Raw genomic sequence first — 72,089 nt, forward strand, 5'->3', positions numbered from 1 at the left:
TATTATGAATACATTGTAGCACAGTCTGTTTTATTAGTGGACATACAGTATCTCACAAAAGTGAGTACACTCCTCACATTTTTGTAAATATTTTAGTATATCTTTTCATGTGACAACCCTGAAAAAAATGACACTTTAAAGTACTGAGTGTAGAGCTTGTATAACAGTGTAAATTTGCTGTCCCTTCAAAATAACTCAGCCACTAATGTCTAAACCGCTGGCAACAAAAGGGAGTACACCCCTAAGTGAAAATGACCAAAGTGTCAATATTTTGTGTGGCCACCATTATTTTCCAGCACTGCCGTAACCCTCTTGGGCATGGAGTTAACTAGAGCTTCACAAGTTGCCACTGGAGTCCTTCATGAGGACATCACGGCGCTGGTGGATGTCAGAGACCTTGCGGTCCTCCACCTTCCGTTTGAGGATGCCCCACAGATGCTCAATAGGGTTTAGGTCTGGGGACATGCTTGGACAGTCAATCACCTTTACCCTCAGCTTCTTTAGCAAGGCAGTGGTCGTCTTGGAGGTGTATTTGGGGTCGTTTTCATGTTGGAATACTGCCCTGTGGCCCAGTCTCTGAAGGGAGAGGATCATGCTCTGCTTCAGTATATCACAGTACATGTTGGCATTCATGGTTCCCTCAATGAACTGTAGCTCCACAGTGCTGGCAGCACTCATGCAGCCCCAGACCATGACACTCCCACCACAATGCTTGACTGTAGGCAAGACACACTTGTCTTTGTACTCCTCACCTGGTTGCTGCCAAACACGCCATCTGAACCAAATAAGTTTATCTTGGTCTCATCAGACCACGGGACATGGTTCCAATAATCCACGTTCTTAGTCTGCTTGTCTTTAGCAAACTGTGGGCTTTCTTGTGCATCATCTTTAGAAGAAGATTCCTTCTGGGATGACAGCCATGCAGACCAATTTGATGCAGTGTGTGGCGTATAGTCTGAGCACTGACAGGCTGACCCCCCCCCCCCCCACACCTTCAACCTCTGCAGTAATGCTGGCAGCACTCATACGTCAATTTCCCAAAGACAACCTCTGAATATGACGCTGAGCTTGTGCATTCAACTCCTTTAGTCAACCATGGCGAGGCCTGTTCTGAGTGGAACATGCCCTGTTAAACCGCTGTATGGTCTTGGCCACCACGCTGCAGCTCAGTTTCAGGGTCTTGGCAATCTTCTTGCACCCTGGCACCAGCCCACTCACTATAACTCCTGATGCCCCAGACATGCAGTGCATTAACCACCTCCTTCTCCCTTCTGTGTGAAACTGACAAGTAACAGAGAGGAGAGAGGAGGATCTGTCAGATTTGAGCTTGATGTCAAGACTGGGCGGGACCCAGCAGCTATCAAACACCAGCCAATGGGATCTGGGCAGGCCGCTACATGTACGTGACCACGCCCCTTTTCTTAAGTAGACCAATCATTGGCTGGCGCTTGATAGCTGCTGGGTCCCACCCACCCTGCCTGGGTCCTGCCCACCCCCGACATCAAGCTCAAATCTGACAGATCCTCCTCTCTCAGTTACTTGTCAGTTTCACACCCCGGCCTGGTCCAGTTCACCCCCGACATTAATCTCAGTTCTGACAGCACCTCTCTCCTCTGTTACTTGTCAGTTTCACACAGTAACTGAGTGCTTAGTGTTAAATCTGCCAGTGCCAATCGGTGCCATCTGCCACCGCCAACCAGTGGCACCTGCCAGTGCCGCCTGCCATCGCCAATCGGTGCCACCTGCCATCACCAATCGGTGCCGCCTGCCACCACCAACCAATGCCACTGCCAATCAGTGCCACGTGCCAGTGCCAACGCCAATCAGTGCCAACCAGTGCCACCACCAACTGCCAGTACCAATAGTGCCACCTGCCAGTGCCATCTATCAGTACCACCTGCCAATCAGTGCCACCTGCCAGCGCCACCTGCCAATGCCAACCAATACCACCGCCAATCAGTGCCACCTCTCAGTTCCAAACCAGTGCCACCTGCCAATGCCTGCCAGTGACAACCAGTGTCACCTGCCAGTGCCAATAGTGCCCCTGTCAGTGCCAACCAATGCCACTGCCACCTGCCAATCAGTGCCACCTGCCAGTTCCACATGCCAACCATTGCCCTCTGCCAGTGGCAACAAGTACCATCTGTCAGTCCCAAACCAGTGCCACCTGCCAGTGGCAACTAATACCATCTGTCAGTCCCAAACCAGTGCCATCTGCCAGTTCCAATCCAGTGCCACATGTCAGTGGCAACTGTTGCCAGCCTTACTCTTTCTGGTCAGTCCATAACCCTGATGTAACACCGTTACATTGGAGTTATTGACTGGGTGCTATGTTGTGAGTTAGGGTTAAGGGGTGAAAATTACTGGCCTTACCCTGGGAGCTGACAATCCATATCACTCTAAAAAAAACTGGCTCCTAACTTTTTTAACTGGCTCCTAGATTCAAAGCAAAGTTGTCAAGCCCTGGCCTAGGCCATCTTTATGTAGAGCAACACTTTTTTCAGATCCTCAGGGAGTTCTTTGCCATGTGATGCCATGTTGAACTTCCAGTGATCAGTGTGAGAGCGTGAGAGCGATGACACCAAATTTAACACACCTTCTCCCCATTCACACTGAAACATTCAAGACCTTGTAAAACTAATGAATTACATAACACCGGGGAGGGAAAATGGCTAATTGGGCCTAATTTGTACTCACCTTTATTGCCAGCGGTTCAGACATTATTGGCTGTGTGTTGAGTTATTTTGAGGGGACAGCAAATGTACTGTTATACAAGCTGTACACTCACTACTTTACATTGTAACAAAGTGACATTTCTCCAGTGTTGTCATATTATTATTATATAAAAAAATGTGAGGGGTGTACTCACTTTTGTGAGATACTGTATAGGCGGCGACATCGATAGTAGAATTAGCCATTTAAGCCATTAAAATTTAAAGCGTTACTAAACCCAGGACCCTGCATTCACTATATCTGGTCTCCTACAGTACACAACATGGAAATGCAATTATTTTAATAACTATAAAACTGCTAAATATCTTTGCTCATCAGCAGTTAGAGCAGTCCTGTGACTTCTATCAGTATCTTGCAGAGCACTGGTTAAAAAGTTTTTTAGGAGGAATTTTCATTCTCCCCTGTTGTCCTATGAGGCTGCAGTACCTCTGTCACTCTGTCTGGACAGTGTTGATTTGCCCTGTTCTGATCACATGCACTCTCCCAAGAAAAAAAAAAAACTCTAGCAATACACACCAAACTGAGCATGTGCAGCCTGTCCCCAATGCTCTATTCTATCAGCAGGTAGATTGGGGACTGTGGAAGAAGGGAAGGTTCAGAGAAGACAGGACCAAACAGCCTTTTTTAACCCCTTAGGTTCCACAGTGGGTATAACAAGCATGTTTTACTGCATATACCAACTGATTTTACTGTTGTGGGTTTAGTAACACTTTAATACATAACTGCACCTTAGAGCTAAAAACCTATGATCATGCTGCATATTTATGCAGTAAAACTCACGAACTGCATGTCACCACACAAAAACAGAATTGACACTTTAATAAAGTTAAAAAAGGGAAATAGTGTGTTGCACCAATACTCACTGACCCTTCACAATGCACACCAGCCCAGATGTGTTTTATCTTGCAATCTTGGGAGAATGAGCCCTTATAGGACATATATGTCTGACAGGTATTGGGGCGCACAGGAAACATGTAAAAGCAGCTGCAGAATTAAACAGCTGTGTCAGGAGGACACATAGGAACCAGAGAAATGTCAAACTAAGCCATTGTAAAAGTCTAAATCAGGCGTGCCCAACCTTTTGAAGAGCGAGGACCACTTAAGTGACTTGGTGACCGGTCGTGGGCCACATTGAGTGGAGCAGGCGGATGACAGGTCCATGTCCACTCTGCATATGTAGAGCAGACACAGCCCATATATATCACACACGTGAATAAATACGACAGGGGGACATGGTTACTACCTTGGGGGGTCTGATTGAGAAAGGAGGAAGTCAAAAACCTTCATCCTCCCCCCGGGATTCTCTCGTCACTCCCCGATTCTCCACCTCTGAGCTGGTGAATCTGGGTGGGTGAAGTCTAAGGCCTGATTCACACCTACGCATTTTTTGCGCTTTTTGCATTTTGCTCTACAGAATGTGTTCCATAGGAAACAATGTTAAATGAACTGCAGTGCAAATCTGCAAAAAGCACTAAAACTGCATAGGTGTGAATCCAGCCTAACACAGATCACCAGTGAAGTGCTGAGATCACAACTTCATAAACTGGCCGTTTGTGTCAGACAATGACAGCTTCTCAGTGTGCGGAGATAATCGGGGGAGAACTCATCTCTGTTTCATAAACCGTTTATGAGCTTAGATCAGCAGCGATCCCCAGGATCACTGCTGTTCACAGTTTCATAAACGGACACCAAAGTCATTGAGCGGTGTAAAAGAAAGGAGAGAAGACAGGACTGGGTGGTGGATATACAAAGAAGTTCATTATAAATAAATGTCAGGGATATAAGGAGGAGTCCATAGAGTACACTACGACTGACCATTAGGGATGAGCTCAGGCGTGTTCGCATGCTCTACGTGCAGAGCCCGCCAGGAAGTTGGCGCAGTGCTACGCTAATCACAGGCAGTGAGACATTTCCCCATCTCTGCAGCCGCACATCGGGGCAATGTCTCAATGCCAGTAATTAGCACAGCACTGCGCCGACTTCCTGGCGGGCTTTGCACATGCTGTATGCAAACACCCCGGAGCTCATCCCTACTGACCATACACTATGCAATCTGAAAGGTATAATCGCCTTTATGGCGGCATAAACACTTGACTTTATTACTTAATGTGTGATTCCATAAAAACCAATCTGCAAATGATCGGACAGCCAAAACTAACATTCTAATCAATTTAGACTTGTTTTAGATTTGATCTGATCAAACTTAGTCAACTGACCAGAGTAGAAACTGGTCAATCGCTTTTCACCGATTGGCAGCAATGAGATGCTTTGGCCATGGCTCCGATCACGTTACATTATGACACTGCATGGCAGAAACAGAGATGCGATCCATAACTTTCAATCGTATCTTCCAACTTTTGGGTGAAATCCATTTCACTGTGCATGTCATATGGACTGAATGGGTTGTCTGCTATAGATCAATTGGGAGAGACTGATTGGAAAATAAATGGATCATTAATCGAAGCGTGTATGGCCACCATTACATTTACTATTAATTATGTAAAATGTGAAGAAACTTAAGCCATCCATTGAATTAGTATCAGATCAGGCAGGTGCTTTCCTTTCCAGGATGTGAAGACTGTACAATCCGATGTAAATAAGTGACAATGAGGACATGCCCAGTGATGTGTCTGCAGAAGGCTGTGTGTATATATCAGCAGTGCCAAGCTGCATTGGTACTAGCTCGGGTCCCTGGCACAGAGCTGTCACCGCACTACGTCCCGCTATCCCTTCCTGTCAGCACAGCCCCTCCCTCTCTTATGTCCCCTACCTGCTGGATGACGGCATTGTCCGGCTGTAATAGATTGATAAGTAGACTCTCCAAGACGTTGGACATGATGACAGACAGTCACCCCTGTAATCACACTATCCGTCTTCCACAGCTCAATACCCGGCTACTTCCACTAGCAGTCTCTTCCACGTGGGTTCCCGGCTGTTGCTTGTCAGTCACAGCGCCATCTACTGCCCGGGAGGAGTACAGCCGCCAAGACATCTCCCTAGCCTGCAGTCAGTCCTCTGAATTCAGACACTGTTTTTTTACCATACTATCTTCTTTGCAAATGTTGCAATTTTTTATTTTTTTTTGTTTTGCACGGAGAACCATAGAATACCACTATTTTTTTGTGCAGGTAACAACTGCAAAATACAAGGGGCTTTTATAGCTTGTCCAATTTGTTGTCCAGGCAGGGCTGTGCTTACCATAATGGGAATTTATGGGCCTGAGGCTAGAATAGTAAGGTTAGAGGGCAGAACTAGGCCAGGAAAGTTACAAACTCTAATAGCCAATTCACACAGGACCCACAGTCAAAGAATCTACAATTCCTGCCAACGTTCTGCCAAAAACTCCAACTCGCCAAAATTTCCAACCACATCACTCCAGGTAACTCTGCAGCACCAATATTTGGAGATTTGGATGAGTTGGCTGTTTTGAGAAAACAGCGGCAGCGTAGACACTCATCAAATCATTCTCTGCAGCCACTACCTTTTGTACCGCTACTCCCTCCCTTATGTAAGCTCTACGAGCAGGGCCCTCCTGTAGCTTTTGTATCGAACTGTAATTGTGTTGTCCCCCCTTATACATTGTAAAGCGCTGCGTAAACTGTTGGCGCTATATAAATCATGTATAATAATAATTATAGACACTACGGCGGAGGGGGGGGGGGGGGGGGGGGGGCGTGCGCTCATCCCCTCCCTTTCATGACCTGCCAGGCTGGCTGCATGCTCGGATAAGGGTTTGGTATAGATTTTGCGGGGGGACCCCACGCCATTTAAAAAAAAAAAAAATTGGCATGGTGGTGTTATGGTTGCCACCTCATCCCTTTAAACCCAAACACATATTAATTACACAGGTTCTGTGGCTGATTAAGGTGGTAATTAAACTCGCTTGGTGCCTTATTTGTATTTAATTAGCCTCAGAACCCATGTAATTCAAAGGTGTTCAGGTTTAAGGGGATGAGATGGCAACTCTTGGGGGGGTCCCCCCTCCAAATCCATACTAGACCCGAAGGGCCTGGTATGGACCTGGGGGGGGGGGAGCCCACACCACACCACACCACCTTGTTTTGTTTTTTGCTGGCAATTTTTTTTGTACATTCAGCTATCAACGGGGAACCCCTGCTTAGCAACCAGCTATATACAGTGTTAAATTTAAAAACACAACACTTGCATTTCTGGTGCAGTTCTAAGTCTATTACCTGCAAATCGTGGGGGGGGGGGGGAGTCCCCAACCCTTTCCAAAAATGCACCGGCCACAAAACGCATAGACGTGAACTTGTACCATAGGCCATCATGTTAAATAGACTAGTGCATTTCTGCAAACTACAAAATGCACTAAAAAACGCATAGGTGTGAACCTAGGGTTATGGGCCCCAGATACTCCACCTACAGAATTGTGCGCACCTCACTAATCAGAGCCAAAACCGACACTTTCAATTTAGGAGTAATGGGGTGGTCTGAGTCTCCTCAGGGAAAAAAAAGCTCATTATATAGGGATTTGAGTGATTAAGACAGAGTTTAAGATGCCACTACAGCTTCAGGTACGCCAGATAGAGAACTGACAGAGGACACAGTGGCCCTTTGTTATCAGTCAGAAAATAACTGGGTAACATGGATCATAAAGTCCTGAATAACCGCAATAACAACACCCCAAGAGGGCAGAAGACAAAGCCACACCTGATGTGCTCAAAAAAGTCTCTGATGAAAGGATACAAAAAAATTCAGGATGACCCCTTTAGTACCTGAGGAATGTTGAAGTTATTGGGATATGAGCACAGGTACAGTATATGTTACATCTATAGCATTGCAGGGCAGTGGCCAGACCTAAACCTTGTAGCTTTCCTACATCTTGTAGGAACTGTCCCATATATGGCACTATATCAATTGGAGCATTTTCATTTTTCAGAGCAGAGTAAAGAATGGCCATAGGGAGATTACGTTGATACATTTGTCCATCTTAACCACTTCAGCCCCGGAAGGATTTACCCCCTTCCTGACCAGAGCACTTTTTGCAATTCAGCACTGAGTCGATTTAACTGACGTGAGGATGGTCGTGGCGATGTGGCTCCCAAACAAAATTGCCGTTCTTTTTTTTCCCACAAATAGAGCTTTATTTTGGTGGTATTTGATAACCTTTGCGGTTTTTATTTTTTGCGCTATAAACAAAAAAAGCGTAAATTTTGAAAAAAAAATGCATTATTTTTTACTTTTTGCTATAATAAATATCCCCCAAAAATATATAAAAAAAACATTTTTTTCCTTAGTTTAGGCCGATACGTATTCATCTACATATTTTTGGTAAAAAAAATCGTAATAAGCGTTTATTGATTGGTTTGCGCAAAAGTTATAGTGTCTACAAAATAGGGGATAGTTTTATGGCATTTTTATTAATATATATATATTTTTTACTGGTAATGGCAATCAGCGATTTTTATCGTGACTGCAACATTATGGCAGACAGATCGGACAATTTTGACACATTTTCGGGACCATTGGCATTAATACAGCAATCAATGCTATAAAATTGCATTAATTACTTTAAAAATTTCACTGGCAGTGAAGGGGTTAACCACTAGGGGGAGGGGTTAAGTGTGTCCTGGGGGAGTGTTTCTAACTGTCTGGGGGATGGGCTGTGTGTGACATGACACGGATCGCTGCTCCCAATGACAGGGATCAGAAGATCAGTGTCCTGTCACTAGGCAGAACGGGGAGATGCTGTTTACATCGGCATCTCCCCATTCTTCAGGTCGCGGGTATCCCAGCGGCAATTTAATCTGCGGTTCCCGCACGGTCACGGAGCTCGCTGCGCACATGCTTTCACGGCAGGAATTTCAAAGTAACGTATGGGTGCGTTACTTTGCCCAGCCATGCCATTCTGCCGACGTATATTTGCTGACAGCGGTCGGCAAGTGGTTAAAGCGGTTGTATACCTGCACAGAAAAAAACCCCCAGAAAACTGCAAGTCAAAGGCATAATGTAAGTAAAAATAAAAACAAAGGGTACACAACCACTTCAATGCATATTACAATATATGCGAACAAAAAATCCCTGTTTTGTTTATTTTTTGCAATGTTGATAGAAAGGGCATATAGTCATGTGCAGAGGGTTCATGCAGAATTTGTAAAGGGTGCATGGTCGCACCCTTTAGCAATTGATGAATTATATAGATGTAGAAGCTTTTGGGATTTGAGCACAGGTATATCTTTCTTTTATTACATTGCAGGTCAGTGGCCAGACCTGAACCTTGTAACTCTCCTACAAGTCATGTCTATCTACCCCATATTGCCGCTATATCCACTGGAGCATTGGTATTTTGCAGAGCAGAGTAGTGAGTAGGAACTGGCCATAGAGGGATTACTTTGACGCAGTTGGCCAGCTTAAACATGTCAAAGAGAGATTTTCCCCCTTAATGACCAGGCCATTTTTTGCGATACGGCACGGCATCGCTTTAACTGACAATTGCACAGTCGTGGGACGCTGTACCCAAACAAAATTTATGTTCTTTTTTTTTCCCCCACAAATAGAGCTTTCTTTTGATCATTTCTTTTGGTATTTGATCATCTCTGGGTTTTTTATTTTTTTGCGCTATAAACAAAAAAAGAGCGACAATTTTGAAACAAACACAATATTTTGTACTTTTTGCTATAATAAATATCCCCAATTTTTTTTTTCAAAAAAAGAAATTTTTTCTCAATTTAGGCTGTATTCTCCTTTTTTTGGTAATAAAAATTGCAATAAGCGTATATTGATTGGTTTGTGCAAAATGTATAGCATCTACAAAATAGGGGATAGATTTATGGCATTTTTATTATTTATTTTACTAGTTATCGCGACTGCGACATTATGGTGGACACATTTGACACTTTTGGGACGATTGTCAATTATACCACGATCAATGCTATAAAAATGCATGGATTACTGTATAAATGTCACTGGCAGGGAAGGAGTTAACACTAGGGGGAGATCAAGGGGTTAACTGTGTTCCCTGACTGTGTGTTCTAACTGTAGGGGCGAGGGGACTGATTAGAGGGGATGACAGACTGTGGTTCCTAGCTATTAGGAACTCATGATCTGTCTCTCCTCACAGAACAGAACAGGGATTTGTGTGTTTACACACACACGTCCCTGTTCTGCCTCTTGTGCCCGCGATCGCTCGTGGCTGGCAGTCATCGCGAATGTCGGCCACAAGCAGTGGCACCCCCGCAGTGCCGCACAGGCCTGCTATCCTGCTTAAAGGAGCCGACATATAGCTACAGTGGGTCGCGGTAACGTGCCGACCTGCCACATTATAATTACGGATGCTTGTCAGCAAGCGGTTAAACTGAGAAAATGTACCATTTTAAGTAAAAAATAAGGTAATTTTAATATGGATGGCAGCAACATATCTCAAAAAAGCTGAGATAGAGCTACAAAAAGCTGGCAAAGTACAACACCAATTCCAAAAATGTTGGGACAGGGCTATGTTTACCACAGTGTAGCATCCCCTCTTCTTTTAACAACACTCTGTAAACATCTGTAACCTGAGGAGCCCAGTTGCAGTTCTGGGAGACAAATGTTATCCCATCTTGCCTGATCATATGCTGCTCTTAAACCTGGATGTATCTTTCAGCATTGTTGGTGTTTTTCCAGATGTACAATCTACCCATTCCATATGCACTTAAAAAAAAAGGAGGGGGAGTTGGGGGGAGAGGTCAGCATCCAGCCAAGAACGCCAACGCTCCAACATTCATATTTGACACCCAAATGATCAGAAATCACAAACGGAACCTCAGAGCATCAGAGTTTAGAGAATTCAATCAAGATATGCCACACTGCTATAACTTTGGAAAATCTTTTCTCCAGGGTCACAGTGAGCTCTAGGTATGACTCGAGTGTAGAATTCCAGTGTCTGTGTATTAAAGTTCATGCTACAGCGAGGAGAAAACGCAGCAGTCCCTTTTTAGCTATGGGAAGTAGGACCAATTTTCTTAGTACTAGATGGTCTCTTCCTATGAGATGAGAGCATAGTTGGAAGATGGTCTCCCAGAATAGTTTAAGCCAGGGACATGACCTCCATATGTGCAGCATGGTGCCCCCATGCCTCTCTGCAGTGCCAACAATGTTCAGGATATGCTGGCAGGATCTTATCAGTCCAGCAGGGCATCTATACCACCAGGTCAGTGTTTTATAGTTCCTCTCTTGTGCTTGAGTAGAGAGGCTTGAATTAAATGTAAGAATGACTTTTCCAGTCCTCAGCAGTAAGCGTATGGCCCAACTCTCCCTCCCAGTCCCCGGTAAGGTTTCGTTGGTCAGAAAACGCATGAGAAAGAAGTATGCAATATACTGTAGGTATAGTATAGCGTGAGGACAATCAGATTGTCTAAGATAAAGACTCTCAAAGGGAGTCAGGTTACTATGCACTTTGACCAGCTTAGAGAGGTGTGAATTAAAATGTCTGAGCTGAAGGTAATAAAGCCACCTTGCCTGGTGATCCGTGGGGACTAAATCATTTAATGGTTGGAGACTCTGGGCAGCAAGTGCCTGTTTGATTGGGGAGGGTGTCAGAGCCATCCACTGTAAGAAACACGAAGCATAAAGTCCTGGGGGAAATTCTGGGTTAACCCAGAATTATTGTGACTGGTCGCGGTACGAAGAAAGACCCAATTTCTATACTGCAGAATCCCACACTCTCAGAAGGGAGTTTATCAGAGGATAGAGTGACTGCCCAGGCAGTTGGTGTGGGGGCCCAATCCATGGCAAAGATGTTAAAGGAACAGGAGTCAAATGTTGTTCAAGAGAGAACTACCGTTTCACACATCGGTGGAAGAACCATTCCAGTTTTCTGACTAAAAACAGCTGTCTTGTGATAAAGCTCCATGTGTGGTAAGTCTGCCCCTTCAACTGTCTTACACTTCACTCAAATATCATAGCGGAGTCAATGTAAAGATTTTGGGTAGCGGACTAGGACAGTATGAAGGGCACAGAAAAAGGAATGTGGTGGGGCTATGGGGAGAGTCCGATATATGTAAAGAAAGCAAGGCAAGATGTCCATTTTGTACAGCGCCATTCTCCCTAGCTAAGAATGTTTTCCTGTAATCTACGAGTCGTGGAATTGAACAGGGGCAAATAGTTCAATTCACAATTTTATCTTCAGAGAAAGGGATGTTGACATATTTAAGCATCTGAAATGGGAAGATGCTTTACAGAAATGCCTGTGCACTTTGCAGTAAGGTGATATTAGTTGGACAATTTTTAGAGGCAGCTTTTCACGGATTCATGAACCTCTGCCCACCTTTACTTCTGACACACTCACTCTCTAAGATGCCCTTTTTATACTCAATCATGTTACTGACCTGTTGAAAATTAATCTAATTAGTTGAAAAATTAGATGTGTTGTTCCATCAATTTTAAAATGACCTTATTTTTTTCCTTTAAATTATAAATTTTTTCACTTTAACAACTTCCGGACCGCCACACGCCAATGTATGTCCCTACTTTGATGACGGATATCGTTGTTATGGCAGCAGCTAGCTGCCATAACCCCGGTATCACTGTGTTCGGGCGGCGGTCCGGTACAAGTTAAAAGTGGTCTCTGCGGCAGATTCACCGCGAGTTCACTTACTGGTGACAGGAGAGGGGGCCCCCCTCCCGCCGTGATCCGGTGCCCTCCACCGCTTACCAGAGCCATCGGCAGCAGCGGAGGTGATCGGATCCTTCCTGTGGCTGTGCATGGAGACGATTGAAGGGAAGATGACCCCCACCCATCTCCATGACACTGTAGGGCGGAAGCGACGTCAAAACATCACTTCCGCCCATAGCTATTTTTTTTTTTAATTAATTTTCAGGACAAATACAATGTAATTAAGCATTGGAATATTCGTTGAGCATGAATGATTAGAAGATATAACATAAACTTTGATTATAAGCCCTTGTACACACGGTCGGAGATTCCGACGGAATGTGTCCGATCGGACCGTTTTGTCGGATATTCCGACTGTGTGTGGTCTACATCGGACTGTTTCCGTTGGAGTATCCGACGGACCAAGTTGTTGGTAAAATTTTCAGACAAAATGCTCCGATCGGATATACTCCGATCATGTGTAGAGAATTCCGATCGGACAAAGTGCCACGCATGCTCAGATCAAATTCCTACACCAAAGCTATTGGCTTACTATAACGTAATCACGTCGGATTTTCCGACAACTTTCTCCGACCGTGTGTATGCAACGGTTTCGGACAAAATCCGACGGATTTGGTTGTCGGAATCTCCGACCCTGTGTACAAGGGCTAAGAGCTAGAGGTTAACGTCCACATATGCAGGGCACAGGGGTGAACTGCATAGTTATAACAGTAGTAAATAGCATATAGTTTATAAAAGGCAAAATAACCTTAAAAAAGCGGGCCGGGAGGCCAGAGTGTGACAATACAATAATAACATACTTATGATTAGTGAAGTGAGTCTCCAAAGGGAGGGAGGCAACTTGTTCTAGTACAGAGAGAAGATGGGTAAGAGAGAAGGGAATACCGGGAGGGTGATGGCACGACTCCATTAGTGGTTACTGAGGGTTACTGGGTGGGGGGGGGGGTCCCGTAATCTGACCGATCCCAGGGTTCCCAGATTTGATCAAACTGGGGGACTGAATCGTGTACAGTGGCCGTCAGGTACTCCATTCTCCGTATCTTGGCCAGCAGGTGAAGAAACCTGGGCCAGGGAGGGGGTGCACCAGACAACCAGCACAGCGGGATAAGCCTCTTAGCAGCTAATAGAATATAGGAGATCAACCGGTTTGTATTTTTAGGTAAGCCTGATACAGGGAGGCCCAGCAAACAGTTTAAGGGTTCAACCAGAAGGGACATCCCCATCACTGTCAGCACCAACGACCCCACCTCCCTCCAGAAGAGACGTATCAGGGAGCATTCCCAAAAGATGTGAAATAACGAACCAATGTCATTCCTGCATCGCCAACAGAGCTGCAAGACTGAGGGATCAAACTTGTGGATGACATCAAGGGTTCTATACCAGAACATAAGGATTTTTATGCCCGTTTCTCTTTGTGTGACACATTTAGAGGATTCAAAGGTGGAGGCCCAAATCTTGTCCCACATCTGAAGAGTGATAGGTTTACCCAGCGAATGGGCCCATTTACTCATGTACAAATGCGTAAGTTAATTTAAGGAGGTCGACTCATGGAGGATTTGATGAATGGAGGAAATTGCATGCAATTGGTGGGGTCCCTGGGCACATAGGTGTTTGAAGGCTGTGGGCTTGTCAAGGGTTAGAGTTGGAGATTTGGAGCTAAAGAAGTGTCTAACCTGTAGATAAAAATAGAACAATTGGTTGGGAATGTCATACTTTTCACGTAAGGTCTCAAAAGCGTAGAGACTCTGTGAAATGGGATGCACCAAGTTTCAAAGTTGAAAGGGGGGGGGGGGGTTGAGCCACCTAAAGATCCTACCCAGGGACAATCCATCTGGTATAGTTGGGTTAAACAGCACATTCGTGAGGGGGGGGGGGGGGGGCAGGATGAGGCAAGGGAGGTTTTTTTTTGGCACTTTTGCCGTATGTCCAAGGTGAAGGACTCTGCCCATAGCTCTTAAAGGGCCATTTAACTTTTTTCAAATGACAATTTTTTTTTTTTTATTATTATTATTGCATTTTAGTGTAAATATGAGATCTGAGGTCTTTTTGACCCCGAGATCTCATATTTAAGAGGTTTTGTCATGCTTTTTTCTATTACAAGGGATGTTTACATTCCTTGTAATAGGAATAAAAGTGTCACAATTTTTTTTAAAAAACAGTGTAAAAATAAAAAGGTAAAATAAATTTAAAAAAAAAATAGGATTTTTTGTACTGACCGTAAAATCCTTTTCTCTGTAATTCACCGACCGACACAGCTCCTCTCTGTAACTAAATGGGTTGTATAGCCTGTCATTAGGAGAAACTAGGCAAAATTGTTACACAATACACAGAACTTTATTCCCACCCCTGGGGGCGGAGCCTGTGCTATCAACCCTTCCCACTGCTCCTAGCAGCTTCAGTAAGTCAACAAGCAGTATAACGTAGAAAAAAGGAGGGGTGGGTGCTGTGTTGGTCGGTGAATTACAGAGAAAAGGATTTTACGGTGAGTACAAAAAATCCTATTTTCTCTTATATATACCGACCGACATAGCTCCTCTCTGTAACTAAATGGGACATCCCCAAGCAGTGCCAAACGAGGGGTGGGAAAAACAGCATAAAAACTTCATCCACCATGGCAAGTGGGAACTAGAGAAACTAAACCCAAAAAAAACAGCAGTGTGTGGAAAAACACCACTATATAACCAGGTATCCTCAACGGGAGTGATCCCCAAGACCGCAACATTGCGGAAGTAATACAACAGTGCATTAACAAAAACAGTACTTAGTTTTTATCGAAAAACCATGAAAAAATTCAGTTGCAATTACAAAGCCGCCTGCAAAACTTTGTGGCCAAAACAGGCATCAGCCGTTGCACTGACGTCTACCTTGTAGAACTTGGTAAACGTATGGGCAGATGACCAGGTCGCCGCCTTACACACCTGAACGACAGACGCTTGGTGTCGGAAGGCCCAAGATATTCCAATTGCTCTTGTAGAGTGGGCTGTGACTGGAAAGGGGGGCATCTGCCTCTTCAAGGCGTAGGCTTGGACTACAATCTGTCTGATCCACCTGGAAATGGTGGCCGACGAGACCGCCATGCCTTTCTTAGGACCAGCCACTGAAACAAACAGTGAGTCTGACTTCCGAAAGGGAGCTGTGGCAGACAAGTACACTTTCAGAGCTCTAACCGCATCGACAGCGTGAAGGGCAACTTCCTTGGGGTGCTTCGGCTTAGGACACAACGATGGTAATATAATGTCCTCATTGATATGAAAAGCCGAAACCACTCTCGGTAGAAAGGACGGTTGTGGACGCAACACCACCTTATCCCTGTGGATGACCAGATAAGGCGACTTGCAGGACAAGGCTGCCAATTCCGAAACCCTCCTGGCCGATGTGATGGCCACTAGAAAAAACATCTTCTGTGAAAGGGTCAACAGGGGAATCTCCCTTATATTTTCAAACAACACCAGGTTCAAATCCCATGGGGGTAACAGAGGACGCACCGGAGGGACTACATGTCGCACCCCCTGAACGAAGGTACTCACTAATGAGTGAGACGCCAGGGGTCGCTGAAAAAAAGACAGCCAAGGCTGAAATTTGCTCCTTAATGGTGCTCAACGCCAATTTCTTGTCTACTCCTTGCTGAACAAACAGCAGGATCCTGGATATAGAAAAGGAGCGCGGATGCCACCCATTCTCCTCACACATGGAGATGTAGGCCTTCTAGGTACAATGGTATATCTTCCGTGAAGAAGATTTCCGCGCCCTCAGCATAGTTGGAATCACCGAGTCCGACAGACCCTGGTTCCTCAGCACCTGGCTCTCAATAGCCATGCCGTTAAAGCCAGCAATGGTAAAGCAGGGTGAAAGATTGGACCTTGAGATAGGAGGTCCTCTCTCAGTGGCAGTCGCCAGGGAGCATCTGCCACCAGACGCACCAGGTCTAGGCACCAAGGCCGCTGAGGCCAATCTGGGGCAACCAGGATTACTGGAATCCCCTCGGCTTCCACTCTGCGAAGCAGATGTGGCAACAGTTTCAGTGGAGGAAAGGCGTAGATCAGCTGCTACTGATCCCACGGAGCCACCAGCGTGTCTGACGCGTCTGCCCACAGATCTCTCGCCCTGGACACGAATCTGGGCACCTTCCGATTGAGGCGGGAGGCCATTAGATCCACATCTGGTGGGCCTCACTTCAGGCACAGCAGCCTGAATATCTCCGGATGCAATGCCCACTCTCCTGGGTCTAGCATCTGTCGACTCTCAGATAGTCCGCCTGCCAATTTTCCACCCCCGGGATGTAAATGGCCGACAGGAGAAAACTGTGTCAGCAGCAGCAGCTATAAACAGCGGTGCAACAGTCAGCAGAGCAGCTTCAACGTTCAGCAAAGAGCCATCCAGCGTCCTGCACACACAGTGGACCCAGGAAGCAGCAAGTGAAAACACATATAATGCTGCCACAAGAGGACAGCGGCGAAAAAAGCGCTCAGGCTTTAAGAAAATGGCCGCCAATGTAATCAATAGGAAATTCTGAAGAAAACAGCTGCTGAAGCTCACCAGGAAAATTTACAGCTTTCCCAAATCCAAGATGGCCGCCGGAATGGCGCCATGCGATGACAGAACAAAAAATAAAAATGTGCAGCCTGCTAACAGACAGAACAACCTCCATAAGCATGTTTTGGGACCCCCAGACCTGGACCAGGACTAACACCAGCCGCACAGAGCCCCCACAGGTGAGAAACAGCGAGAGACACACACACACACACACACACACACACACACACACACACACACACCGCCCGCAGCGCATGCAGACACCCCCCTCAGAGGGGGGAAGGAGGGGTGATAGGGACTTGGGAGAGAAGATAGGGAGGTGAGGTGGCCCCCGAATTGACCCCCCAGGGAATGCCCAGCTGCTCACCCCACCGAAGCAGGGAGAGCCTACTTACCAGTCCTGAAGAGCTGGGAGACATTCCATCACAGACCTACTCCTGCGCAGTTACAGGGTAGCTGTTGGCCTCGGTATACTGTGATCCAGACAGCAGTAGCCCGGTCATATGTATACCCTGGAGCATTGAAGCTCACCGACCACCTCTGGAGCTGAGGCATGTCGTGGCCTGCCGAGGCTTAGCTGCGGCCTGCTCACGCTCGATGGCCTCAAAAGGGGAGACTACAAGGATATCATTAACCAGCCTGTCACCCAGCCGGCAGTTGATAGAAGATCTCAGGATCTTTCATCTTGCGCAAAAAGCAGCAAACCTGCAGCAAAAATATGGACCGAGAGGCCCACAGGGTTTCCTAGGTCATTCTCCTTGCTAGGCAAAATAAAAACTGAAGCTGCTAGGAGCAGTGGGAAGGGTTGATAGCACAGAGTCTGCCCCCCAGGGGCGGGATTAAAGTAATATGTATGTGTAACAATTTTGCCTAGTTTCTCCTAATGACAGGCTATACAACCCATTTAGTTACAGAGAGGAGCTGTGTCGGTAGGTGAATATAAGACAAAAAATGTATATGTGCCCCGTCCCGTCAAGCTCGCGTACAGAAGCAAACACATATGTGAGTAGCGGCCGCATATGAAACCGGTGTTCAAACCAAACGTGAGGTATCGCCGCGATCGGTAGAGGGAGAGCAATAAGTCTAGCCCTAGACCTCCTCTGTAACACAAAACATGCAACCTGTAGAATTTTTTTACTGTTGCCTTTGGAGATTTTTAAGGGTAAAAGTTTGTCACCATTCCATGAGCGGGCGCAATTTTGAAGTGTGACATGTTAGGTATCAATTTAACTGGCGTAACATTATATTTCACAATATATAAAAAAAAATTGGTCTAACTTTACTGCTTACTTATTTAGTTCAAAAAGTGTATTTTTTTTTTCAACAAAATGCGCTTGTAAGACAAAGGTAAACACAGCGTGACAAAGTATTGCAAAAAAAAAAAAAAAAGTATAATGTTTGGGGGTTCTAAGTAATTTTCTAGCAAAAAAAAAAATTTTTTTAACTTGTAAACACTACATCTAAAAAAGAGACCCGGTCTTAAAGTGGTTAAACATTTGATATGTGTTCTATTAAAAATAAAATATGGGTTTATGACTGAGATTTGCAAATCATTGCATTCTGTTTTTTATGTACATTTTACACAGCATCCCAACTTTTTTTGGAATTGGGGCTGTACATTAAAGCAGAACACTAGGCACACAGCAAAATGAATAATTAAAATACAGGAGTGGTGCACACAATAATGTGAACACAAGTATTCGTTTTATTCCTGTATGCTACGCTGAAAAAAAAATAAATAAAGTGTTTCTTTTCTTTTTTTTTCTATGCTCTCTAGGTTGTATGCCAGTTTAGTATATATCGTGCTTAGCAGCGGTTAGTACAGTGCCTTGAAAAAGTATTCCTACCCCTTGAAATTTTCCACATTCTGTCATGTCACAACCAAAAATGTAAATGTATTTTATTGGGATTTTATGTGATAGATCAACACAAAGTGGCACATAATTGTCAAGTGGAAAGAAAATGATAAATGGTTTTCAAATTTTTTTAACAAATAAATATCTGAAAAGTGTGGCGTGCATTTGTATTCAGCCCCCTTTACTCCGATAGCCCTAACTAAAATTTAGTGGAACCAATTATTTTCAGAAGTCACCCAACACTTGTGAGGCTACATTCATGGCAATGGAGAGGCTGTAGATGGGCACCGATTAGGCTGCATTGATGGGCACTAACTAAAATCTAGTAGAACCAATTACTTTCAGAAGTCATCTAATTAGTAAATGGAGTCCACCTGTGTGTAATTTAATCTGAGTATAAATATGGCTGTTCTGTGAAGCCCTCAGAGGTTTGTTAGAGAACCTTAGTGAACAAACGGCATCATGAAGGCCAAGGAACACACCAGACAGGGTCAGGGATAAAGTTGTGGAGAAGTTTAAAGCAGGGGTAGTTTATAAAAAAAAAAAAAAAGCTTTGAACATCTCACGGAGCACTGTTCAATCCATCATCCGAAAATGGAAAGAGTATGACAACTGCAAACCTACCAAGACATGGCCGTCCACCTAAACTGACAGGCCGGGCAAGGATAGCGTTAATCAGAGAAGCAGCCAAGAGGTACATAGTAACTCTGGAAGAGCTGCGATTCACAGTTCAGGTGGGAGAATCTGTCCACAGGACAACTATTAGTCGTACACTCCACAAATCTGGCCTTTGTGAAAAAGTGGCAAGAAAAAGCCACTGCTGAAAGAAAGCCATAAGAAGTCCCCTTTGCAGTTTGCAGGAAACCATGTGGAGGACACAGCAAACATGTGCAAGAAGGTGCTCTGGTGAGATGAGGAGAAGGGAAGCTGGATGGAGCCAAATACAGGGCAATCTTAGGGTCCGTTCGCACAGGGGCAACTTGGGATCCGACTTCAAGACGCCCCAAGTCGCCTCAGGTCGGACAACATTTAAAAACCAATGTAAGTGAATGAGAGCCGTCTTAATGCACACTACTGAAGTCGCTCCGACTTCAAAAGAAGTTCCTGTACTACTTGAATCCGACTTGTAGGCGACCGGTACCCATTGATTTCAATGGAGGTCGCCTCCAAGTCGGATTTCTCTCTATACGGAGGCGACTTTGACAGAATTATTAGCTCTGAAGGGGGAACTCCACGCCAAATTTCTGAAAAAAAATTGGCGTGGGTTCCCCCTCCGAGAGCATACCAGGCCCTTAGGTCTGGTATGGATTCCAAGGGGAACCCCCTACGCCGAAAAACCGGCGTGGGGGTCCCCCCCAGATCCACACCAGACCCTTATCCGAGCACGCTACCCGGCCGGCCAGGAAAGGGGGTGGGGACGAGCGGGCGCCCCCCCCCCCCTCCTGAGCCGTACCAGGCCGCGTGCCCTCAACATGGGGGGGTGCCTTGGGGGAGGGGGGCGTGCGGCCCCCCCACCCCAAAGCACCTTGTCCCCATGTCGATGAGGACAAGGGCCTCTTCCCGACAACCCTGGCCATTGGTTGTCGGGGTCTGCGGGCGGGGGGCTTATCGGAATCCGGGAGCCCCCTTTAATAAGGGGGCCCCCGGATACCGGCCCCCCACCCTATGTGAATGAGTATGGGGTACAATGTACCCCTACCCATTCACCTGTGAAAAAAAGTACAAAAAAAAAGCACAACACAGGGAAAAAATATTTTATTGCACAGCTCCGGGGGTCTTCCGTCTTCGGGGGTCTTCTCGCCGGACTCCTCCGCTATCTTCTTGTAGCTCTTTTGCTAGCGGAGGAGTCCGGCTTTCTTCCTCCCCGCCGCCGGCCTCTTCTCCCGACTTCGGGGGTCTTGTCCCCCTCTTCGGTTCTTCTGCCGGGCCACCGCGCCTTCTTATAGCTCTTTTACAGGCGGTGGCCCGGTCTTGTCGCCGCCTTCCGTTCTTCTCCTCCTTCTTCTTCTCCTGGAGATGTTGACTCGACGAGCTCTCCGGCCGCAAAGCCAGAGCCGCGCTGCGCTGCCACTTATATAGGGACAATGGGGCGGTGTCACATGGGTTGATGTCACATGGGTTGGTCACATGGGTTGATGTCACATGGTAAGGGGGCGGGGTCACCATGTGACATCAACCCATGTGACCAACCCATGTGACACCGCCCCATTGTCCCTATATAAGTGGCAGCGCAGCGCGTCCCTGGCATTGTGGCCGGAGAGCTCGTCGAGTCAACATCTCAAGGAGAAGAAGAAGAAGAAGAAGGAGAAGAACGGAAGGCGGCGGCGGCGACAGAAGACCGGGCCACCGCCTGTAAAAGAGCTATAAGAAGGCGCGGTGGCCCGGCAGAAGAACCGAAGAGGGGGACAAGACCCCCGAAGTCGGGAGAAGAGGCCGGTGGCGAGGAAGAAAGCCGGACTCCTCCGCTAGCAAAAGAGCTACAAGAAGATAGCGGAGGAGTCCGGCGAGAAGACGCCCGAAGACGGAAGACCCCCGGAGCTGTGCAATAAAATATTTTTTCCCTGTGTTGTGTTTTTTTTGTACTTTTTTTCACAGGTGAATGGGTAGGGGTACATTGTACCCCATACTCACATAGGGTGGGGGGCCGGTATCCGGGGGCCCCCTTATTAAAGGGGGCTCCCGGATTCCGATAAGCCCCCCGCCCGAAGACCCCGACAACCAACGGCCAGGGTTGTCGGGAAGAGGCCCTTGTCCTCATCGACATGGGGACAAGGTGCTTTGGGGTGGGGGGGCCGCACGCCCCCCCTCCCCCAAGGCACCCCCCCATGTTAAGGGCACGCGGCCTGGTACGGCTCAGGAGGGGGGGGCCGCCCGCTCGTCCCCACCCCCTTTCCTGGCCGGCCGGGTAGCGTGCTCGGATAAGGGTCTGGTGTGGATCTGGGGGACCCTCGCGCCGTTTTTTCGGCGTAGGGGGTTCCCCTTGGAATCCAAATTTTTTTCAGAAATTTGGAGTGGAGTTCCCCCTTGAGCTCATTCTCTGCTTGGCCACGGCAAAAGTCGCCTGGCCTGGGGCGACTTGTAAGTCGTCCCAAGTCAGGTTGAAGTCATCACAAGTCGTGTTGAAGTCGTCCCAAGTCGCGCTGTGATCTTAACTCAAGTCGTGTCCAAGTTGCCTCACTCAAGTCGCCTACAAGTCGTGTTGCCCCTGTGTGAACGGACCCTTAGAAGAAAACCTGTTAGAGTCTGCAAAAGACTTGAGACTGGGACGGAGGTTCACCTTCCAGCAGGACAACGACCCTAAACATACAGCCAGAGCTACAATGGAATGGTTTAGATTAGGCATGCCCAAAGTCCAGCCTGTGTTCTAGTTTAATACGCCCCCCCTGGTAATTTGGATATATACCGTATTTATCAGTGCTGCCTCGGAGGGGACAGGGAGGGGACGGGATGAATGTCGTCAGATTACATACAAGAGAATCTCCTGTTTACTCGGCAGCATCTGCAATAGGAAGTCCCGTCACCTGGGCTGCCATTGAACTGTTCTGTCTATCTCTATAGGAGGCAGGACTTTCTTCTTCATTAAAAGAGGCCGCCAAGTAAACAGGAGATTCTCCTGTATGTAATCTGTTGGCACTCGTCCCGCCCCCCTCCCTGGCTGCAGATGGGAATCGATCAGGCTGCACTGATGGCAATGATAAGGCTGCATTCATGCTACAGGTAAGGCTGTATTCATGGCAATGGAGAGGCTGTAGATGGGCACTGACCCTTATTTTGCTTCACGGTTCTTTATTTAAAATGTTGTTTTTCCCTGCAACTTCCCTCTTAAAGTGAAGGTGCGTGTTATACGCTGATAAATACGGTATATCCAAATAACACTCCCAAGCTCATCCTTAGTTCTGAGCGGTGCTCAGGGATTTGATGGGGGGCCACAAAAGAGATTATATATAGCCACAAAGGCAAGAGAGTTCTTATTGGGCAGTGTATTAGTGCTCGGACTAACACATTTTGACCGAATTTTAATGGTTCAAACAATGTCAGGCAAAATGGTCGGCCCTCACGCATGTTCACTCAATCAAATCTGGCCCTCTATGAAAAAAGATTGGACACCCCTGGTTTAGATGGAAGCATATTCATTTGTTAGAATGGTCCAGTCAAAGTCCAGACCAAAATCTAATTGAGAATATGGACTTGAAAATTGCTGTTCACAGAAACTCTCCATCCGATCTGACAGAGCTTGTGCTGTATTGCAAAGAAGAATGGCAAAAAATGTCACTCTCTAGATGTGCAAAGCTGGTAGAGACATACCCAAAAAGACTTGCAGCTGTAATTGCAGCAAAAGGTGGTTCTACAAAGTATTGACTCAGGGGGGCCGAGTACAAATGCACGTCACTTTTCACATATTTGTAAAAAAATAAAAATAAAAAACATCATCACTTTCCTTCCACTTCACAAATATGTGCCACTTTGTGTTGGTCTATCACAAAATCCCAATAAAATAAATTTACATTTTTGGTTGTAAAATGACAAAAAGTGGAAAATTTCTAGGAGTGTGAATACTTTTTCAAGGCACTGTATGCATAGTCAAATGAGTGACTTGTCAGACTCTGAAAGAGGATACATTTTTACCTATTTAGCTAAAGGTATCTGTTTAGAACAATTTTACAGATATTGTTACCAGTCTTCACAGTTATAACTGCATAAACAAAAGCATGGTAAGATTCATAAGCAAAAGAATAGTGGGCAAAAAACAAACGCAATTGGCTGGGAATCAGGGACCTTGTTTTCAAAAAAACTGTCTGCAGAGAACATAAACCCAACATCTATGGAGGAGCTGAAAACAAAGTTAAAATTCAGTTTGGTTGTCAGCCACTATTCTTCTTTCCCAACAAAGTCTTGCACATTATGACCAACTTGCCCTCCTCCAGCAATGCGGAGATCCATACTCAATTTGACCACTCCATCATTACTTCCAAAACTGGAATTTTCTTTCTACAGCCATTTTGTGTGCAGTGATGATGCATCGCCTGCAGATTTGCACCAGAGTTATGCTGCACTGCACATGCACCACAGGCAAGTGTACAACTTCACAAAAATTGATAGATCAGTTTGTTTGTTTTTTGACAGAAAAGACATACAAATGGACTGATCTACCAAAAGAGTCAATAAAGCGTGTGAATATTTGCACCATCACGAGGTATGAAGGGTGAACAGGAATTTGCTTTCACATGATTGAATAACTGAATAATTATGGAGCGAAAATTCTGAGCTCCTTCAGTAAACCAGCCTTAAAGTCTGTAAAACCGAAAAACTATATTCTTCTTTTTTTTCTGAGATTCTAGTTCTGCCCAATTTAAAATGTGTATGATTGTTAGATGCATGGGAGCCCTATTCTAAAGCCCCATACACACTATCAGATTTTCTGCTGATTTTTTTCTTCAGTTTTACCAAAGCCATATAATATGAGGTCAAACCTTAGGAGTTTCAATGTGTATGCAATCAGGCAGGCCCTTGCACTACATGGTTTTGGTAAATCTGAAGACCAAAATCAACAGAAAATCTGATCGTGTGTATGGGGCTTAAGAGAAAGTTGTAATTTTCTGCAACGACATTTGTTTTAGGCTTTGTTACTATAGATGTAAATAATATTAAGCAGAGCTCTAGATTAGGTCATACAGAGTAAAATCTACCCGTTTTGGGGTGCCTGGTAGCCACAGCCCCACCGTAATTTAGTCCATTAATATATATTGAAGAATACATTGTGTGCGGCTATATGCACGTAACCACCGGCACGGATTTCACACATATGGGTGTATTTTTCATAATGTTAACATTTACACGCGTGCCAGCGGCTAAATGCATACAACCGCACATAATATATTTATACCACTGGGCTAAATTATGCTGGAGCTGTCGCTAGCAGCCGCCTTAATGTCTGAGTGCAAAAGCTTTTATCAGTAAAGTTATTTTCAAACAAATGTTTTTTTGTTTTTTTTATTTTGTAAAAAGGAAACCAAAGATATAAATATATATATTTTTACAGAAGTCCGGTAGAGTGCAGGAGACTGTCTGAAAAGAAACAGGCCAGAGAAAGCCCACAAGACCATCTTACAAAACTAACAGACCAGAACAAGTGTTCAAGCCACAGTGAGGAGTCTTCCAATGATTTTTAAAAGGCAACCAAAACTTTCCCTTATGTTCAAAAATAATATTTCCAGACTAAGAACTTAATTTGCAGCAACAATGTGAGATCAAATAATGACAGCAAAGAAGCCTTTGCAAAAAGACAATTTTAGCAGTATAAGAGATGGGCATGAGTGGAATTAAACAATCACCAGGGAGACAGCTGTCCATTACTGAGGTTTCATGGAATTTTCTGTAACCGTTTATTGCTTTGTTTACTTGTATCTCCAGTATCACTGCTGCATGTTCCTCTTCTTAGGTAGGTATCTCTGATTTTATATCCCCATGCTCCATTTGCATCAATCTCTATCGGAGTGGCCTTTGGAGCAGCAGGTACAGGATCTTCAGCCTCTTCCTCTGTGGTTGGTCCATTATTCCACATATAGCATTTATAGCACAAGCGATGTGCCTGGCTCATGATTTTAGTCCATCTTGAGGTTTACATATATATAACGGATAAACCGAAGTGATGCTGTGAAGCTGACAGTTCCAAGCATGAGAAAGAAAACATATGCGGTTAGGAAAGAGTACCCAAAGAATTCTACACTTTGAACCACCCCTGACATGTTAGACCGACGCCAGTAGTAAAAGACGGAGTACAGAAAGATAAATGCTCCAGTAGATCCTGTGCTTAGAATTGATCGCCACCACCACCGATAGTCTTCACCTGACAGCTGGAAGTATGTCAATGCCACAGAAATACAGGCACCTACGCTCAGTAGAATGGCAAAGACGATGAAGAGAATCCCATACAAAGTGTACTGCTCTCGGCCCCAGACAGTAGCAAAGATGTAATACAACTCCACAGAGATTGCACTGTAAAGAAACACACAATTAAATGCCAAAGAAACAATACAGAAAAACACAACTGTTTACGAATTAACATGCATTTGTAAGCGCTATCTAAATTTAACCTTAAAACAGGACTAAAGTCTTACGAATTTTTAACGCTAATGCATTCTCTGCATGAAGGTACGAAAAAAAAAAAAAAACACCCGATTTCAAAGGAGAAATTGAGGGCAGTGGAGCCATAGACTTCCGCTGCTGTCAAACTCTTGCAGAGAGGGACCAGAATATTGCATGTGATTTTTTTCCCCCTGATGTACCGCTTTAAGCCCAATTATTATTCTCCAGTTAATAAGGCAGTGCAAGGTACAATTAAGCATAAATACCTAAAAGGTAGGAAGCCTCCAATAGCCATGTGGACTGGCGCTGACTTATACCAAGGTTGGCGAGGGATTTCTCGAGCAATGTTCTTGGTTCGACACGGAGCCTCAAAGTTTACTGCACTATTTTTACCAAAGATACCTCCAATTACAGTGAGAGGAAATCCAACCAGGAGCCATACAGTAAGCAGCAAGAGGATTGTGGTTGCTGGAAGAGCTTGTGTTGAGCCATTGGCCCAGTGAACTGAATTCACAACACTCCAAGTCAGGAAAAATGGAGCTGCAATAGGAATGTAAAAATTGGTATTAAAATGGGATATTACAAGAAGAATTTATATAATAAACATTTATTACAATTCAGTTATTTTAGATATTTATATTAGTATTATATTTGAATTACTAAAATGTCCTTGATTTTGAGTTTATTGCAGCAATTTTTTGGCAATTGTAAAACCAATGTTATAAAACAATAGCTTGCAGGGCCTTTTATCATATACCAAAAAGGGTCTGTGGTCTTATTCAGAATACAAGATTATACATACAGCTTGTATAACAGTGTACATTTGCTGTCCCCTCTAAATAACTCATCTCCAATATTTTTATATATATAAACCCCTCACATTGTTGTAAATATTTTATTGCATCTTTTCATGTGACAACACTGAAGAAATTACACTACAATGTAAAGTAGTGAGTGTACAGCTTGTATAACAGTGTAAATTTGCTGTCCCCTCAAAATAACTCAACACACAGCCATTAATGTCTAAACCGCAGACAACAAAAGTGAGTACACCCCTAAGTGAAAATGTCCAAATTGGGCCCAAAGTGTCAATATTTTGAGTGGCCAACATTATTTTCCAGCACTGTCTTAACCCTCTTGGGCATGGAGTTCACCGGAGCTTCACAGGTTGCCACTGGAGTCCTCTTCAACTCCTCCATGACAACATCACAGAGCTGGTGGATGTTAGAGACCTTGCACTCCTCCACCTTCCGTTTGAGGATGCCCCACAGGTGCTCAATATGGTTTAGGTCTGGAGACATGCTTGGCCAGTCCATCACCTTTACCCTCAGCTTCTTGAGCAAGGCAGTGGTCGTCTCGGAGGCGTGTTTGGGGTCGTTATGGTGGAATACTGCCCTGCGGGCCAGTCTCTAAAACGTGGGGGGGGGAAATCATGCTCTGCCTCATTATGTCACAGTAAATGTCATTCATGGTTCCCTTAATGAACTGTAGCTCCCTGTTGCCGGCAGCACTCATGCAGCCCCAGACCATGACATTCCCACCACCATACTTGACTGTAGGCAAGACACACTTGTCTTTGTACTCCTCACCTGGTTGCCGCCACACACGCTTGACACCATCTGAACCAAATACGTTTATCTTGGTCTTATCAGACCACAGAACATGGTTCCAGTAATCCATGTCCTTAGTCTGCTTGTCTTCAGCAAACTGTTTGTGGGCTTTCTTGTGCATCATCTTTAGAAGGAGATTCCTTCTGGGACGACAGCCATGCAGACCAATTTGATGCAGTGTGCGGCATATAGTCTGAGCACTGACAGGCTGACCCCACCCCGTCAATCTTTGCAGTAATGCTGGCAGCACCCATATGTCTATTTCCCAAAGACAATCTCTGGATAGGACGCTGAGCATGTGCACTCAACTTCTTTGGTCGACCATGGCAAGGCCTGTTCTGAGTGGAACCTGTCCCGTTAAACCGCTGTATGGTCTTGGCCACCATGCTGCAGCTCAGTTTCAGGGTCTTGGCAATCTTCTTATAGCCTAGCCACCTTTATGGAGAGCAACAATTCTTTTTTTCAGATCCTCAGAGAGTTCTTTGCCATGAGATGCCATGTTAAACTTCCAGTGACCAGTATGAGAGAGTGAGAGTGGTAAAACCAAATTTAACACACCTTCTCCCCATTCACACCTGAGACCTTGTAACGCTCACGAGTCAGGTGACACCGGGGAGGTAAAATGGCTAATTGGGCCCAAATTTGGACATTTTCACTTAGGGGTGTACTCACTTTTGTTGCCAGCGGTTTAGACATCAATGGCTGTGTGATGAGTTATTTTGAGGAGACAGCAAATTTTCAATGTTATACAAGTTGTACACTCACTACTTTACATTGTAGCAAAGTGTCATTTCTTCAGTGTTGTCATATGAAAAGATATACATAGACATATATACACACACACACACACACACACACACACATTTTTTATTAACATTTTTTGAAAACTGAAAATATTTTTTGTGTCCACATAGTAAACTTGGTGTCAAGTTAGTCACTTTAAGGTCATCACATAATCCCCCCTCCATGAATTGATTTAAATCCATGCACAAGCAAGGTTCATAAAGACATGGATGAGCCAGTTTGGGGGTGGAGGAACTTGACTGACAGAACACTTTTGGGATGAATTAAAGCAGAGACTGCGAACCAGGCCTTCTCATCCAACATCAGTGCCTGACCTCACAAATGCACTTCCTGAAGAACGGTGAAACATTCCCATAGAGACACACACCTAAACCTTGTGGACAGCCTTCGCAGAAGAATTGAAGCCCGTTATAACTGCAAAGGGTGGGCCAACTCAATATTGAACCCTACGGACTAAGACGCCAATTAAAAATCATGTGCGTGTAAAAGCAGGTGTCCCAATACTTTTGGTAATATAGTTATACAGTTAAGGGGCCCAGGTAGATATTACAGGATCTGTGCAGCTTTGTAAAATAATCATCGATTGTATTGTTTTACCTGTAAGCCACCTGGGTTCCATCAGAACCCAGGTTAAAAGCTCCTAGCTAGCTACTGCCACATCCTTACCTCTTGCTTTTCTGGAAAAGGTGAACTTAGCCTTTAAAGTGGTTGTAAACCCAATTCATGAAATCTGACCTAGGCACGTATATCTGTAGTGTTTACTTATCCCTCTCCAATGCTCTGAGTGCAGTGTCTTTCTGCTGCTCAGTTCCTCTGTTATCAGCATGATAACTTCTGACAAGTTCTCTGACATGAGAAAAGCAGCTGGAAAGTTTTGTCAGGGAGGGAACTTAGAGATAAATAAGCAGAGGGCTTGCCTATTCAGACTGCAGCTCTGCAAGTTTCTTTTTTTTCTCTGCCTATGTAGAGGAGGGTGTGTGCCTTTCCTCCAATCAGCTCTCATACAGGGTATGCCCAGGACTCCACACCCACTGCTGAAATGATGAAGAATTTGTAACACAATGTGCACTTTCTAAAGAACATAGAAAAGGAAAGACAGCAGATATACATATAAAACTTACGTAGGGAGATGTGTTTCATCCCTGTGCATCATCTGAGGCTGTTCACTTTACTGGATATGGGAGAGGGTTTACATCCACTTTAAGCTACAGAATTGCACACAGATCACTAAATTCTTAAATTTATTAAGGTCAATTATACGTTTTTGTTTAGGTGGTACATGCTACCACACAGACTGGGCAAATTTATCCAGGGTGCCCGGGACTGTTGCTTTTTGGGTTGCGGAGTGGCTAGCACTTTAGTGGTAATGCCCTAGTATCAAAGGTTTCATCACTACCAAATAGTTTATACTGTCCTAGAGACTTTAGTATCCCTAGGAATCAGTCAAAAGCTTTACTAAAATTTTAAAATGTCAGAATGCACCCTAGACCAATTTTTTAATTTAAGAAGGTCTTGAATCTGTGGCTCACCCATCATTTTGGGGGGGGGGGGGATTTTAAACAAGTCTATATGGATGATTTAATGCTTCATAGAGTCACTTTGCATGTGGACGTCTGTACTGGCCAAATCCTTATCCCGATACCTTTGCTCACTTCTTCCCTCTCCCCATGCTACAAGCTTGTTATTTTCTTAATTCTCTTAACCTGTCAGCCTGCTCTCCTCCAATGAATAGACTTGTTCTGCACCAGCCAGCACAGTGATGAGGCTTTAACCACTTGCCGACCGCCTAACGCCGATGTACGTCGGCAGAATGGCACGGGCAGGCATAAGCACGTACATGTACGTGATTTGCCTCCCGCGGGTCGGGGGCCCGATCGGGCCCCCGCCCGGTGCCTGCGGCGGTCGGTTTTCGTTCGGGAGCGATCCCGGACGAGGGGACGGCCATTCATTCATGGCCACCCCCTCGCGATCGCTCCCGACGAATAGAAATCCCCGGTGACATCACTTCCTCTCCTGTAATGTAAACACAGGAGAGGAAGTGATGTATTCTCTCCTCCGTGTCGGTATTTTTCGTTCCGACACGGAGGAGAGCGGATCAGTGAGTTGCACCAACACATCCCACACACAGTAGAACATGCCAGGCACACTCACACCCCCCCTTTACCCCCCGATCACCCCCCCAATTACCCCTGCCCCCCAGTCACAGTGACACCAATGTCATTTTTTTTTTTTTTTTTTTTTTTTTTGCATTGGTGTCATTTGTGACTGTAATAACTGTTAGGGCAGTTAGAGTTAGCCCCCTTTAGTTCTAATGTACCCCCCTAACCCCCCCAATAAAGGTTTAACCCCGTGATCACCCCCCGTCGCCAGTGTCACTAAGGCTGGGTTCACATTGCAGCGGTTTATGAGAACGAATGTGATTCGCACCGCACTGCAGTGCAAATCACATCCGATCTCTGTGCGATTCGAGTTCAGCCATTCGCCGCACCCGCCGCACCCGCCACACCCGCCGCACCCGCCGCAAATTCGCACGGGACCCTTTTTTTGGCCCGCAGCAGAATCGGATCGCATGGGTGTTCACACCATGCGATCCGAGTTTGCAGATCGCACTGCGATATGCGAACTGATCTGGGGGTGTCAGTAACATTTCACTGACACTCCCAGCAGTTCGCATAGGGCAGTGTGAACTGCCGCCGGGAGGCATGCGATGCGGGAACCCGCCGCGGATTCGCGGCGTTTCCGCATCGCTCCAGTGTGAACCCAGCCTAATAAGCGATCATTTTTCTGATCGCCGTATTAGTGTCCCAGGTGACGCTAGTTAGGCAGGTAGGTATTTAGGTTCGCCGCAGCTTTTTATAGCGCCAGGGACCCCCATATACTACCGCATAAAGCCCCCTGATTGCCCCCTAGTTAACCCTTTCACCAGTGATCACCATATAACTGTTACAGGTGACGCTGGTTGGTTAGTTATTTTTTTATAGTTTCAGGGCACCCGCCATTTATTACCTAATAAAGGTTTAACCCCCTGATCACCCGGCGGGTGTCATTTGTGACTAATAACTGTTAGGGCAGTTAGGGTTAGCCCCCTTTAGTTCTAAGGTACCCCCCTAACCCCCCCAATAAAGGTTTAACCCCGTGATCACCCCCCGTCGCCAGTGTCACTAAGGCTGGGTTCAGATTGCAGCGGTTTGAGAACGGATGTGATTCGCACTGCAGTGCAAATCACATCCGATCTCTGTGCGATTCGAGTTCAGCCATTCGCCGCACCCGCCACACCCGCCGCACCCGCCGCAAATTCGCACGGGACCCTTTTTTTGGCCCGCAGCAGAATCGGATCGCATGGGTGTTCACACCATGCGATCCGAGTTTGCAGATCGCACTGCGATATGCGAACTGATCTGGGGGTGTCAGTAACATTTCACTGACACTCCCAGCAGTTCGCATAGGGCAGTGTGAACTGCCGCCGGGAGGCATGCGATGCGGGAACCCGCCGCGCATTCGTGGCGTTCCCGCATCGCTCCAGTGTGAACCCAGCCTAATAAGCGATCGTTTTTCTGATCGCTGTATTAGTGTCACAGGTGACGCTAGTTAGGCAAGTAGGTATTTAGGTTCGCCGCAGCTTTTTATAGCGCCAGGGACCCCCATATACTACCGCATAAAGCCCCCTGATTGCCCCCTAGTTAACCCTTTCACCAGTGATCACCATATAACTGTTACAGGTGACGCTGGTTGGTTAGTTATTTTTTTATAGTTTCAGGGCACCCGCCATTTATTACCTAGTCTCACTAGTGTACCCCTAAATTTAGGGGTGTCTACTTTCCAAAATGGGGTCATTTGGGGGGGGTTTGTGCCATCTTGGCATTTTATGGCCTTCAAAACTGTAACGCCCTTAGAAAGCCTGAAGGCGGTGCTTGGTTTTCGGGGCCCCGTACGCGGCTAGGCTCCCAAAAAGTCCCACATATGTGGTATCCCCGTACTCAGGAGAAGCAGCAGAATTTATTTTGGGGTGTCATTTCACATATGCCCATGGCATGCGTGAGCAATATATCATTTAGTGACAACTTTGTGAAAAAAAAAAAAAAAAAAAAAAAAGTTTGTAATTTTCCCGCAACTTGTGGCAAAATATAAAATATTCCATGGACTCAACATGCCTCTCAGCAAATAGCTTGGGGTGTCTACTTTCTAAAATGGGGTCATTTGTGGGGGTTTTGTGCCATCTTGGCATTTTATGGCCTTCAAAACTGTAATAGGTAGTGAGGAGTGAAGTCAAATATTTACGCCCTTAGAAAGCCTGAAGGCGGTGCTTGGTTTTCGGGGCCCCGTACGCGGCTAGGCTCCCAAAAAGTCCCACATATGTGGTATCCCCGTACTCAGGAGAAGCAGCAGAATTTATTTTGGGGTGTCATTTCACATATGCCCATGGCATGTGTGAGCAATATATCATTTAGTGACAACTTTGTGAAAAAAAAAAAAAAAAAAAAAAAGTTTGTAATTTTCCCGCAACTTGTGGCAAAATATAAAATATTCCATGAACTCAACATGCCTCTCAGCAAATAGCTTGGGGTGTCTACTTTCTAAAATGGGGTCATTTGTGGGGGTTTTGTGCCATCTTGGCATTTTATGGCCTTCAAAACTGTAATAGGTAGTGAGAAGTGAACTCAAAAATTTACGCCCTTAGAAAGCCTGAAGGCGGTGCTTGGTTTTCGGGGCCCCGTACGCGGCTAGGCTCCCAAAAAGTCCCACATATGTGGTATCCCCGTACTCAGGAGAAGCAGCAGAATTTATTTTGGGGTGTCATTTCACATACGCCCATAGCATGTGTGAGCAATATATCATTTAGTGACAACTTTGTGTAAAAAAAAAAAAAAAATTTTTTTTTTGTCATTATTCAATCGCTTGAGGCAAAAAAATAAAATATTCAATGGGCTCAACATGCCTCTTATCAATTTCCTTAGGGGGTCTACTTTCCAAAATGGGGTCATTTGGGGGGGTTTTGTACTGCCCTGCCATTTTAGCACCTCAAGAAATGAGATAGGCAGTCGTAAACTAAAAGCTGCGTAAATTCCAGAAAACGTACCTTAGTTTGTAGATGTGACAACTTTTGCGCAAACCAATAAATATACAATTATTGACTTTTTTTTTACCAAAGACATGTGGCTGAATACATTTTGGCCTAAATGTATGACTAAAATTGAGTTTATTGGATTTTTCTAATAACAAAAAGTAGAAAATATCATTTTTTTTCAAAATTTGCGGTCTTTTTACGTTTATATCGCAAAAAATAAAAATCGCAGAGGCAATCAAATACCATCAAAAGAAAGCTCTATTTGTGGGAAGAAAAGGACGCAAATTTTGTTTGGGTACAACATTGCATGACCGCGCAATTACCAGTTAAAGCAGCGCAGTGCCAAAGTGTAAAAAGACCTCTGGTCATTTACCAGCAAAATGGTCCGGTCTGAAAGTGGTTAAAAAGGGACACATTAATGAATAAGCAAAAATCGCCAAAGGCAGGTGATTCTCAAGAAGGGAACAGACATTAGAGGAGAGCCAAATAATGGGATGGGGTGCATGTACAGTTCAGGGAAGCAAATCATACATTTAAATTGGATGGCCTACAGACATAAAATGATAGGAAAAATCAGCAGCCCTCACATATCTGTATCCAAAATAGTTGCTGTTGGGAAAGGAATACAGTGCCTTGAAAAAGTATTCATACCTCTTGAAATGTTCCACATTTTGTCATGTTACAACCAAAAACATAAATGTATTTTATTGGGATTTTATGTGTTAGACCAACACAAAAGTGGAACACAATTGTGAAGTGGAACGGAAAAGGATAAATGTTTTCAGAGCGGATAAAAATAAATAAATAAGAATCAATAAAAATGTAAAAATCTGATTTTTTTGATTTTTATCAAATTAATTTTAACCCTTTCATGACTAAGCCAATTTCTGACATTTGTGGCTTAGAAGTAAAAATTTGCTGTCTTTCAAACGCAAATTTTTTTTTTTTTTTAGGAAAGAAAAGAAACGACACTTTCATGAATTAAAAGAAAAAAACGAAACAGTAAAGTTAGCCCAATTTTGTTTTATATAATGTGAAAGATGTTACGCCAAGTGAATATATTCATAACATGTCATGCTTTGAAATTGGGGACAGACTACGGTACCTAAAAATCTCCATAGGTGGCGCTTTAAAAAATAAATAAAAATAGCGGAATTATTGCTCTCGCCCTGACGATCACGGCGAAACTTCATGTGTGTGATTTGAACACAGTTTAAATATGCGGGAGCGACTTACGTGTGCGCATTTTCTTTGCTGTGCGAGTTCGTGGGGACGGGGGTGCTTTAAACGTTTTTTTCCTTCATTTTTTTTATTACATTTTTGCATTGTCACTTTTGAAAATAAATAAATTGATCACTTTATTTGCTGTCACAAGGAATGTAAACATCCCTTGTGACAGTAATAGGTGGTGACGGGTACTCTTTATGGAGACATCGGGGGTCAAAGACTACAAATCCCTCCTTTGCACTTCAAAATTCTCAGATCGCCAAAAACGGCGATTCTGAATACTGTATTTTTTTTTTTAAGTGCCGCCATTGGCAGCTGAGGAAACAGGAAGGGACGTCGCTTCCGTGTTTACATGAAGACGACTGGAGGGAAGCAGTTTCTGGCTTCCTTCTAGTCTCACTCTAGATGGCGGAAGTGCCGGATCGAGCATCGGGGCCTCCAGGTGGGACAGGAGGGCCGGGAACAGCAGCGGAAGGGGGGGTGGAACATCCTCCAGGATAACAGCCGAGCGGCTGCATCATCCCGGTATAAGCTGAGGCCACATCATCCCTTAAAGCTGAGGCCACATATGTGCGTACGGTCGGCGGGAAGGGGTTAATAAAATACTTTTGGTGTAAAAGTCTATCTAAAGATAGTTTTATATTTAGGATACATTAATAATTTTGTTTATTCAGCATGAAATTGAGATTAGTTATGCAGCACGAGGCTGTAAATTCTGCGTTACATTTTTGGTAAACTCATTCAACGATTCAAAGCTCTGCAAGCTGAGATAACATGCACAATTTCACAATAACCACGAGAGAAAACAAAGTTCAGGAATATTCCTTTAGCCCATGGTTTTTGCAAATCTACACTACAAACTGTATGATTGAATCAGTTCTGATATCGCTGTTTTACTAACCCAACAGCTTATTACACTTATTCAAGAGTAAGTTCCAGTTAGTGGGCATCTATTCACCTGCTGTCGCAACACCAACTGTCCCATTAAAGTGAATGGGACTTTCAGAAGAGGAGCCGCTGCAGGACAGAGGTGACAGTTGCTCTTTAAAAATTATGATTTAAAATCGAGTTGATTTAAATTAAGCCTTTTAACTAGTGATTTAAAATCGGGGATTAAGTCGACTTGATTTAAATCAAAGCCACCCTGAATGGTTTTCAACATTTTTTACAAATAAATATCTGAAAAGTGTGGCGAGCATTTATATTCAGACCCCCCTGCCCCCCATGCTGCCACCACCATGTTTCACAGTGGGGAGGGTGTGTTCAGGGTGATGTAGTGTTAGTTTTCCGCCACACACAGCATTTTGCTTTTAGGCCCCTTTCACACTCAGGAGCGTTTTGCAGGCACTATAGCATTAAAAATAGCACCTGCAAAACGCCCTAAAACAGCGGCTCATTAAAATCAATGAGGCAGCGCTGTGATAACGCCGGCAAAACGCCACTCCGGCAGCGGTTTGCAGGGGGATTGAACCCCTTTTCAGCCACTGGAGGGGGGGGGGGGGTTAAAAATGCGACCAAATAGCGCTGATAAAACAACTAATAGTTGTCCTGTGAACAGATTCTCCCCCCTGAACTGTGGATCTCTACAGCTCCTCCAGAGTTACCATGGGCCTCTTGGCTGCTTCTCTGATTAATGCTCCCTTAGTCTTGCCTGTCAGTTTAGGTGGACGGCCATGTCTTGGTAGATTTGCAGTTGTGCCATACTCTTTCCATTTTCGGATGATGGCGTGAACAATGCTCTGTGAGATGTTCAAAGCTTGGAATATTTTTTTTTTTTTTTTTTTTTATAACCTAACCCTGCTTTAAACTTCTCCACAACTTTATCCCGGACCCAACTGGTGTGTTCCTTGGCCTTTGCGATGCTGTTTATTCACTAACATTCTCTAACAAACCTCTGGAGAGTCCATTCACACAGGAGCAACTTTGGATCAGACTTGAAGTCGTTCCAAGTTGCCTCAAGTCACGCAACATGATAAAATCAATGTAAGTGGATGAGAGCCATTTTAATGCACACTACTGAAGTCGCTCTGACTTCAGAAAAGGTTCCTGTACTACTTCAATCCGACTTCTAGGCAACTTGTACACATTGATTTCAATGTAAGTTGCCTCCAAGCCGGATCCCGTTTTAACTGAAGCAACTTTCCAGGAAGTAAAAATAGTTTTCTAGGTAAACCACTCCCTCCCACAGAGCTGATTATTATGTAATTGGCCACTGTCCTGGAAGCAACTTCAAGTTGCCTCAAGTCGTGCTGTTAGGCTGGGTTCACACTGGCGCGGCTAGGAGAACCGGATGTGATTCGCACCGCACTGCAGTGCAAATCACATTCGATCTCTGTGCGATGCGAGTTCAGCCATACAGATAGTATGGCTGAATTCACATCGCACCCGCTCCAAACTCGCACAGGACCTTTTTTTTGGTCCGCAGCAGAATCGGATCGCATGGGTGTTCACACCATGCGATCCGATTCCTGTCCGAGTTTGCAGATCACACTGCGATATGCGAACTGATCTGGGGGTGTCATTAAGGTTTCACTGACACTCCCAGCAGTCCGCATAGGGCAGTGTGAACTGCCGGCGGGAGGCAATGCGATGCGGGAACCCACCGGGGATTCGCGGCGTTCCCGCATCTCTTCAGTGTGAACCCAGCCTTATTCATACTCAAGTCGTGTCCAAGTTGCCTCCCAAAGTCTCGCTGGAAGTCGTGTTGCCTCAGTGTGAATTGACTCAGAGTTTTACAGAACAGCTGTATTTATACTGAGATTAAATTACACACAGGTGGACTCCATTTACTAATTAGGTGACATCTGAAGGCAATTGGTTCCACTAGATTTTAGTTAGGGGTATCAGAGTAAAGGGGGATGAATACAAATGCACGCTGCACTGTTCAAATATTTGTAAAAAAATAAAAAATAAAACGAGAATCATTTATCATTTTGCTTCCACTTACGTGCCACTTTGTGTTGGTCTATCACATAAAATACCAATTAAATACATTTATAATTTTGGTTGTAACATGACAAAATGTGGAAAATTTCAAGGGGTGTGAATGCTTTTTCGAGGCACTGTATATGAATAGTAATCAGGTAAGTTAGAAAAGCTGCTGAGCTGGCATCAAAAGCATCTTTCTTTCCCTTGCGGATGGCACATCGCTTAATTCTATTTCAAGCTCACTGTTCGTGCTACTAGGACAATGTTACCGCTATACAAGTGTACATTAACAAAAATATATGAAAGTGTTTTACCTGAAAAAAGGCTGGTAGTGAGTACAATGTTCCAAACCCAACGATCTCCACCCAGCTGTCTATAGAAATTACTCGACACGTAGCCAGATATACAGCAAGTGAGGGCATAAAGTAGTATGGCAGCAGAATTTATGGCACCATGTCTGTGTACATTAAACATTCCTAGAAGGACCATTACAATGATACCTATGGGAAAAGGAGGTAATCGTTAATGGATGGGGGAAAAAAATAAATGCATTTTAAATGCCTTTAATTATTACCTGTTCCAAGTGCAAGGAATTGGGAACCTACTCCAAGTATTGCACATAATAGACTTCTATGTGGGGGAAAGCGGAAAACATCTGTGTGAATAATCTTCCATCCATTGTCACCTTGTTCCATGTCATCCGTCCCTTCTTCATCTAGATTGTACCTTGCCAGATCACTTTTGAGAACACGCATTAGAATGATGACCACAAAACCCAAAAGCAAAAAGACTAGAACCATGGAATTAATGATAGAGAGCCAATGAATCTCCAGACTTTTTGGGAAGAAACTGGTGTCCCTGAGACGGTCCCCACGCCTTTCATAAGTCACAATGGTTGGGAACCAACGTACACTATAAGTATGGGTCAAGCTAAGTGGCTCTCTGACATCATCTAAGCTAAAAGGCTTCACATCTCGAACACTAACATTGGCAAATATGATACGGTCCTCATTATATTCAATGTTGAAGTCCAAGTGAGACCACAAGCCAATTTTATGAGTGTGTGGCAAGAAGCCACTTTCCTCCATGTAGCCTACAAAGCCACGGATCGGTATGTCATCCAGCACAAACTCGAAATAGTAAAGTTCTTCAATAGCTTGACGAAGTTCATCTACCTTGAAGGAAAAAAAAAAAAAAAAAAAAAAAAAACAGAATACCATAAGACAACAGAACATTTACATACACAGAACACCAATTTACAAAAGCGTAAGTAGCTTTACATAAAGTAACAGCGATGATATTGATAAAAAAAAAACTTTAAAATAATGTACATGAGGAGACAAAGCTTACATGAACAGACACTTTCGATAAAATATACTATCTGGCCAGCATTCAAGACTATTATTTGCTCCTAAACAGGCCTTCAGAACCAGAAATGTGCATCATTTTATACCTACTTCATTACCACACGATGACCAATGCAGGCCAGAAGAAACAAGATCAGAACATGGCTTAAAGTCTGAGGAAATGAATCCACACAGTGGTCCTCGACATGGCAGTGGAGTAGGTCAGCATTAGAAAGCTCTATTGCCATACATTCCAGTAGACCCTATGTGCTGCATAGCCAGGTACGGTACCCAGAGAAAGAGTTCCTTTTGGTTTAAAGTTTTCACAAAATTCTAGGCCACAGATAATGACATAAGTAAATCTATTGATGAGTTAAATTTTCCTGTAACTCATACCCAGCAAAATTCAAATGTTTCTTAAATATATTTATACAACTTACGCCAGGGCTCGACAAAACCCGGGCGCCAGGTCGCATTTGCGACTAGAATTAGCGACCTGGCGCCTGGGGCAGCACAGCTGGGGGTATCCTGTCTCCATGGACCCCCCCAGCGTGATCTCGTCAGGCCGTTCCGCCGGCGGCCGGTAATTGAGGCCACGGCTTTGAGGCCTTCTGCGGTCCTATGATTCCTTCTGGAATCTGGCGTCCTCTTGTGGTGGCCGTTGGTATGACAACCAGCAATGCTAATGGAGCTTCCCCTGCCTGGTTTTATTGCCTGCCTATCTCCTTCCCTTTATTTAGAACCCCTAAACATTATATATATTTTTTATGCTAACACCCTAGAGAATAAAATGGTGGTCGTTGCAAAACTGTCTGTCACACCATATTTACGCAGCAGACTTACAAGCGCACTTTTTGGGGGAAAAATAATTTATTTAATAAAAAAAATAAGACAACAGTAAAGTTAGCCCAATTTTTTTTTTTATATTGTGAAAGATAACGTTAAGTCGAGTAAATTGATACCCAACATGTCACGTTTCAAAATTGCGCCTGCTCATGGAATGCCGACAAACTTTTACCCTTTACAGAGGAGGTCTAGGGCTAGAATTATTGTTCTCGCTCTACCGATCACGGCGATGCCTCACATGTGTGGTTTGAACACCGCTTTCATATGCGGGCGGGACAGGGCACGTTTTAAAATTATTTTTATTTTCTTACTTTAACTTTTATTTTTATTTTTTTCACTGTTCTTTTAAAAAAAAAAAAAAATTTACACTTTTATTCCTATTACAAGGAATGTAAAAATCCCTTGTAATAGAAAAAAGCATGACAGGTCCTCTTAAATATGAGATCTGGGGTCAGAGAGACCTCAGATCTCATATTTACACTAAAATGCAATAAAAAAAAAAAAAAAAAAAAAAAAAAAATATTGTTATTTGAAAAAAAATAAATAAATAAAAAATGTCCCTCTAAGAGCTATGGGCAATGACTTGGAGACAGGTGGGGGGGCTGCGCTATCTTCCCCTCACTTGTCTGCATGTCAGGCCAGGGACAGGTCCGGATCGCCGTTACCAACCTGGCTCCTAACTTTTTTAGCTGGCTCCTAGATTCCAAGCAAATTTGTCAAGCCCTGACTTACGCCTCCTAGCCAGACTCTTTAATTACAAAGACAAGGAAGTTGTGCTTTGCCAGGCAAAGGAACGGCACAACATAAAGTTTAATGGAGCACGTATTTCATTTTACCCTGTCTACTCTGCAGAAGTGCAGCGCCACAGAGCTAGATTTACAGATGTTAAAAAGTGGCTTCAACAGCTCCAAGCTACATATGCTATTCTGTTCCTGGCAAGACTCTGCATTACGGTTGGATGACAAGCACACTCCTTTGAATTGGCGGCAGATGCATCTGTATGGGATTGATGCCAACGAAAATGTTATTCGCCAGACCTGGAGGGTGGCAGCAGAGGAGGACTGACATCACATTCCACTGATCCGGGAGGGCACAGCGAAAGCTACTTTTTCCCTGTTCCTCTTCAGGAAGCTGGCAGTTTGGCTGGGAGACGAAAATATTCTCTCTCCCAGCGTTTTGAGTTTTACAAAATCCACAAGTTCAACAGGAGAGAACTAGTTGATTTCCTTTAGGTTTATCAGTTGGGCTGCTCGGAGCAACAATTTTTTTGTCCGTTGCAGACAAACCAGTTGGGTCGGAATTCGCTGGCCAGCGAATGTTTTTTATGTCACACAGAAATGGTGACTCTTTCTTTCTTTAAAGTTCAACCAAAACGTTGCTATGATTCCATAACTCCCGATTTCACTCCACGCCACTGTGTGCTTACCGTAGGGTTATGCCTTGACACCTACTCAATGCACTGTGTCCAACATATTGCTGTACACTCAGGTATACTATGCTTGGCTGAGCAGGAATGTGCCTTATTCCCAGGCACGTAAGGCCTGGGTTCTTTTTTTTTTTTTAATCCTACTATAGATACTTTATAGTTTCTAGATGAACACTGTCCCTATACTATCTTGGAACATAAGGGGTCTCCAGGACCCGCTCAAGCTTACCATGGTGACCACCGTCCTCAGGAAATACTCAACGGCTATTTATACCCTTCAGGAAACTCACTCAGTCCCAGAGAGGGTATCACGTGTTAACTTTTCATGGGTGGGATGGGCGCACCATTCCACACACACACACCTCATATTTCCAGGGGCAAGCGTATTGGTACACAGCTCTGTATTTCCACGTATTTGACAAACTAATCGATACTGTGATGTGATCCTGCTATGTAAAATTCACCAATTGAAATGCATTCTTTATAATGTCCCACCTCCTTTTAACTCAGAGGCATCGAGGACCCTTTTGGCATTCCAGCTAGGATTTCTAAAAAAAAAAAATATTAAATAAATTTCAAAAAAAGCCAGCGAACTGAGCGATCATGTGACCACTGATGGCTCAGCTCTTGAGTCTGCTCTGAGTACAGAAGGGAGACTGTCAATCACTGCTCTTTGCTTTGCCCTTCCAGCACTCACTGGAACACCAGGCTGGGGAGGGGGATGGGAGCAGCTGGCTCAGGAGTGCCGTGCTAAGAGGCTGAGCCAGCTGCCAGTCAGGAACATAGGTGGATTCCAACATTGTTGTTGCGATCCTTTTAGACACCAAAGCGGCTCTGTGATAGCAGCCAACAGTGGATTTTAGCTCGCTGTCAGCTGATTCTAGGTCACAGGAGACCAAAAGTAAGTGCACCCCTGTGACAAAAGAGTTTTGGCTATACTTCTCCTTTAAATCTGAAGTTCAGGCATATTGGTCCAGCTTGGAACTAAGTATGCATGTGACATCACCTCCCTGCCTTTCTACATTGTCAAAACACAGTTTATGTTGCATTCACTTAGAAAAGTTCTCTCAATGATGCCTTTACTAAGTGAGTGATCTCCCGTGTTCATTAGGAAGCAGGACAGCCCTTGGTATGAGACCTGGGAGCCAGCGGTGATCACCGTAGTAACAATGGCTACTATATAGATTTCCAACTTCCACAGGGTCTTCCAGGTATGACAGATGCATACTTAGATTAGTCCAAGCTGGACCAATGAAACTATTGTATTGCATTGTATTTTGACAATATTTAACAAAAATTACCAAGTACTGTCCAAGATCCTATTTGTGCTAACATCCAAATTTCCAGGAAAAGCTTTCCATTTGTATGCCTTTCGAGGTCCAAGCAGTACTAATACACAAAGTTTTAGCAGAATGTTAAGTGAGGAAATCTTACAAAAACACAAATATACACATCAATTATAAATAAATTTGGACAGTTGGTGAGATAAGGAAAATGAGTGGGCCATGGAGGGGGGGGGGGGGGGGGGGGTCCATGAAGGGCCATAAAACTGTTGAATAGTGATTTATTGTGTTTGTGTTTTTTTCCCTCCGAGATTATTTAAAGTGGTATATACATTTTTAGATTTTTTTCTTTTATGTTTAACCAGCAGGTTGAACTGAAAAGAAACAAACTGACAGATCCCTTTACCAACACAAATTATGTTAATGCTGGGATCTTCCTTGTTGCACTACTGTATTCTGACAGGGGGACCCCCCTCTCCCTTGTGAGAATAGACTGATCAGCGCTGCTGTCATTGGCTGCAAACGCTGATCGAATGCTGGTTTTTCAGCATGACTGATCAGTGTGAAAGGGCCATTAAGATGAGAATCAAATGAAAATGGGTGACAGGGCTGATAAAATTGTGTGGCAGTATTTGCAAAAGGAGTGCCAATGGTCCTTGTTAAAGTCCTCAACTAGCTTCCATGCAGCTCTTCAAACAAGCAAAATCACTTACCACGTAACAACCTAACAAACATGGTATCTGTGTAAGTGCTTCGTTTATGGATCATGAGCTTGAAAATCTAAATGCACTTACAGTGCTCAGATGTGATGGTCGCATCAATTTTCTTTATTCAGGCTATCTACATTTTTTGCGAGCACAGAAAACGCCCATTGATTTTGCCAAAATTCCAGTGTCCTTGTAACTTCCTGTGTAAAGAACTGATAACTCATAACAATTGTATCTGCTTTCCCAGCTATAACTGAACTACGGAACATCCCAAAGCAATGTAAAGCCAATAAGGTTAAAGAGGGCTGCTTGTATATCAAATTAAGAGATCAGTCCAAGGTGGCAACGCTGCGCCTCCATAGATACAGTGCAGTCGGTGAGTGTTGTCACCCCAGGACAGAAAGCGCGTTACGAGCAAGATTACCAGGCGAAAACCCAGGGAGGAAAAAAGGACACTAATGCTTTCAGCACACAGAAGCACTAATAAGCTACAAAATATGAACATTTTGTTTTTGGGTTTAGATACAGATAACCCCACTCCCCTTGCAGCATTGCAAATCCTCATAGCTAATTTAGTAGGAGGGATAGGACGGATTGTTGTCTGGAGTTTGCTGAATCATTTAATCAAGGAATGTATATACTACAGACCACCCCCCTTTCCCATTTAATTTCCTGCCGAACTAGTATTGTAGTTATCAGCTTATTGTGTAATACATAAATTGGCCCACTTGGCTAGAGAATCAATCCAAATTGTTCTGAAGGTTAACTCACCAATTTGTTTCTATTTTACCTTCATCACAGACATAACCTAGTTTATTAGTGACTTCTATGCAGATGTGACAACCTTTGAATCTAACCTGACACCAGAAGACAATTTGTGCTAGCTTGCCAATAATGGAATTCCCCAGCAAAAACCTGTTGTTGGTTTATAGACAGGAGGAGGAGATTCAACTTGTCACTGTCTCCGCTGCAAGCTCCGAAAGTCTACCTGTTGTCACAAACCTTACATAGAAACGTCCCTTCCCTGCTGGTCATACACAATTCAAAAAAGGATTGCAGTTACAATCCCCAAAGTGTAAACGCTAACAATAAATTTCTCTTATGTGCTCTCTTTTATTCTGTATATATATATATATATATATATATATATATATATATACACACACAAAATTAAAGCATTCCATTATATCTGTTCCCACACCAAATCTGTGGTCACGTAGATGCGTTTCACATATGCCTCTTGTGCTTAATCATGATTAAGAACAAGAAGCATGTATGAAACGCGTCTACATGACCACAGTTTGGTGTTAGCCATTTATTATGTTCACAAAGATATCGTAAGCCCTGGATGTGCAGCCATATTTCTTCTTTCCAAAGATCTGCCCACACGCCTGTACTTACACCCGGCTCAGCAAGCCGCTGAGAGGCTGAGCCAGCAACTCCTGCTCTCTCCACAGCCCAGCGCTCCAGTAAGCAGGGAGCAGAGAGCAATGACTGACAGTCAAGAGCTGTGAGAAGTGAGCGATCAGCAGTGTTTGATCGGTCAGTTCTTAGTGTTAGAGCAGACGGTAGGACCAATGCTGCATCTACCTAGGTGTGTATGATTCCAAAAAATAATAATAATAATAATAATAAATAAAAACCTCCATACTTCTTTGTTAAGGCTTCAGAAGGTCGTATTCTCTGTAGAACATTAAACTTGCTTTATAACAAGCAAGTCAAGATTCTTGCCCCATACCTAGACATGCCATAAAATACTGTACATGCAAAATCTAAAAGATTAGCTAGTTATCTATCCAGGAATAATTAACATATGAATTAAGCAAGTAAGCAAACTTTAACAATGCTAGATTAAAGCTTCCTTTCAAGTGCATAAAAGCACTTCAGTTGTGCTCTAGGCTGCATACAAAAACAGTGTAGGCCATGGAAACAGAAAACAAAATTAGCTTCTTTGAACAGCAGAGCTGACCACATTTACAGATTATAATTCACAAGACCTCCAAATATCCTTGTTATATAGTCCTAACTTTCTCAACCTTTTTAACATAGAAGAATCCTTTGCAAGCTCAGGGAACCCCCTGCTAATAATTACTGCGTCTACAACTTATAATACATTAATGTGATGGTCAGTGGGAAGAATACTCCTTACACTTGTGATCATTGGGAAGAATTACCCCCTTACAGATAGTTTAAAAAGATCATTAATGTCAGTGGGAACTTATCTGAGAGGCAGAAATTGCTCATGAAATACCTAGCAACCTCTCGAGGAGCCCTAGTTGAGAAACCCTGTTAAAGTCATTGCAAAATGGGGTCTATAGACCAAACACTCACATTGTATGAGAATGCGTTAATTAAACTGTGGCCAAAGTAATGAAGAATCACAACAGATTTCGACCTCAAAGGAAATGGTTAGATTTTTGATTAAATGATGTGATACAACACAGAAAATAAAAGATCACTAACCACAATTGCAGCTATAGATAGGTTAGAGTGTACAGGCATACCCCACTTTTAAGTACACAATGGGGTTTATTTACTAAAGCTGAAAAGCTCAAAATCGGGCTCACTTCTACATAGAAACCAATGATCTTCTTACCCCAGCTTGTTCAATTAAGAGTTGGTAATAAAACCTGGAAGCTCATTGCTTTCTATGCAGAAGTGAGCCTGATTTTGCACTTTTCAGCTTTAGTAAATAAACCCCCAATGTGTACTCAAACGGGGTATGCATGTATATCTAAAAACCTTTTAAGTTTTAGTTGTAGATAGGGAATGGTTAAGATTCCTGGCAGTTTATTTTTTGCCATCTGTGCTCCATTAGGCTTTTCCCTCAGAAACTGACAGATACTGTCATAATGCAAGGTCCAGCATTTCCCATCAGTTTCTGCCTCTGTGATAATGGTCACCAAGACAAACAGATTGTGAGAATCTACCCGTAGTGAACACCGACCAATTAAAAAAAAAACAAACGACAGGCGTTTAAACCCTTGCTTGCTCTATTCAAGATTGAAAGACTGTTTTTTTTTTTTTAACACATAAGCTGGGTAACACCCGGCCTAAAAATCAGTCGGTTCGGCAGGAACCGCGAGTACAGCTCCTCATCCTCCCACGACCGAACGAGCATGCTGAAAAACTAGCATCCCATCAGTGCTCGCAGCAAATGGCTGCCAGCACTGATCTCTGTGTTCTGAAAGAGGCAGAACACAATAGCTCAGTGAGGGAGATTGCTGCACCAACATGTTATGTGTTAGTATGGCGATCTGTACGTTTTTTTTTTTTGTTTGTTTTGTTTTTTCGTTCACCGAGTTGAACGAAAAACAACTTACTATGTGTACCTAGCATTGCAATTTAACTGTTTACAACTTAATTCAAACTGAGCCAAGGTGGATCTGATACTTTTCAGAACCAATGAAAATTGCTGGTTCTTCTGCTTTCCAATTTGCCTTATTCATTGTGAATTAAAAGACATATTCAGGCAAAGCTCATTTCCCTCCTATTCCTCCCTTCCACACAGTCACCGTTTATTTTTTCCAAATATATCAAAAATAAGAAAAAATAAATAAAAAAACCTTTAGGGTTAGCATTATACAATACAACATCATCACAGTACTGATAATACAACCATGACAGACCCAATTGCATCAAAGCCTCTTGAACCCTCTCACAACTGTCTTCCTCCAACAATAAGATTCCATGTATTAACTCATACCATGCATGGCGTCTTTAGTGCAAGAGGAATTGAACAGTATACTACAAAGATCCTCTCATGAATTTTTTTTAATACTTGCTGAAACTCTTTTTTTACTCATCTAGCCAAGCCATCCGTACCCCCCATAGGTGTCGCCTCTCAAAGACGACCACTGATTTATCCCAGCACTCTTTGCTTGGTTAAACCAGGCACCCCTTTGCGACGCTGTTACGCTCTGTAATCTTTTGGAGCTTGAGAATACCACTGGAGAGCCAATCACAAGTGTCCACCCCACCCCACAGGGACTTAGATTCCTGAATAAGGACACACTTCCTCTACAGTATTAAAAGATAGAAGACTTGGAATTCAGCATGCCATGTAACCATGGATTTAGGAAACGATTTGCTTTAAGCAAATTATTGACTGCTGGGATTAACAAACTGTATGATCTTAAGCAAAAGTGTAGGACATCTCAAGTATAAAATTACAAAAAAATCCTAGGTCCTTACTGTGGTAACACATAACCTTGAAATCATGCCCTGGTACATGGTGCCACATGCCTATATTCTAGAGATGATGAGATTTACCTGACCAACAGCTAGTTTAAGCTCACATAGAGGTTCCCTCTCAACATTAACTCGAAAAGAAATCTTGTACAAAGATTCTGCCATCCGGTCTCCATCCAGAACTTCTCCCAAGGTCAGGCTCTTGTGGCGGATTTGTGAGGGGGCACACACTGGCAGTTGGTAGTAGTGATACGTTTCCTGTGGGTTGTGGTATGGTCCCACTTTGTTTACATACAACATTACTGAATCGCCTTGCTTGTATCGATTATCCGCTGCAACGAGTGGTGAAACTACAAGCCACATGCACAGGAGAGCAATTGCACGAAGAACACCCATGTCTAGGAGGAAATGAAAGAGAAAAGGGTTCAATCATGGCTTACGATCTGAAAAGCCTTTTCTACAGTATATGGAATGATTTTTCAGTCAATGCAATAACAACTAGCACATGGACCACTAAAACAATCTTGCATGAATGATAAGAAGTTAATGTAACTATTTCATAACAGTAATTATGTGTAGCTATAATTACATAGGCTGGGAAATTCTGATTTTGAGGGGTGAAACTATAAAATAAAATAAAAAAGTGAAATTAACTTTTTAAAAGTACAGCAGTAAAGTTTGATCAAATCTTAAATAAGCCAGTAAAGAAATAAACTTGAGCTGTTTATTTTAGCGCAGTTATTTTTTTTAAAGACACATTGTCTAGACAGTGTCTCTGCAATGGCCAAAAACCCTTATACTCGCTCCCTTACTTGGTTGCAGCTCTGTTGGAAGCCAAGGGGGAACAGTGATATCATTCCCTCAGTCATATGACAGTGCATGGGTCTAGTGACTGGCATGGCCACAGGTTAAGAGGTCACACGCTCCTCCACAACCAGAAAAGCCAGACGTCAATGACTGCGACATAGAATGACGCACTGGGGTACAGGAATCACCTCTTTATAAGGGGTCGGAAGATCCTTTGTAGACAGGACGTATCTTTGTCATGCATGCCCAAGATGACAGATTCTCATTGCCTAAAGTTGCATTCAAGTGTCCAAATTTTTTTTTAATTTTTTTTAGATAGACAGGGAAATAGTAATAGCCCTGTTTTTATTATACCAATGTCCTATTGAAAAGATTTCATTTCAGTTTCTGTCCTGAAGGCACAACAGGAAGTTCATTTCCGGTGAAAACGGTTGCCAGGACAAATAAAAAAATAAATAAAATAAAAAATAAAAAAGGAATCTTCATAACAGTCTATAAAAGATAGCACTATAAAACCTAAATGGCAAGTTCACCTTTAGCAACATGTTACATGTTACACTCATATTAAAAGTGGAACTTTGTCCTGAAAATGAAGTCCTGCTAAATCACTTCAGGCTGGACCCCTTTTGCAAGTACAGCTATGTAAAAACGATAAAAATAAAAAAGTGCCTGTACTGTTTAAAATACAGTAATACACGGTCTCACCCCACTCTGCACATGCTCAGTTGCTCTCCATTTTAAAAGGCACTGCCAAGTTTGAAGAGCCCGATCTGCTGACAACCTTAACCTAGTCAGCCCCGGACTATTTGGCTGGCAAAAGACCAGAGCTCTTTGGGATTTGACACTGCATCGCTTTAACTGACAATTGCGCGATCGTGTGACATGGCTTCCAAACAAAATTGACATTCTTTTTTCTCCAACAAATAGAGCTTTCTTTTGGTGGTATTTGATCACCTCTGCAGTTTTTATTTTTTGCGCTATAAACAAAAAATTAGCGTCAATTTTGAAAAAAAAAAAACGCATTATTTTTAACTTTTTTTCTATAATAAATATGCCCAAAAAAAAATATATTTTTTTTTTCCCTTTCCTCAGTTTAGGCCGATACACATTCTTCTACATATACTTGGTAAAAAAAAAAAAAAAAAAGTCCCAATAAGCGATATTGATTGATTAACGCAAAAGTTATAGTGTCTACAAAATAGGGGATAGTTTTATGGCATTTTTATCAATAATTTTTTTTACTAGTAATGGCGGCGATCAGCATTTTTTATCGTGACTGTGACATTATGGCAGACAGATTGGACACTTTTGGTGCTATTTTGGGACCATTCACATTTATACAGTGATCAGTGTGATTAAAAATGCATTGATTACTGTGTGAATGTGACTGACAGTGAAGGGGTTAAGCACTAGGTGGTGCTGTAGGGATTAAGTGTGTCCTAGGGAGCGATTCTAACTCGGGGGGGAGGGGCTATGTGTGACACGACACTGATCACTGCTCTCGATTACAGGGAGCAGAGATCAGCGTCCTATCACTAGGCAGAACGGGAAAATGCTTGTTTACATCAGCATTCCCCCATTCTTCCTCTCCTTGAGATGATTACGGGTATCCCCACGGACATCGAGTCCGCAGGACCTGCAATCACACCCACGGAGGTTCGCGGCGGTGGTGTGCGCATGCGCCTGCAGGCCGCTTCTTAAAGGGCAACGTACAGGTACGTTAATCTGCCTGTATGTGCCGTTCTGCTGACATATCGGCGCGAGCCGGTCGGCAAGCGGTTAAAGAGAAATTAAACCCTCCTATCCTTTACAGCCAAGGAAGCTGATTCTGTTTGATCTGCAACGACCATAGTGCTTCACATTCAATCAGTTATGCCACCAGCCGTTTGACAGTTTGGTTGAGGAAAACAGTGACACATGCACATTTTTTACCCTGAAAAAGATGAACTTGGCCCTTAACCCTAGCCAAAACTTAAAAAAAAAAAAAAATTGGGGATTTACATACATTAAAAAGCACATCTAAAAAAATTATGTTTTTTTCATTTTGAATAAAGGTTAGAACCTCTGAAGATTTTACTGCTGTCTGTGCCCCTGCTGGGGGGCTTCATTCTGTCTATCTGATCTAATAACCATTGTCGCTTGGACAGAAAATGATGAGAAATACACAATCTTACAATTGTCTTGAATTAGGAAAAAAGGAAAATCTTTCCAATGAGGATGCAGTGACAATTGTCCAAAGTGGGGTTTACCTTCAAGTTGAGAAAGATTTCTTCTCACTTTCTGTTTTGTTCTCAGGACCAAGTGCCAACTCCTCTCAATGGGACACAGCTAAAATAAATAAGTAGCCTATATAACAGACAGACTTTGATCATTACTCACTGTATCCAAAATACACAAAAAAAAACACAACAACTTTCACTTACTATATAATAAGGCATGGCTTTGCAACCAAACATAAAAATAAATGGTCAGGCATGTCTAAAGCCCCATACACACTATCAGATTTCCTGCTGATTTTTATCTTCAGATTTACCAAAACCATGTAGTGCAAGGGCCTGCCTGATTGCATACAAATTGAAACTCTTATGCCCTGTACACACAGTCGGATTTTCCGACATAAAAAATTTGCGATCGGATCATGTTGTCGGAAAATCCAATCGTGTGTAGACAATTCCGACGGACAAAGTGCCACGCATGCTCACAATAAATTACAAGACAAAAGCTACTGGCTACTGCCCTCTTTATAGTCCCGTCGCACTTGTTCTACGTCACCTTGTTCTGAACGATCAGATTTTCCCACAACTTTGTGCGACCGTGTGTATGCAAGACAAGTTTGGGCCAAAATCCGTTGAAAAAAATCCGTCAGAATGTCCGACCGTGTGTACAGGGCATTAAAGTGGTTGTAAACCCTTACAGACCACTTTGACCTAAAGGTAAGCCTAGATTAAGGCTTAGCTGTAGGTGCAAGAAACATCTCTTAAACCTACACTGTTTAGGAGATATTTGCAAAAAGACAGGCACTGCTGTCTACGGCGCATGTACCGTAGACAGTAGCCCGTAGATGCGATGCATAGTAGTCCATTATGCTTTACCTTTGCAGGGAAACAAATAGGAAGTAAACCCATCAGGGTTGACTTCTTCTTTAAGGTTTGACCTCACATTACATGGTTTTGGTAAATCTGAAAGAAAAAAAAATCAGCAGAAAAGCTGATTGTGTGTATGGGGCTTTAGGCTAACTGCACACTTTTACATTCCGAATATTGTGTAATATTTACAATTTAGTAAGGTATATAAAAATATTACACAAGATTATAGTAAGGTAATTACTATATAATAAAGATAGTAATTATACTAAAATATGTGATGTCACTGCCCCTCCTCTCTACCTCATCCACTCAAAGAACGCTTTATATTCATTAAAGCAGATCTAAAACCTTTTCGATGTAACAGTTTCCCACAACAGTTTGCATTCAAGACATGCCGTGAATGATAACTGTCAGTTGCTTGTGCTCTCATCATCAAAATGTCATAACGGTTCACACGCGCAGCATCGTGGAAACGGCAGATCAAACAGAGGCTAAGATGGCAGCTTCCTTGGCTGTAAAGGATATGAGGGTTTAGTTCCCTCCTATCCTAAAAAATGCAAGGCGTTTTCTGAATGGAAGATGTGCCCAGTGAGTAGGGATGAGCTCAGGCGTGTTCGCATACTCCACGCGCAGAGCCTGCCAGGAAGTCGGCGCAGCGCTTCGCTAATCACAGGCATTGAGACATTGTCCCAATCTCTGCAGCCGCACATTGGGGCAATGTCTCACTGCCTGTGATTAGAGCAGCGCTGTGCCAACTTCCTGGTGGGCTCTGCACATGGAGTATGCGAACACGCCAGAGCTCATCCTTACGGGTGAGTGAGATCTCCTGTGTTATTATGCTGAAGGGCAGCTTCTTGGCACAGCACCCACAAACTCCGTTTTCTTGGGAGTGCTGATGGGAATGGCAGATGAAAGCCTTCAACCTGCCAGATCTCTTACAACACAGACTTGTCTTTCTCCCCAGGCGATCATTAGCATTCCATAAACAATCACACCGTGTCATGGGACTGATCATGCACCAGTGTGCGCCTGTGTAATGCTAGCTGCAAAAAGTAACCTATATTAGCAGGGCTTCCTCCTGATCACAGACACTGGCCGATTACAGAGTGTAGGTGTCATAGATGTGACAGGTGAGGTTACCTAGATATGGGCTGTGTACTGATCACTTCCGTAGTGCTGTCACTCCCCTCCTCTCTCTCTCCGCACACCTGAATGCCAGCTGCCAGCCGGACGGTGAGGGGCGCTGAGTACACACAACTGCTGCCCCTGCCTTCCTCCAGCTGGGTTCTACTCCGTCCTCCTCATCCTGCCTGATGCCCGTCTCCAAGGTTCCTGACAGTTTCTGGGGTCCTTCACCTCTCACGTCACCAGCGGAACATTCTTCTGCCAGTTCCGGCATGACAACCTCTGAACTGTCTACGAAGCGCCGGATAAGATTTATCACAAACGTCGCGCTTAGCAACCTCAAGCCTTTCTTTACCCTGTACTCCTCACACTTACCGACACCACAGCTTCACAGAGTGTTGCGGCTCCTTCAGGCACTGAGTTAGACACCTCGAACACGTCAGCACCCAGGTCCTCGTGTGGGCGGGTCCGTATAGATGCCAATCAAGAGTGAGCTGTAAGCTCTCAGAGACCGGATATGGTAGTAGGATGATGAATGGTGTAATCTGTGCAGTGTACACGGCTGTGGAAAGAGCCACCTATTAGAGGAACTGCAGTATGCTGTTATCATTTGTAATAAAAACATCTTTGCTATTCTGAAGCTTCCCTCCATCCACTTTGCATATTATTTTATATATACTGTGATTCTGTACTTGCCAATAAGGATGAGCTCTGGCATGTTTGCACAGCCCACGTGCAGAGCCCGCCAGGAAGTCGGCACTGCGCTGCGCTAATCATAGGCAGTGAGACATTGTCCTGATGTGCGGCTGCAGAGATCGGGAAATGTCTCACTGCCTCAGGGTCCCTGCCAAACCAGCGTGCTGCAGCTGTGGTGGGAGGGGGCGCTGCATGAGGGAGGCAGATGAAAGAAGAGAGCGGATGGACAAGCAGAGATGAGCTCCACATCACCGCTCTTTTGCCCTCATAGCCGAGCCTCTTCAATGTGGAAGCGAGGTGTGGCGGGGAGCAGAGAGATAAATAACATCATCTCTCACTGCCCACCACACATCAGCGCTCTTCCGCCCTCACAGCGCGGGCCTCTTCAATGTCAGAAGTGCAGTGGGGAGCAGCAAGATGACATCATCTCTGACTGCCCGCACTGCATCGCTGCTCTCCTGCCCTTACTAAATGGACCAGTGCAGTCAGCCTCACACCAATGCAGCGACAATGTACATTTGGTGGCAAGTGACAATCTGAAAATGGTGGCAGGTGACGTGGCAAGTAACAGTCCGCATCAGGTGGCAGGTGACGGTGGCAAGTGAAAATCTGCAAATGGTGGCAGGTGATGTGGCAAGTGACAATCTGAAAATGGTGGCAAGTGACAATACGCATCAGGTGGCAGGTGACGGTGGCAAGTGACACACTGCATCTGGTGGCAGGAGATGTGGCAAGTGACACGGCCAGGGCTCCCACCGATTCAGTATTATGGTGAGTTGAACCTCTTCATTATATATTAGAATGTAACAATAGAAATAGCGCAGCTAAAACAACAGTAAAGCGGTGCTAAAAATATCGCCGCTTTACTGCTGATGCCGGTGGCGACACAGTGTGAAAGGGGTCTAAAAGCAAATTAGCAATTCACAGGATCAATGAACAATACAGGCATATGAATCAATTGTCAGACACAGAGTCATTCCAAACTGTCCTGATGGCCACAGCAGCTTTGGACACAGGCTGTGTCAAGATGTACCCAAAAAGCAGCCGATCACCGCTGTAACCAGTGTAAACCGCAGGATGGTGTTAGGCCAGACATGACGTCACAGGAAGGGAGTTCTTGGCGTGCTGACGTTAGGAATGGTAATGCATTTCAAAGCTACTGCTTCTTCATCAGACCTAATTGGCAGACACGCCTGTCTTATGAGGGGAAAGAAAGGCTGGACAGGAATTGTGATAGGTTAATAGAGCTATCAATTATTATCAATTATAGAGCAAAAAACGGGCGATACATAGATGGGCGCGACATAGATGACATAATCATCATTTGGGATGGTCCCCCCCCCCCCCCCATACCATACAGGAATTTGTTTCTCACTGTAATTCTAATGACTTAGGATTATCCTTTACTTTAGAGAGAAATATCACCTCTCTTTGTTTTCTGGACCTAGAACTCAGCCATTCAGAGTCCACCATTACAGCCAAAAATTACACCAAACCCACAGTTGGGAATTCTTTTTTTCATTTCTACAGTTGCCATCCACCGAGATGGGTAAAAAAATGTTTCGAAGAGTAAATTTTTTTTTTTTTTTATGACATAATTGTACTAGGTTAGAGGATTACACCACATAAAGTGTTTCCCTAAAACCAAAATTTGTTGATAAAGGCTATCCTTAAGACCTTATTGACTAGGCCCATTCACACTACAATACTGAGGATATTCCAGAACCAAAATCATGAACACAAGAAAATGTAAGTGTTAGATTCATTCCCCAATAATATCATAACAAACACTGGAAAATGGAGAGTGTGCTCAAAAGACACTGGTCCATATTACAGCAGGACCCCCCATCTCAACAGCTCCTCAAACCTATTAAATCATCCACAGACAAAATTCAATTGACATTAATCCAGTTAGTAGGTATGTTTTAGTGCAAAAAAAACCCTTATGCCTGACATGTTCTCACATTCACCATGGTCAAAAATCCTTTATTCACAAAGGAAAAACTTTTCATTTAACACCTTTCATAACTGTTCATTAATGTTTGTGTTATATTATTTATCTTGCCCCTGTGGTGGGTTGTACATGGGTCGTACCCAGTGTTAATTTTGGCAGCAAATTTCGATCTAGTTTTAGTCTTAGGACTAAAATGGCAATGTAATTCACTTGAAGTCCTGTCCACATTTACAGAATAAAGCATGCAGTTGATAAATTTCGATTGTCCATCTCCCGGACCGGGCGCCCCTTTGGGAGCCTGCTGCGTCCAGTGACCGGCGGGAATGGATGTTGGTGCTAAATCTGCGGCAGGGGACCAAGCCATTAAATCAAAATCCTACCAAATTCCTTAAGAAGAAAGGGGTTATAGATTGGTAGAGCAGAATACATGTGGGTATTAGGGTTGGCCAAGAGTGGCCTAAGAGGATAGGACAGGAAGATTATAGTGAGAAAAACAGATGGGGAGGAAGGTGGTGAGAAGAATGGCAAGAAAGGGAAAAGAGAAGGGGCAGGAAGGGGGGGGGGGGGGGGTGTAAGGGCATAGAGAAAGCGAGCTTCAGCCATACTGAGAGTTTTATATTCCCAGACCCAGGGTCATCAAGTTGGGATTGTTTGGTTTCTCAGGTTGCATTTGATATTGAGATTCTCTGTTTTAATTTATCTGAAGTAGAGTAATGCCTCCAGATACTCCAGGTGAAACTTTGGCTTGCATTTCCTTCATAAGCATTAGATTATTAATTTCACCCACCCACCCACTCTACCCACTCTAATAAGGAGGGGGGGGGGGGTAGTTTTCCAGTGTCTAGGGATGAGCACAGAGGAAGAATTTTAGTAGGTTATTTTTCTGCGATTTGATAGAGCCCGGTAAGAGAGACAGAAGGGCTATGAAGGGGGAGGGTGTAAGCGGTTTATCAATGTTAATTTTGAAGTCAAATTTCAATTTAGTTTTAGTCCTTTGACTAAAATGGCATTCTAGTTTTAGTCCCATTTTAGTCTTTTGACTAAAATGCCATTTTAGTTTTAGTTGTATTTTAGTCAACTAAAATAATATTCATTTAGTCAACTAAAATGTTTTAATAATTAGGAAGTAGGTCTGGACAGCCACACTCTGAAGAAATTGCCTTTTTATTCCCAAAAACACATCAAAATCAAAAAATACATGCCACAGCAGACAGGGGACTGACACGTTTCGCACCAACAGTAGTGCTTACTCATAGCTGACAATCACAAACAAAAGATTGAATAAATACTTTTTCTTATTAAAACCCATGTGACTAGATAATTAGTTAATAAATGAATAAATTGATCAATTAATTGATGTGTGTGAATGAAATTAATTGTGATTAGCCACCGAGGGCTACAACAAGTACTGTGAACAGTCTTTACCTCTGAATGTGATTAAAAGATAATGAAAATAAAAAATGATAATACTGAAATTGAAGTGAAAAAATAAATAAAGTGAAAGGATTGATAATGAAAACAAGTGAAATGGAGTGCTAAAAAATACATTTGGGTGCAAATATGTAAGTGAGAATAAAAATTATATATAGATATATATATATATATATATATATATATATATATATATTGTGAGGGGTTTGCTCGGCAGTGGGTGTGTGTGACCCCCTGGATGGGTTCACAACACAAAATCAGGCACAGCAGACAGCGTTGTAGGTGCAAAAAACAAAAGAAGCGGTTTATTTATGCTACATGCAGTGATACATATAACAGCCAAACAAAAATAAAACATGAAAATAAATCCTGGTCAGCTCGACCTCTAACTACACACTTAGATTCCCTGTCTAACAACTGAGTGCAGCCTTGTGCTGCACCAGTCCCTGTCTCTGTTGTAGAGGTTTGCCACACAGGCGTTAACTCACCGCACAGAACAGGTGTCACACTCCCCAGTCTATACAACACAAAACTGGTTCCAGGATGGAGCATCTCCCTAAGCATGCTGGGGTTTTTTGTAGAGGTCTTAATGAGCCCACTTACTTCAGCTGGGCTCATTAACTCTTCCCCTCTAGTTGTACAAGTCTGCATAAAGCCTGAATCTAGGGCACACATATTTCCCATCCTGGATACAACCAGGTGACTTTACCTGCCTGCTGCCACATACCCCCCCTCTTGTTTCAACCTTGGGGTTGTAACACAAGCAGTCAGACACGCATGTATCCGAGACAAAGCATCCACATTCCCCATTTTAACACCAGGGTGATGCTTAACTGTAAAGTTAAATTCATGTAGGGCCAGGAACCACCTATTTACCCTTCTATTGGTCTCCTTGTTCTGAGCCATCCACTTTAAAGGAGCGTGATCAGTCACCAGGTCAAAGTGCCTACCCGGTAGATAGTACCGAAGGGAATCTAGAGCCCACTTCACTGCTAAACATTCCTTCTCAATCGTGGAGTAATTTACCTCATGGGACTTCAACTTCCTGCTGAGGTAAATGACTGGGTGCTCTTCCCCGTTCCAGACCTGGGATAACACTGCTCCTAACCCAACGTCTGATGCATCAGTTTGTACCACGAAGTCCTTAGAGAAGTCTGGTGAGTACAACACTGGCTGGCTACATAAGGCTGTTTTTAAGGACTGAAATGCTTCTTCAGCCTCTGGGGACCATTTAACCATGACCGACTCTTTCCCTTTTGTCAGGTTGGTGAGGGGCACAGCCTGAGAAGCAAAATGGGGAATGAATCGTCGATAATAGCCAGCGATTCCCAGAAAGGCTCGTACCTGTTTCTTGCTGTTGGGACGTGGCCAACTCTGTATGGCCTCGACTTTATTGACTTGGGGTTTTATCACCCCCCTCCCAATAGTGTACCCAAGATATTTGGCCTCCTCCTGTCCAATGGTACACTTCTTTGGATTGGCCGTAAACCCAGCTTCCCGGATAGAGTCTAGGACTGCTTGTACTTTTGGCAAATGTGAGACCCAGTCTGTGCTATGGATAATCACATCATCCAGGTAAGCTGCAGCATATTTCTGATGGGGCCTCAGAATCTTATCCATTTTCCGCTGGAATGTTGCCGGTGCATTCTGTAACCCAAACGGCATTCTCTTATATTGGAATGCCCCATCTGGGGTTACAAACGCAGTTTTCTCCTTGGCCGACTCGGCCAGGGGAATTTGCCAATACCCTTTGGTGAGATCAAGAGTTGTCATATATCGGGCTGTTCCCAACCGGTCAATCAACTCATCTATACGCAGCATGGGGTAGGTGTCAAATTTTGTAACTTTATTCAATTGTCGAAAATCGTTACAAAACCGCCAGCTCCCATCAGGTTTGGGCACTAGTACGATAGGACTGGACCAGTCACTCTGGGACTCCTCTATCACACCCAATTCCAGCATCCTTTGAACCTCCCCATGTATTGCCTCTCGTCGGGCCTCTGGTATTCTATAAGGTTTTAGTTTTACCCTTTCTCCTGGCGGGGTGATAATGTCATGCTCTACGCCAGATGTTTGTCCCGGCAGCTCAGAGAAAATCTCTTTGTTGCGAAGTACAAACTCTTTAACCTCCTGTTGTTGGGGTTTCGATAAGGTGTCTGCTATTCCAACCTCAGGAACTAAGCAATCAGGCTGTGCTTGTGACAAAGTCTCTGCGACTAAGGATTCTCTATCCCTCCAGGCTTTCAGCAGATTGACGTGATAGATCTGCTCCGGCTTTCGCCTTCCTGGCTGTCTAACCCTGTAGTTCACCTCACTAATTTTTTTAATTACTTCGTATGGACCTTGCCATTTGGCCAGAAATTTGCTTTCAACCGTAGGGACTAGCACCAAGACCCTATCCTCCGGGGAAAAAGTACGGGTCTTGGCCCCACGGTTGTACACTCTCTGCTGTGCTAACTGCGCTTGGGTCAAATGTTCCTTTACGATTGGCTTTACCTGTGCAATTCTATCTTGCATCAGGGCGACATGCTCAATCACGCTTCTGTGAGGAGACCTCATTTTCCCAAGTTTCCTTGGCGATATCCAGCAGCCCTCTTGGGTGTCTCCCATAGAGCAACTCGAAGGGTGAGAAACCCGTAGAGGGTTGGGGTACCTCCCTAATGGCAAACATCAGATAGGGTATTAGACAGTCCCAATTCTTTCCATCTCTATCCACCACCTTCTTTAACATTTGTTTTAGGGTTTTGTTGAATCTTTCAACCAACCCATCTGTTTGGGGGTGATACACAGATGTACGCAATTGTGTCACTTTGTACAACTTGCATAGTTCTTTCATAACCCTGGACATAAAGGGTGTACCTTGGTCCGTAAGCAGTTCCTTACAAATACCCATGCGGCTAAAAACAAGAGATAGCTCTTTGGCTATGGTTTTGGCCGAGGTATTTCGAAGAGGAATTGCTTCCGGATAACGGGTGGCATAGTCCAATATAACCAAAATGTACTGATGCCCCCTAGCAGACTTCATTATCGGACCTACCAAATCCATTGCGATCCTCTCAAAGGGGACCTCAATGATAGGAAGAGGTACCAGCGGGTTACGGAAATGTGGCATAGGTGCCGACTTCTGACACACAGGGCAGGAGGAACAATAATTTTCTGTTTCCTTCATGACCCCAGGCCAATAGAATCTCTGCAGTACCCTCTCTCTGGTTTTCTCGGCCCCCAGATGACCTCCCAGAATGTGCCCATGGGCCAATTCTAACACCAACTTCCTGTAAGGTTTGGGCACTACAAGTTGCTCAATGGTTTCTTCTGCCCTTTGAGCCACTCGATACAGCAGGTCCCTTTCCATAGTGAAGTAAGGATAAGTGCAAGTCTTATCTGGGTTTACTAACTCGCCATCTATTTTCACCACATTTTCCCGTGCCTTTATTAGGGTGGGGTCTTTTAACTGTTCTGTGGCAAAATTTTCCCTGTGAACCTCAAGATCCGAAAACTCCACAGACGGCATGTTTTCATCTGAGGATGTTGGCTCCTCCCCAGTTTCTCGAGTTTCCCCCGCCAATACCGACAAGGGAAATTCAGGAGAGTCCTCACCACTCCCAGAGGAATTCTGGTCATCTTCCTGGTTTATAGGGGCACCAGTGGGGGGCTCAGGACAATCCCAGAGTTCCCAGAATTTTGGAAAATCCCTTCCCACAATAGCATCATGTGGTAAGTGACACACTAACCCCACCTGATGAGAGAGGTTACCTTTGGGGGTCTCAAAAAACACTGAAGTTACAGGATACTCTCGGGTGTCCCCATGCACACAAATAACAGCCACCTTGTTCTTCCCAGAGACCTCTGTAGTAACTAATTCAGCTTTTATCAATGTTACCAGGCTACCTGAATCCAGCAACACATCAACATTTCTACCATTAATACACATTTTACATAAATGTTTCTCAGGTCCCCGAATGGCAGTGCATGCAACTGTCGCAAACAGCGACTGACGTCTCTCCCTTATAAAGTCACATTGCATAGGCTCATCCACAACTGGGCAATTGGCTGCAATATGTCCCTCTTGCCGGCAGCGGTAGCAAATAATCTTTTTCGCTGCCTCTTGCAGCATGGACTTCCTGGGCTGCTCCCGCCAGGCCTTAGGTAGAACTCCCATCCTCTCACTCTCTCCACCCTCACCCCTTGGAGTCATCTTACCCACCACTGGGGATGATCTGGTCTTAGGATAGAAAGTCCATGAGTCCCTGGAAGAGGTGGTCAAGTTCTCTGTAGCCAAGTACCTCTCAACCAGATCCACAAGTTTATCTACATTTTCTGGGTCTCCATGGCTTACCCATTTTTGGATGGCAGTAGGAAGAGCTCTCAGGAAACGATCCATAAGAACACGTTCCACAATGTTTGGTGCGGTCAAAATCTCTGGCTGCAGCCACTTCCTGCTCAGGTGAATGAGATCATACATTTGAGATCTGGGGGGTTTTCCAACCTGAAAAGTCCAATTATGCACACGCTGAGCCCGGACGGCCAGGGTGACACCCAGCCGTGCCAATATTTCTGTTTTTAGTACCACATAGTCTTTTGCTTGGTCAGGCTCTAGGTCATAATAAGCTTTCTGCGATTCCCCAGTTAACAGAGGGGCCACCAGTCCAGCCCATTGCTCCTTAGGCCACTTTTCCCTTTCAGCAGTCCTTTCAAATGTGGTTAAAAACACCTCCGGATCATCCTCTCCAGTCATTTTTGTCAGTAAACGGCTCACACCAAAGGATGCGGTATTATTGTAACCACTTGCTTCATTGGTCTGCGGACGTTGCTGTATCAATGTCTCTATTTGCTGTTGAAAACTCTGCTCCTGCTTCTGCAACAGGTCTATGAAGCGGGCTTCAGATTGCTGCTGGGCTTGTTGCTGAGCTTCCAGACTCTGCTGCAAAGTTGCATTTGTCTGCTGCTGGGCTTGTTGCTGAGCTTCCAAACTCTGCAGGTGAGCTTTCTGCTGAGCTTCCAGACTCTGCTGGTGAGCCTTCTGCTGAGCTTCCAGACTCTGCTGCAAAGTTGCATTTGTCTGCTGCTGGGCTGCAAGGCTCTGTTGTTGAGCTGCAAGGCTCCTTTGTAAACCCGCATTTGTTTGCTGCTGATTTGCATTTGCTAGAGCCAGCTGTCTCAGTATCTCCTCCATACTGGCCTTAAAAAAAAAAAAAAACTGCCAAAATTCTCCACCAACTGTGAGGGGTTTGCTCGGCAGCGGGTGTGTGTGACCCCCTGGATGGGTTCACAACACAAAATCAGGCACAGCAGACAGCGTTGTAGGTGCAAAAAACAAAAGAAGCGGTTTATTTATGCTACATGCAGTGATACATATAACAGCCAAACAAAAATAAAACATGAAAATAAATCCTGGTCAGCTCGACCTCTAACTACACACTTAGATTCCCTGTCTAACAACTGAGTGCAGCCTTGTGCTGCACCAGTCCCTGTCTCTGTTGTAGAGGTTTGCCACACAGGCGTTAACTCACCGCACAGAACAGGTGTAACACTCCCCAGTCTATACAACACAAAACTGGTTCCAGGATGGAGCATCTCCCTAAGCATGCTGGGGTTTTTTGTAGAGGTCTTAATGAGCCCACTTACTTCAGCTGGGCTCATTAACTCTTCCCCTCTAGTTGTACAAGTCTGCATAAAGCCTGAATCTAGGGCACACATATTTCCCATCCTGGATACAACCAGGTGACTTTACCTGCCTGCTGCCACAATATATATATATATATATATATATATATATATATATATATATATTGTGACAGAGCGAGGCTCTGTCCCTATGAAATTGGAGGAAAACGAGACGCAGACACAGAGTTTGCATATCTCCAGCCCTGTGTCTGGGTCTTGATGTTAACGAGCAGGGTGTGTGCCCAGCTGCATATAAGCCATATAAATGAAGGGCTGTTGGTGTGGAAGGTGGAGGAGTGTGAACAGCTTGCTGCTGGCTGAAGAGTGGTTTGCCCTGTGGGAGACTGTAGTCCGTGTAAGGGACTGGGAAAGGCTGACAACCTTGAGAGTCAGGAAGACTAAGGAAGCCGGTGAGTCCAGGGGGCTGGAAAGAGTTGACAAATCTGTTGGGAGCAAGCAGAGGAACTGTTGACAATTGAGAGCCAGGTGGCTTGGTATGTTCATTTGTGTGCTGAATGAATTTAAACCCCTGCGTGGGATTACTGGATGAACTAAATATTTTGTTTTCTTATAATAAACGTGGGCTACCAGGCCCTTAACCATAAAACGCCTGCCTGATGTAGACTAAAACGCGCATCTACCAATTGAGCTTAATCACCCCAATATAACAAGTGGTGTTCGAATGCGGGCATGTAGACGGTGGAATCCGGGTCCTTGCTCCATGGTGAGTCGCATCAGGAACTACTGCTAGCTGTGTGTGGCAGCCAGGCGAACAGCATTGCGTATGCGTTTATTTGATGGACTGTGTTGCATGCAGGTTGTGTACCTGTGAAGGAAGAATTAAACATCAGATTTTTTTTTTTTTTCCTTTCTCTGCTGAGAACTGTTACAAGCTGCTGTGTGCATGTGATTGCAAGGATGAGGCAGTCAAAAAGCAAGAAGTTCATGTTTAATCAAGTTAAAGAGGATGTTGTTCCTGGCAGCCTGAGCCCAAAGGTGCCACAGCATGACGCAAGGAGGCCTCTGCGCTGCATCCGTTGTAGTGAGTGGGGACATGCTGTTGCCCATTGCCCCTTGTCACAGGAATGTTTGTGGAATAACCAAGCTGGATGGGAGGTTGATGAATTCTGGAGCTCATCTGCTAATGATTGTGATCAGCTGTGTCCTCAGAAGTGGTATCCAATGGCAATGAGTGAGAGCCAGTCATGGAGGAGATGCCAAGAAGTGAGCTCAGCATGGCCTGAGAAGATGTCTCCACCTTGTAGGACCAGTAAAAAGGGGCCAGTGACATGTGAGACGGCGAATGAATGGTTCAAGCGGAATCGCAAAGAGTCGGGTGCACTGCAAGGGGCTGAGATCTTGGCCTCTGACTATGTGCAACCCATGCTGCCTACAGAGGAGGTGGGAGACTTCCTTGTAAGATTTGAAAAAGTTGCTGTAAAGAGAAAATGGCCTAGGGACCGGTGGCCAAAACTGCTGCAAACCTTATTGCGGATAGAGTTCCGGTCGGTTTATCATTTGATGGATGGGGACCAGGATGACTATCGCAAGTTTAAAGAGGAAATCCTTCTTAGAGGAGAGTTCCATCGTATCATGGGCCGCCAGCAATGCTCCAGGATGGGAGAAGTGTCGCCGGAAGTCCTAGGAATTGGAAATCCAGAGAAACGTAAGGTTTTCTGTCATGGCCACTTAGGCAAAGGGGTCAGTCCAGAAAGGAGAGTATATCAGCCTGAATCCTGCATGAGGTATAGCCAACCAGCTTTGGAGTGCAAGTCTGCAGTTACCCCTAGCAACAAGGATCTTGTGTTACCTACAGGGGGCGTCAGTGGGTCCAGAAAGGCTGCAGTTTTGCTCCATGGCCACATGGGGGAGTCAGCCTGTGGAGACACCACACCAGTGAGACAACGCACTCAAGTGAAGGCTATGACATCAGCTGCAGGAACTGGTAAGACTGTTTCAGTTTATGATGCTGAATCCAGTGAAGTGGGAGTATGTCCAGTGGGGAGATCCGCAGTACAAATGGACATAGACTTTCTGCATTGTGCTACCCAGAGCAGTGGGGAGGCGCAGCGTAAAGCCCAACTAGACGCAGGGCTAAAGACTGAAAAAAGGACATGGGGACTCTGCATATGCCTGCTATGATCCAGCAGATGGCTGGGAAAATTGAGCTAGGGGTGACCAAAACAGTGCTGGTACCATGTTCCCTAGTGACAGCTGCTGCAGGGTTGCCCAGGGAAACTTCCAAGGAGCTTGCAGTGTTGGAGCAGAGAGTTTCCCAGGTCAGCTATGGAGCTGCCCAAATAGGCAAAAGTGCCCCTTTACAGAGAGCAGGTGCTGTGAAGAGTCGCTCAGAGGTTATGGTGGCTCATAAACAAACCACAAAAACAGCAGTTGTGTCTACATGTAATGAGAATGCTAATGATTGTACTAACAAAAGTGATACTATTGCTAAACGTGATGAGTGTAATGACATTGAAACATGTATTTCTTGTAATGTCATATCTGAGAGTGAGGTTGGTAATGTGTTCACTACCAGTGATGAGAGTAGGAGATCTCCCATGACAGGCAGAGGCACAGGATTGTCCATGGAAGTCTCATGGGGTTTCCATGTGTTGGAGTCAGAGGCTGCCCAGGATGGCTCTGGTGCTATGCTGGTGGAACAAGGGGGGACTAATTCACACAGTGAGAGCGTGTGGGCGCAGCCCCACAACCCTACATGTAGCCCAGTGGGCAAGGGGTTAATTCAGCCTGCAAAAGTTGAGTGTACAAAGCTGAATGTGTCTGTAATGCCACCAGAAAAAGGTGTTCAAAATGGTGTGCTGCACCAAGCTTTAGGTGATGAAGCATCACCCCAATGCAACGTTGATAAAAGTATGGTGTTACAAAATGATGTATATAGAAATGATGAATGTACAGTTGAAGCTAATGAATCCCAGGTTTCTGTGCGGCTTTCTACAGCAGGTGATGCAACGCTGTGGAACACCCATGGCGGAACCACAATGGACTGGGACAGCTGGGCCAAACAATTGCTAGCCATGCTGGGTAAGGCTAGCTTAAGTAACAAGGGTGTGGAAACAACTGCTATGCCAGACAGGGGGATCGCAGAGCCGCCGGTGGTTGAGGGCGTCCTGGTCCCTGCAAAGGCTGCTGCCCTCCACTCTGAAGAAACAGTTCAGGGCACTGGCATCGCAGATGTGTTGTCCACAGCCCCACAGCTAAATGATATTGAGTATCAAAGTGATAGTGTGACTTGTAATGACCTGCAGAGGCTCACCAACACTGGTGCAGAAAGGATAAGTGTGAGACATGTGTCTGACAGCTCTCCAGGGGAGCAACAAGCTGTGATGATGGGTACCTCCAAGGAGGATGAGGTCTCTTCAAATGTCTCACCCTTTCAACCTGCAGTCGCTGAGCCCCTCCATGTCTTGGACAGGGTAAAAGACCCTAGAAAGTTCTGTTGTTTAGACATGGGATGTTTAGAGATGACAGAAACCTTACTGGAAATGCTAGAGTTGGTAAAAATGAACTTGCTGTATACTTGGGTATCTCCACCACAGTTGGACCAGGTGGTGCTGCGTAGCACCAATGGGTGGAGCCAGGTGGTACAGGCAGTGCTGGGAAACCTTGACCAACAGTGGAATTGGTGGGACCAATGGTTACCCATTTGGCACAGGATCTCCAGATTCTCTGTGAGCGTACTTCTAGTTATTGATTGGTATGGAAGGCACGCGAGAGAACTGCCTGAGATATCAGAGGTCTCTCCGTCTGATGCGGTGACTAGAAACATCTCTGCTGGTGTGGTCCGAGGTGCGGCGGAGCAGTGGTCAGTAGAGGGCGCAGATACTGCCTTACCCGCTAGGCCTCATGAGAAGAGAGGGCCCAGAATGGACTCAGCAGTAGCAGAGATGCTTTCTGTCACTGGCCCAGAGGTACAAGTTAAGGTGCCCGGAGACACTATGGGAGAAAGTGTTAATGTTGGTTGCCATAACAATGTAATGTGTACACCTGGAAAAAATGGTTTATGCTTGGGTCAGGGTAGTTTGTTAGAACAGGTACCCATGGAGTGTTTGACAACGGGTGAGGTGGAGCTGTGCTATGGTCCCGTCGGATGTAGTCCCTCCTCAGGTCTTCTTCTAACAAACACTGAATTGGAAAGCTGTGATCTGTTAAGAGTTCGTTCTGTAAACAATGATTTGGTTGCAGTGGGTACCAGGAGAAACTGTTTTAAACCTGAAATACCGATGGTGAAGGGTAAAATGGGTATTTGTAAGGTGAAAAGAGGGCTCAAGGAAGGCAGAGTTCCCCCAAGAAAAGTGAATAAGCCCAGGGACCCCAAAAGAAGAGGAAGGCTGAGTATAGGAAAATATAGGAACCTGTTAAGATCCAGGGGGGAATGTTCCTGGAAGCGCACCCGGAAAAAAGGTTGGGCCTACGTGGCTGACAGCCAGCACAGAGGTGTCCCAACCATCATGATGGGTGCTGGTGTTCCTCCCTCCGGATCGAAACAAAGGGGGGGGATATGTGACAGAGCGAGGCTCTGTCCCTATGAAATTGGAGGAAAACGAGACGCAGACACAGAGTTTGCATATCTCCAGCCCTGTGTCTGGGTCTTGATGTTAACGAGCAGGGTGTGTGCCCAGCTGCATATAAGCCATATAAATGAAGGGCTGTTGGTGTGGAAGGTGGAGGAGTGTGAACAGCTTGCTGCTGGCTGAAGAGTGGTTTGCCCTGTGGGAGACTGTAGTCCGTGTAAGGGACTGGGAAAGGCTGACAACCTTGAGAGTCAGGAAGACTAAGGAAGCCGGTGAGTCCAGGGGGCTGGAAAGAGTTGACAAATCTGTTGGGAGCAAGCAGAGGAACTGTTGACAATTGAGAGCCAGGTGGCTTGGTATGTTCATTTGTGTGCTGAATGAATTTAAACCCCTGCGTGGGATTACTGGATGAACTAAATATTTTGTTTTCTTATAATAAACGTGGGCTACCAGGCCCTTAACCATAAAACGCCTGCCTGATGTAGACTAAAACGCGCATCTACCAATTGAGCTTAATCACCCCAATATTACAATATATATATATATATATATATATATATATATATATACAAACAAATATATATATATATATATATATATATATATATATATAAAATAAAAATGTGAAAGAAATATGAAAAAAAAGGCATATAACCTTTTTTTTTATATATAAGAAATGAAAAACGTATATGTGTGTACAAACGCATAAGTAAATCAAATAATAATGTGAAAACACGAGTCAGTTTAAATAAACTTATGATATATGAGCAGCTAAATACCTGACGGACCAGTGTTCTGTAAACATGCTCTAAAGTGTATTCAGACATATTAAATTAGATTAAAAGAGTATTCAATTAAATAAATTGAAACTTCCGCATATGAACATTACTATAATACACTGGTAGAATTAATTGTTATCCACCAGGTTTATATGTGTGTACACTATTTAAAACAAAATGAATATAATGTCAATAGATATGTGTATAGAAAAAAAAGAGGAAAAAATATATATAGATATATACAAAGATGTAAACCAATGTAAATGAAAACATAAATGAACACGTGTGTGCGTATTACAAGATACCAATGAGTATCAGCATATGTAAATGTTTGTGCCCCTATGATGAACTCACATATTAGCCTCTTTCTGCTTATGCATGAATATACCAACTTTGTAAATTCAATAATAATGGTCTAAAATAAATTAAATATGAATAAAAAATACATATATACGTATAAGGCAACCACTATATTAAAACCACTTATGTTTGGTATCATAGTTCGATGACATAAATCATATAAACATATAGACATGTAAACATATAAACACTTATAATCTGCACCAGAATCTATATAGGCACTAATGAACACCTAAGCCCACTCAGTTCTGTACACATGGACCTCATTTAAAACAATAAATGGACCATTTAAAGAAAGTATATATATTAAGTATCGTTGGTGTTACTCTCAGAACCCTCCAAAGGACGGGGAAAGAGGTTTTCATATCAAATTCAAATCTAAGTTTATATATAGATTCAAATTTAAATTGGCAGCAGAACCTTTATTAATTGATTTTTATGCAGCAGTGTGTGCTGGTCTCTTTTCTGAAAAAGAAAAGGAGTTGTGCAAAACCACTGTAGAGTAGGTAAGTATGACACATTTGTTATTTTTAACACCAAAAAACATGACTTTAGTATCACTTTAACACCTTCCCAGCCAGTGTCATTAGTACAGTGACAGTGTATATTTTTAGCACTGATCACTGTATTAGTGTCACTGGTCCCCAAAAAGTGTCAGTGTCTGCTGCTATATTGGAGGTATAAATCGCTGATCACCGCCATTACTAGTAAAAAAAAAAGAAAATCCCATAGTTTTTTTTCGACACTATAACTTTAGCGCAAACCAACCAATACAATTATTGTTTTTTTTTTACTAAAAAATATGTAGCAGAATACATATTGGTCTAAATTGATGAAGAAATTTGATTTTTTTCAGTTTATTATTGGATATGTTTTATAGCAGATAATAAAAACTGTATATATTTTTTTCAAAATTTTTGGTCTTTTCTTGTTTATAGCGAAATAAATAAAAAACACAAAAGGTGATCAAATACCACCTAAAGAAAGCTCTGATTGTGGGGAAAAAAATGACATCAATTTTTTTTGGGTATAGCATTGCACGATAGCACAATTGTCAGTTAGAGCCCCTTCATACTGCCAGCGGGCTGCGTTAGCGCTAAAGCGGCGCTAGTTTTAGCAGTGCTTTACCATCATTTTAGCAGCACTTTTCGGCCGCTAGCGGGGCACTTTTAACTCCTACTAGTGGCCAAAGAAAGGGTTAAACGCACCCAAAAAGCGCCTCTGCCAAAGCGCTTTGCAGGCGCCCATTCATTTCAATGGGTAGGGGCGGTGACAAAGTGCTGTATACACTGCTCCGAAACTGAAACAAAGATGCTGCTTGCAGGACTTTTTCTAATGTCCTGCCAGCACAGCGTCCCACACTGGGGCTTCAGGGGAGGCATTTTTCAGGCGCTTTACAGGCCTCCAGTGTGAAAGGGGTCTAAAAGTAATGCATTGTCATATTGCAAGAAAAGGGCTGGTCATGAAGGGGGGCAAATCTTCCAGAGGTCAAGGGGTTAATCAATAGTGATTGTCCTAAAAAAAAAAAAATCAGAAGATCAAGACCAGGCATGCTTGGAAACAAAAGAATACATTACAATACAACACATTACATCACTCCCCAAGTTTTATTCATACGAGAATTTTCACGACTTTGGTAACCTCTTGATTTTCGATATGGAGACTAGCATGTGTAGCGCTGACATATTTTTGCCTATTAATGGGCTGTTAATGTTTTACAATGCAAGCCTATGGACAATTCTATAGCTTAGTATTTGGCGCCATCTAGCGGTCAAATACAGGAAGTGGACTGGGATAACAGTTTTTTCAAGCATTGAATACAATACAGGAAGTGACTGATTATTTACATTTGAAGGTTGATATTTTTACCCAGGATGCTGGTGACCTACCCATGGGCACCCTCTCTTGCACTGCATGCTGGGCAGGACATAAAATGAATTGGAGAGATCCAGAGACACTTGTTTGGGCATCGGAGGACCGGACTCACCCAGCGGAGCGGAACGTAACGACGGGCCCAGCTGATGGAGAAGCAAGCTGCAGTCACCGAACCAAAGCTACTACACGGAGCCCCGATCCAGTTGAGCAGGTCATGCCCAAAGTTTGTTAACTTTCACACGCAGTTAGAATCATACACAGGCCTCACTGGGATTTATATTTCCACGGAGGAGAAGCAGAGCAACTGACACTGAGCAGGCTTGAGGCCTACCTACTCTGACATTCTAAGCTTTGTAATATAGTTACTGAAGTTACACCAGGAGCACCTTTACCTCAACTTAACTTTCTTTAACCTGTGGATTACAAATCACAAGGAGTTACTTTAGCTAGCAAAGACAAGAAGATCAAAGATTAAGTACAAGTGAGATCTCACGCATAGCTTCAAAAGTAGGGGGAACTCCCGGGTATAGATATATATATATATATATATATATATACACATCGTTTGCAATTGTTTATGTTGAAATCCATTGTACTGTCGTCCTATGTTGGGATGACAGCATAATTACTGTAATCACCTTTTGAAACATATTCACAGTAAAATATATTTGGTTAAGTATCCAGTTGTGTGGAGTGTAGTTTTCTCCCAGCAGGTGGAGCCAGTGGATCCTGAGGTTACAATACAGGTATATTGTACTGTATTGTATTGCACCACAGCTGTGTCAAGGGGACTGAGCCAATTCAGGGGGGTTTATTAGCAGAGTGCAGGCCCAAATCAAAAACCAGCAGCTCCTTCGGGGGTCAGTGCTACATGTGGGGGCTCGTCCAGGATAACTGTCACTCTGCAGTCACCCCTCCCCCCCCCCCAGAGGACACCCCTATAGTACCACAATGGATTCAGTAATGGCTACCCAATGGAGCCAAGAATATGGGAGTAAATTGGAGAGGACCACAGGTCTGAGGTTGCCAGGAGATCAGTGGTTTGAGAAAGAGGTACGGCAGTTGATAAGGAGAGCGGTGCCGGACCAGGGGTCTTACCTTTTAGACCTGAAACAAGACGTGCAGGAGGATTTCACTTACGTCCTCCTAGAATGGAAAGAGTACACTCCAGTAGAGTTCAGAAAGGGAGTGGTGAGCCTAACAGAGGGTCAGGTGATTCCAGTACAAGAGTAAGTGGAGGAAGAAGAGAAATCACCGGGTACACCACTATCGAGTCTTCTGGCAAGAAGCTTGAGGGGGGGAAAGCCTAAACCCTATGTGTCAGGCCACCGGAGAAAGCCCTGTGACTGGGATGCCACCAGCATCATTCTACCTGGACATGAGCCACCTAGTGGATAGTCTAGTTCATAGCCACCAGATGTCCACCAATGAAAGATATCGGAAGCTACCGACCTTCTCAGGTAGGATACCAAGACCTGAAGGGGAGGAAGGGTTCGAGAGTTGGAGAGATCAGGCCATGCAAGCTCTAGAAGACTGGAATGTGCCACAGCTAGTGGGAAGATGGCAAATTAGTGAAAGCCTGTTGAGCCCAGCAGCCAATGTCATCAAAAACTTTAGAAGGGGAAAACCAGATTGTGAAGCCGAGGATTACATCAAAGCCCTTTATGCCGTTTATGGAAGAGTGGAAAAACGATCTGATCTGATGTATCAGTTTGAACATACCCATCAGATGAGAGGAGAGAAGCTATCGGCCTACATTGTCCGCAATGGCACAATTGGCACAATCACAGGCTGTGTTACAAAAAACCTTCTGTGGGTTTCAGCAGGAAATTTAGAAGGTGATGAAAACCCAAGCTGACATACAGAAGCCACTCTCGGAAGTGAAACACGCTGTACCCACCTGTACGGTTGGAAGAAGGGATGTGACCCTCCCCTCAGCTTTGAAGTGCTATCAATGTGGAGAAATAGGACATTTTATCGCACAGTGCCCAAATAAGGGAAATTTAAGAGATATAGCAGTGGAAGTTGCCAAAGTCCTAAAGAAACAATCTGCCAAGAAGCCGGCGGAAAACTTCAAAGAGCCCCAGTGAAGGAGGCAACTGGGCACCCTGTCACAACAGTCAACACCAAACCCACCCGTACATGCCAGACCCCTCTGACCGCAGCTGAGCCAAAGCAAAAGAAAAAGAGCCCACAGAAGCCAAGGGTGAAGGTGCAAGCCACCAAGCAGGCAAAAGGTACTAACTCCCATGGGCCTTCTTCCAAGCTAGTGGGGCCCTCTCCAATTGTCCCTATTCAGGTAGAAGGGATATACACAAGAGCCCTGCTGGACACTGGAGCTCAGGTGACATTGCTCTACAGGGACTTCTACGACAAACATCTCAAGCACTTGCCATTCCAGAAATTGGAGGAACTAGACATATGGGGGTTAGATAGCTGAACATAAAATTTGTTTGGAACAAGACAAGCCTTTTTGGGAGAGAGTCAGGCGAAGCCCACTGGGGATCTTGAAGACTTGAGAGAACA

General features: G+C 44.1%; 2 protein-coding genes across 7 annotated transcripts in view; both read right to left on the minus strand.

Annotated features, from left to right (window-relative positions):
* Positions 1–5,670, minus strand: part of IPO4 (importin 4) — a 195,537-nt gene extending 189,867 nt beyond the window's left edge. Inside the window, exon 1 of one of the 3 annotated variants that reach the window (XR_013270375.1) lies at positions 5,504–5,670. Coding sequence is in view for 2 of the 3 variants with exons in the window: in XM_077469604.1 (XP_077325730.1) it covers positions 5,504–5,569 (66 nt within the window). In the remaining variant the exon portion in view is untranslated. The remainder of the gene's footprint in view (positions 1–5,503) is intronic. The other 2 variants (XM_077469604.1, XM_077469615.1) reach the window with 2 other exon arrangements.
* A 19,040-nt stretch (positions 5,671–24,710) lies between these two features.
* Positions 24,711–52,687, minus strand: TM9SF1 (transmembrane 9 superfamily member 1). Of its 4 annotated transcripts, none has more exons than XM_077469668.1 (7): positions 52,648–52,687; positions 50,311–50,389; positions 47,336–47,652; positions 38,030–38,630; positions 37,770–37,955; positions 26,088–26,361; positions 24,711–25,731 (listed from the first exon to the last, which is right to left on the minus strand). In XM_077469668.1, exons 3-7 carry the CDS (start codon positions 47,648–47,650, stop codon positions 25,338–25,340), a joined length of 1,770 nt encoding a protein of 589 aa, XP_077325794.1. In that variant the 5' UTR covers positions 47,651–47,652; positions 50,311–50,389; positions 52,648–52,687; the 3' UTR covers positions 24,711–25,337. The 4 variants fall into 4 exon arrangements, with proteins under 4 accessions (XP_077325794.1, XP_077325775.1, XP_077325784.1 ...); XM_077469649.1 differs by lacking the exon at positions 52,648–52,687 and adding an exon at positions 52,288–52,527; XM_077469658.1 differs by lacking the exon at positions 52,648–52,687 and adding an exon at positions 52,356–52,525.
* Positions 52,688–72,089: the final 19,402 nt, after the last annotated feature.

Source organism: Lithobates pipiens, unplaced genomic scaffold (genome assembly GCF_037356315.1).
Source record: "Lithobates pipiens isolate NorthernLeopardFrog02 unplaced genomic scaffold, aLitPip1_a1.2 Scaffold_11, whole genome shotgun sequence".
In the NCBI taxonomy this organism is placed as follows: Eukaryota; Metazoa; Chordata; class Amphibia; order Anura; family Ranidae; genus Lithobates; species Lithobates pipiens.

Excerpts from the sequence above, each read along its gene's own strand:
- TM9SF1 (XM_077469668.1), bottom strand. The coding sequence starts at position 47,650 with ATGGGTGTTCTTCGTGCAATTGCTCTCCTGTGCATGTGGCTTGTAGTT. Across the intron at positions 38,631-47,335 it reads TTAAACTAGCTGTTGGTCAG|GTAGATGAACTTCGTCAAGC; the intron begins GTAAATCTCATC and ends TTTTCCTTCAAG. Across the intron at positions 25,732-26,087 it reads GGAGGCTTCCTACCTTTTAG|TGCAATCTCTGTGGAGTTGT; the intron begins GTATTTATGCTT and ends GTTTCTTTACAG.